Source organism: Cyprinus carpio, chromosome B24 (assembly GCF_018340385.1).
Source record: "Cyprinus carpio isolate SPL01 chromosome B24, ASM1834038v1, whole genome shotgun sequence".
Classification (NCBI taxonomy): domain Eukaryota; kingdom Metazoa; phylum Chordata; class Actinopteri; order Cypriniformes; family Cyprinidae; genus Cyprinus; species Cyprinus carpio.
Window position 1 is genome coordinate 7323648 of NC_056620.1, and position 72089 is coordinate 7395736.

Sequence of the window (72089 nt, forward strand, 5' to 3'; positions counted from 1 at the left end):
ATTTGCAAATATCACAACTGATTAGGGGACGCGCAATTATCTATCTATTACCTTTAATTTATTTAGCACCTGTAAAAAGAGAAATGGCGCCCCCTACTGAACAATCATCATAAACTGAATGAGCAATAAATATGTATTTCATACCGATGAAGATTCTCAGCGACTCATATACCTATCAAGCGGGTTTTGCCTCTCTGAATACAGTCAGCAAACATTTCAGTTTCTCTCAGAGTGATGACTTTAACATCAGACACGTTTTTAGTCAGAATTACTTGTGCTACTCTATTTTTAATGTATTTAGACCAATTAACAAATCAGTGCTTATGTAAAGTGTAGAAACTCAATTTTAATTCTACACAATTTGATTAAACCTTCAAAGCTTTAAGTGGGAATTTAGTTTACAGTTCAGTTTGTTTTGCAGATATCAATTAACTATCATTCTTTTTTGTTGATGATTCGTTTCTGATAATTATTTAAACAATTATTTATTTTGATTATTATTATATAGCTCTTGAAATAATATTTAACTAATTAAAAAAATACTATAAAGACTGGGGGTAATTTGACAAAAAAAGCAGTATAATTCAATATAATATGCAATATAATAGAGGTTACAAATAGCATTTTATTATTGATGTTTGAACTCAATAATAAAATGTTCTTTGTGTTGTTTAAGATGTCACACTGCTCGTTCAAAGAGCGCACAAGTTGACAACAGGTCCCACCTCTGGACCATCCAGTAGTCAATATGAATCTCGTGGCTACCAATACTGTAGGTGACCAGCTGTGTTGGTCTTTTCTTGAAATACATATTAGTCACGGCTAGGTTGTGGGCTTTACCACACTCCAGGATATGGCATCTGTTGTCGTAAAGCATGCTAAGCACTGTGCATAATCTTGCTTTTCTGAAACAATGTGTCCGTTCATTTAATCCTAAATGTGAGTTTTTCCTTGCCACTGATGCCTTTGGCTTGCTCACTGGGGGTACTAAGGCACTTTAATACTGCCTTGAGGTTCTTGTCACTGTCAGCATCCATAAGGCTGTCTTGATCACCGCTTCTGAAATATTTGTAAGGCCAATGCCCCTGAGGTCGATGCCACGGTCTTGGTGTCTCAGATCCTTTCCGTGACCTGCATCCAAATATGCCTACCACACTACAACGGGCGTTTCCTCTGAGGCAAGGGAGGCAGTGTCTCCTCAGAATATTGGATAAACCACTATAAACCACTGGTATAGAGGAATATGTTTTTTTCTTTGTTTTGTACCTGACAAGAACAGGAACGTTGTAGTTGCTCTCTTTTCCACTAGATGTCCCTAGGCTACATCACAAAAGTAGTAAAAGGTTTGGAGCAGAATGGATGAAGTGTTATTTTGTGCTGGATTAAGTGTACAATTTCCAGATTAATTAAAAAAGGCACATACATTAAAAAGGCACACTCATATGCACATTATTTTGCATATGAACTACTGTATCCTTGTATTACAATAAATGTGTCACAAATAATAGCTAACGATCGTTAACACAACCCCTAATGGAAAATGACAGTTCTGTCTCTTTCAAGTAAAAAACTTTGAAGAATATGAGGGCGTTTTACATGTTTGCAGTTTGAATAATAATAATAATAATTTTTCAAATTATTATTATTCAAAAAAATATCCCTTGCTCTTTTCACTGCACTGTCCTTTTTCTGTAGAATAATAATACCAATAGTACTTTTCTTACCATTTCTGCAGAATATAGCAGAATGCAAATGTGTATGCTAATACCCAGGTGGCCATATTTTTTTCCAACTCAGTAGCTGATGATTGGCAAAAGTTTTTACACAATGTCTATTTAATCCACCCAGATCTTTATAGCTCCTCCCTCTTAAGCTCTAGCTCCTCCTCCAAAATATATCAAGTGCTTGCATGAATAAATACAAACAAACAAAAACAACGTATATATAAATTCAACATATATAAAACAACATATATAAATTCAAAATAAATATTTAATGGCAAAAGTTCAAGATTAATCCAACGGGCTGATGATTCATTAAATAATAAAGCTGTTCCCACCAAATCAGTTTATTTAACATGAAAAAACTGTCTTGTTTCCTTCTCAAGGGTAAAGGGTTTAGCACAGAGCTCCTTAAACGACAGCAAGCCAATTCATTTACAGTACCATCATTTATCAAGACTGTAAGGGCAGGTGAACCTGTGAATATGTGTATGTAATATTTATACACTGTGCAGTATTTACTTTGCAGGAGAGTTTTCCATTCTGAGCGTACCCTGTGTGTGTGTGTGTGTGTGTGTGTGGCGTGGGTGGAATCGTGGAGTTGTAGCGTTGGTGCTGACAGCCAGGCACAGAGCAATTTCTCATGGAAATGATCCTCAGTGTAGAGAGGGCATTTAATTGGGTGAATATGTCATAAGGGCTCACAGTTAATCATAGCAAATAGAGAAATAGAGGGCGGCTGAGAGGAAGTTTGGGTCGTTTGGGAAACGGTGAAGAATGTGGGGTGTTGTAGTTGGGTTTTAGCAATGTGTGCCATATGTAATTGGTGAATGAATTTTGTAGATAACTAAATGTTTCTCACTTGTGACGGAAGCAGGAACTTTTTGAAACCATTATTCTTCAGTGCCTCTTAGATGATAAAGAGTGCCATTTTATATACATTAGCAACATAGACATGGTACTGTAAGCCTGTACAGTAAATAGTGACTCACTTAGCTGGTGTTTTCATTAAGAAGAATGATGAGCATTATGAAGGCATAATTGCTGTGCAATTGCATCATACATCTAATGCTAAACATACAAGCCCTTGAAGCTTCTGGCTAAGAAAAACAAAAAAGTTTCTCTCTGGGTGACCAGACATCGAGTGCAAAGTGTGTTGTGTTGTTGAGTGAACAGTAATCAGGAGAGAGTGAGTGCTGTGTTTGGGAATGCATGTCTGTGACATCAAAATGTAAAAGAATTTGTTTCTTCATCAGAACAGATTCGGAGAAATGTAGCACTGCATCACTTGCTCAACAATGGATCCTTTGCAGTGAATGGGTGCCGTCAGAATGAAAGTCCAAACACCTGATAAAAACATCACAATACTCCACAAGTAATCCACATGACTCCAATCCATCAGTTAAAGCAGGGGCTGGGAACCTTTTGGTCATGAAGTGCCATTTTTAATTTGTATGGTTAATCACTGTGCCATAGGTTGCCAACCCCTGAATTAACATCTTGTGATGAAGCAAAAGTCTATGTGTTTGTACAAAATAAATCCATCATTAAAGATATTTTGACTTTAAACCGTCGCTTCTGGACAAAATACAAACAGCACGACCTAATTCATATTCATGACCTTAGCCTTGTAGGATTTGTCACATCGCCTCCGGAACACCTTGATGAGTCATGAATTGTCCCATTACAAAGTGTGGCCTGCTGTATGCTGCCTAGGGGAATGAAACGCAGGGTGTCTTGCGCCTGGATTTATCTTCTGAGCACAGCCAGAGCTACTTGGGGATTACAGCTTAGGCCTCTGAGCTCTCAGGGCATTAGCTCACCCACTGTGACGGTCAGAAAAGAAATACTAAAGCTCTTCCTGATATTTTGCTGCAGAATGCAGATCAAAATAAACATTTAAAAATAGTTTGGAATGTGTAGCCAATGCCTTGATTTTTATGTAATGATTGTGACCAATTTTTTTTAAAACCACTGGTCACAATGGCATATAGATAAATAAGTAAATAGACAGAGAAAGCTTAGCTAGAAATATGTGTGAGAGATTCTTTTCTTTCTTTTTCTAATAACTAGAAAGTATTTCTGAAAATGAAAAACATGAATGGTTTTGCGATGATCGATAGATAGATAGATAGAAGATAATAGATGATAATATAATAGAACTATATGCAGCTATATGTTAGTAATATGCAGTGCTAATAAAGCAACTAGTTAACAGTCGAGAATTGGTCCCATAAAGCAACAGTATGTTATTTTTCTGTGTTCAAAATAAGCAAAATGTATATAATGAGCTGAGTACATCATAAATTCATCTACCAAAATACGCCTTTTGTCTTACCCAAAATCTAACTATGGTACATTTATAATAAGTATATTTTTTGGGACTTATTGTAGCCGCTGCGGAGTAACCATAACTGGTAAACGCCATCGGATAAAAGTGGAGAAGTAGCCTGCGAGTTAGAATGTTCTTCCGCGGGATGGCTTTGCAGTTCTGTTATTAACCGCTCGAGCGCCAAAAATTCACATATTGCTTTAACTGAAGTGTTACTGAAAAATTTTGTACAAAACTTCATTTAGATTTAATTTGCATCTTCTCAAGAGGTGTTTTGGAACATCTCAACCCATGTGGTGAACATGTCATGAAGTTTCATGAAGTTTGTTGAAGTGAAGTTTGAGTGCTGCTGTCATTAAAGCACAAAAGGGAAACATTCCAATACTTAAATAATTCATCTTCAACAGTGGTTTGGACATAAGGCATGCTGAGGAGCGTTAGTTAAAGACAGGTCGAAATCAAACCTGTTATCTGCTACTCAAGCTTTCCCAGAGCATTGCGCTAATTCCTAGGTCACAGTTATAATTTCCCTATATGTTTCACTTTAATATTACAAAAAATAAGAGGCTACTCATAATGTATGAAATGTATGAAAATCATATGAACGGACCGCTGCAGTCACAGATGTGATATCTGATAGCGAATCTGAAACAACATGTCTTATCCATTTGTGCAGTGTAGAGAGCGGCCAGTCTCACTGAGTGAGTGGCTGTTCGTTCCGAGTAAGACGAGTGCTCTTGAAAAGTGAAATCAATGCAAAAGTGATTTGTGTAACTCTTTGAGTAGGCTGTGACCTACATACAGCTCATCAGGACTCGCAATCCCAAAGAGTTCACAGCACCCATAGGTCATTAAACCTTTAGTAATGAAGATGGTGAAGCTAGGTTTGGTAGATTTGCAGGAAGGTGAGAATGAAATGGGCTACAGTAACCAAATAGGCTTATTTTTGTCACCCAACTTCCCTATTAATATATAATTATTCACTGATAAATTATCGTAGTATCAACTGATGGTGTTGTTACTGAGGAAAATGCCAAAATGGAACATTCCTACACTGTCTTATACAGCGGTTTGCCAGTCTGTGTAACAAAACCACCCTAATTAACCCTTGCAAAGGTTTGAATGACATGGAATCTGACAAAATCATAACGCTGAAATCCCAATTTTTGTCCCACAAACAAATCAGACAGGAGAATATAAACTTCGGAGTGAAAAAAAAAAAAAAAAAAAAAAATATATATAGATGTATATAATATATATATATAATATAATATCTAATACTAATAACACATACATTCTGATATTCATTGCTGTTTATTTCGTGCGTTACGTAAATATGTCAAAGAACGATCAATTCATATGTGCTGCACGAACTGAGCACGAAATGTATCTGTCACCAACACATAAAGAAACCTGGTATAAATAAATGTTTTTGTCGTTGAATTTCTTACAAAATAACAAAATTTGAAAAGCTGAGGACTGAGACTGTTTCATACCACAAATAACCCTGCTCTGTCTTGTCTGTCTGGCAATGTTGTCAGTTTTTGTCATGACATAAATCGAGTTTTAAACCAATCACCTGACCCTGCCTTTAAAGGATTAGTTCACGCCCAAAATGACAAATTCTGTCAGTATTTAGGTAAACTCATGCTCGTTCAAAAACCCATGATGAAAATTGTTTGATCTACAGAACACATTTTTTTTAATTAAATTCAAGCGAGTTCTGTCCCTCCATGGTAAAAAAAACACAATTTGGGGGGATGGCAGCATATTTTCATTTTTGGGCACAAATGAAGCCACCACTAATGTTATTTCCCGCATCCAGAACACCTTAAGCAACCACCTGGCAACCATCCACCAACAATTCTAGGTTTGTGGAACGAGTTTTACTGCAGCAAGCATCACTCACATATTCTTCTGAAATCTAGTTGGATGTGTAATTTCAAGTGAAAGAAACTGGAATTCACATTTGTACAGCAGTTGACTGGGACTGATCTTCAGCAAAACTTGGCTAGTGACAGAAATATGACGGAAGAACTGATATCGTCGTATCCACTTTTCCCCATACGGAGCACCATGATCTCTGTCAGAAAGACTACAGCATCTCCATAAAAGCTTGTTCAGGAGCTGAGGCCAAACATTTCATATGAATACCCTAAAGTGGTACAATGAAGGCTTTTAAAGCTTCCTTTAAGTTTAAAGTAAACAAACCTTGGAGAGAACTAAGACCGGCAGGATACAAAATTTACTTTGAGAATAGGCCATGGCCACTTAGGCTAGAGATCAGTCATTTATTAATGAAGGCAAAAAATGCTGACAATGTAAAAACCAGCCCCAAGAGATTTTTGCGAATGCCAACATATTTGAACCGGTGTAAAAAAAAAAAAGAATCAATTATCAGGGCTCTTTGTGGAACTGTTTAGGTTTCATCAGTGTCCTAGTCCTAAAAAAGTGAGAGAACTGGTTTTAATAGAACTAAAAACGTCAAGGTCAATTCTGATTGGCTGGCTTTCAAGCACCACTGTTAAGAAGCAAAGGTTATCTATACTAGAAAAAACAAACTTCATGTTTCAAAGTTGCCATAAAGAAACACCAATCACCATAGAGAGGCATGTTGTTTTCCCCAGAAGGTCAAGTTAAAATTTTGATTAACCTTAATGAGAAACATGAATGAATCGAAACTTATATGGTTGAATCGTTGACAATAAGATCAATAACTGCAAAACAGATAGATGCAGCCTTTTAAATGTTCAAGTAAATTCCCCCTAAATTACATTCAGGTGTGTACAGAAAACAGGAATTGCAATGGTTGACATAATGATAAACCATTGCAATATTTTGACATTCTAGGGCTATTTATTGAGATAAAGTAATAGTAGCAACCAGTGCAGAGACAGCGATAGCAACGGTTGGAAAGACAGTTTTTAAAATTTATGTTTAAGATTATGTGATTTTCTAGCACCATATTTAGATTAAGTATACACATGGCCATAGAAGCCAGTAAGCAAGAAAGGTAACACAAAATTTTAGTTCAGGGACCACTTCTCACTATTGTTGCTTAGTTAGCAGGTATATTATATCATAATTAGCTTTTTATTAGTACTTATACCATATAGTATACATGCCTACCCAATACGTTAACTTAAATAATACATTACTAACTAGTAATAAGCAGTAACTATAAAATACATATGGAATTAGCCACCAAAAAAAAAACTAAAAAAACCAAAGGATGGGTTATTGTGTTGGACATCTGTAAAATAATGGGTACTTCACTTTCAGACAGATGATATAATTTTGACCACACTTAATTTTCGTTGCTATTTTCTGTACAAACATTTTTGAATGTGGTGTATCATCGACATCAGATTTCAGACCGCCTATGGGTGGCAAACATGGACATTTCCTGGCCAGAATAACACAGTGTGTACTAGAGTATTGTGAAAAAGCAATAAAATCTACAATAGAAGTAAAGTTTTTTTTTTCATTGAAGGTGGTCATTTTTTTTTTTTCCCTTCATTTTGATTTCATTCAGTCAACACAGAATTGCGTTTTGTAGAAAAATATTATGCAGAGGAGGTATTTTTCATGTACATGCTATCACAATATTACACAATATAAATTCTACCAAATATCTCCATATGTGTAATGCTATAAGCTGGTCATAGAGCGTTTTATATAACAAAGCACATAATACAGGGTAGGGTACAGTTTCACTCACTATACAACTTGTAAACAGTCAAATAACAGATCAAAGATTCTTTTTTACAGTTCTATCAGGGGCAGTGAAACATCAGTCTTTACTAAATTTCTCATTATCATGCAGAAGCAACGAGCGTTAGAGCTAAGACAAATACCGCGTTAAGTAGTAGGAGTGTCCCCCCCAACACATTGACAGTGGTGGGACATGCGTAGGGCCCAGGAGTAAACGAGCTAAATAACCAAAATCAAGTCCAAAAATAGATCAAATACTCCACTCTGTAAACTCCCAAAAAATTGAACTAAACATTGCACTAAGACAATGTAATAGGCAAGGTTACATTACATTAACAGGTCATGGGTTGAGTGCTTTACATCATACTACCATAGAGATCAATGAGGACCTGCAGGATGGGTAAAAACTCGTAAAACTAGAGGGATGCATTACGATACAAAACCATTCCCCGAAACATTCTAATATGTAACAAAGTGGTTCAATTTTACACATCCAGTCTAAGCATCTAGAGTATGAGATGACTAGACCAGTTAAGGAGTAGATGAACTACAGGTTGCTGAAAGTTCCCTTTAGTGTGCCTAGAACTCCATGAGCACATATTCTGATGAGAATAGTATAATTTGGGCTCATAAATTATAGGCAGATTACATAAATCTGGGAAAGTGGGTGATTCTCTCTTGGTTACAGATTTGTAGTCATACTACCTGGTCATCCTACTTGGCAATACATTTGTATAAACATTTACAGGGTGTAAGTTGTATTTCTTTTTAATGCAGTATATACAATTAAATTAACACTGGAGTGGAAATTAAATTATGTTGATTGTCCCCAGAAAATATGTGCTTCTACTTAGAGAAAAAAAAAAAAAAGATAAGCTAAAATTAGTAACATCTAAATTACCTGGTTTGATTAATTAACTGGGAATGCATTTATTGGTTAAATTCCATGTCACTTTTGTAATGTCATCATGCCGGTGAGTATTAGCAATAAACTTCTGAATGATCTGTGATGTTTGTGGCATTAATGGGTTTATCACACATTAAAATACTTCAAAATGATTTCTCTTCTGTTCAGTTTTTTTCCACTGAGCAAGTAAACAAGATATATTAATTAAATTTATAGTCATAACTGATCATGTATCCAAGCTTTACCAGAGCATATTTCTGAAGTCTGTGAAAAGAAAGTATCTATATATATATAGATATATAAAAAAAAAAGAACTGCCAAACAGGAATGGCCTACCCATGTAAATATTAGCATGGAAAAGATACTTTTAGTTTTATAAGTTAAATTGTACACCAGAGAGTTCTTTGATAAATTTACCCCACATGTGGAGTAACATCATTTGATTCACACAATGCCAAGAATGATATATTTAGGGGGACATTTTTTTTACCTCTTTGGTAGCTATAACATATATACATGGCATAAACATTTATTCTGTACTCTTGCTAATTCTTATTGGGCACATACAAACACAAGAATCTGTCAATCACATTTAAAAAACCATTTAGGCTACTGTAAGATTGGGTCAAAATAGCAATCGCAATATGTCAACATTTATACAAACCTTTTCATAACTAGGCATCAACCTGTACAACAGTTCATGCCTCATGTGTTGTGACACCATTACCTTGACATCATTACAGATTACCAATGACCATGTGCTGAGAAGGCATACAAGATATGTTACATTTCCAACAGTAATTAGATACATTGTTGAATTCACATCAGCGATCACTAGGGTTGTTTCAGAATGTTCTCTATGGAAATCTATACATTTCCAAAAAAAAAAAAATAAAAAAAAAATAAAAAAAAAGAAGCAATAATCTTATTTGATAAACTGATGTAATCATAATAAAAATGGTAAAGGATACCAGATACATATTAAAGAAATTGAAGCTTGGGTTAGAATTTGATATGAGATTAGACTGGAATTTGATGTTAACATAATGTAAGAGGTTCTAATTGTAAAAGCCAACAAGGAAAGACTTAGAGGTGGAAACCTTAATGATTGTGCCCTACACTGAGAGAAACGACATCTATGGTCCCATGAACTTAGTTGGACTGTGGACTTTTTTTATTTTTTTTGTAGCATACCCCATTCAAAAAGCATTTACAATTTTGCAACATTTCTAATATATAAACTAAACTTCATTTCTTTTCAAAAATAAGATGCTGATTTCACTAGGTATTTGTAATATGGGCTATGGACAAAGGTTTCACATCTCCAATAGAAAGTAAGACTGGTACAGGACTATTTAAATAGGCACATTCAGGATAATATATCAGCAAATTTGGAAGCATTGGAAATGTTTAATTTTTTTTCTAGCTTTCTAGATAACTAAAAATGTTGCAGATGTGCACATATGATTGCAGAACGGCATAAAACAGCAAGGCCAAACAACAAACAAGGGCAAATATGAATGGTGTTCGTCCAGTTTACATCTGGTCTCTCTAAGCATGTTCTTTACTAAAGTGCTACAGGCTAATTTTCTAGCAGCCGCATGAATTCGACTCACTGTACAAATGTTGTATTTTATATTCTGTTGAGGTTTGAGTTTCTTAGATTTATTGGATTTTACCTCTATCTTTGGCAAATATTCATTTTTACTCAAACCAGATGATAATGTGTGGAACAAACTAAAACAAGGAAATGGATCAGGCTTACTCCATGACACTTTATGCATGGTCTACACCTTCCTATGTAACAAGAACTTGTATGATCTTTTGTGGAAGCCACAGTCAAAGAGAGGCTACAGATGCAGCTGTTAGGAGAGTTCAAATGTTAATGAGGATACATTGTGGTGAGCATAGGCATCTTGTTTACATTGCACATAAAGAGTTGCATAATTGTAAACTACCATTTCTATTTAAAGGTTCAACCAATACTTTAAAAAAAAATCTGGAATGCCTGGTGAGTTGTTGCATTTTTGTGTTTGTTTGTGTGTGTGTGTGTGTGTGTGTGTGTGTGTTTTTTTTTTTTTTTTTTCTTTATTCCAAAAAAACACAAAGGGAAAACAAAAGGTTGAAGAGAAGGCAGCTTGTGCGACATGTTGATTTTCTTCTCCAAATCACCATAAATTCTATTAAAGTTTTCATTCCATGGTGTATTCATGAAAGAAAAAGCACATATAATGAGGACTAACTAATGGTTCACTCAGGTAAAGTGTCATGCATTTTTTGTTGAACCTTGGTCATCAAAGTCCCATGGGCAGACATCTGACATTTTTTAACACCACTAGTAACTCTGCCTTTGGAATTCAAACTTTTCTGTTTGCCAGTGGATGGACTGGTGCTCCGGTTGACTTCTTTACTAGTTGCCGCATCTTCAAAATCCCAAGGGCATACCTCTGCTTGCTTGCTTTTTCCTAATGCAAGATGTGGGCTTTTTTGTTTTCCTTTGAGACAATTTCTTGACTACTATCAGCATCCCATGGACAAACCTCAGCCAGTTTAGGCTGGCTGATAGGTCTTTCTTTTTGTTTTTCCAGAGGTTAACTTGTCTTTTGCATTGATTTCATTTTGTCTTCACCAGGACCCTTTGCGTTCTCTCTTTCCATCTCTGATATTCTGAGAGGAGAAGTTCCCTTTTTTATAGCACGGGTCTCCTTTGTTTTAGAAACCTGAGAGGAACAAGGGTTTTTTTCAGAGATTGGACCTGACACAGTCTCAAAGTCCCATGGACACACTTCTGCTTTAAAGGGTGGCTGTAATGTGCTGCCTGTGGATTTAGTAGGCTCGGAAAAAACACTCTTTGCTTTACCCTCTGTGGGTGTTGTACCCTTGCCCTTGACTTCAGTAGGCGAGGAGCTTATTTTCCCTTTGATCTCAGTTGGTGTGGTGTCCTTTCTTGGTCTGCTCTGATCAGGGAGCAATCCCCTGGAGAGTCCTTTGGCTTGCTTGACACTTCCTCAACGTCCCATGGACAGACCTCAGCTTTTTAGAACCTTGGCAACCTCTCCGGATGCCTGGGGTTTGGACATGGCAGGCTTACCACTGGAGTGAGGTTTGGCCCCCACTGCCTGACCATCGTCCTCATTTCCTTCCTCCCACTGGACATATGTCTGCTCTATCAGAAGCTTTCTGGTTGGAGGGCCTGGCCACAGAGGGTGACTGCTCTGTGCCTTTCTGCTTTTGCTGTTGTGATTTTGTCGCCTTGTTGTGTACTGGGTTCCATGGACTGTGGTGGTCTGCTCGGGGGCAATAGGACACATGTTTCTGGACCTTGTTTTCAGAGGGAGTTGGCAAGTCCTCACACTTCCCAAGGGCACACCTCTTGATAGGTCTACAGGTCTTTCCCCCTTGGTTGTTTCTGGAGCAAATTGAGGGCTGGCTTCCGCTCATCTGTTGCTTCATTATACCAGTTTTGGCAGCTGTCTGCTTGTACTCCACTGACTGACTGACAATCATCTTTGGATAACCCTCCTTTTCCTCAGCTTCAGCTAGAGTATTGGCATCCTTGTTTCTTTTGATTAGCTTTCTTTGTTGGATCCTCTGCTATTTTGGGCCTTTCCTGTTAGACCAAGTGTTTTCTCTTTGGCACTGGCAATGAGCTTAGAGATTTCTGCAGCATGGATGTTCTAGGGTGAATAGGTTTCTTATCAGCTGTCAGGTTGTGAGCGCTGGCTGACTTACACACCAGAGGAACGGACTCTGTTGACTCACTGGCTGCATCAATTTTCTCAGAGGACTTCTTCACCAGCTTTCTTGCCCATTAGGGTTTCGAGAGGGAGCCTTCTGTGGTTTGCGACTTCCATCTTGTCAGTTACTGAACTGCTGGAATCCTCACTGTGGTCACGAACATGGTCATAACTGCTGTGGGACTTTTTAAGGGAGAAAACTTTGCTCTTCAGGGATTCATCTTTGGCAGGCTTAACAGAGTGTGAGGGGGTCGAAAGGGTTTTTCTCAAGACACAGATGCTGTTGCGGTTACTCCCATGCTCACCCAGGTCTTGTCCTCACGGCTACACTGGCGGCCCATTGTCTCCGGAATCTCAGTGATGCGGCGCATGAGGGAGCGACCTAGGCCCTTTTTGGAGCTGCGCTTCTTCTGTAGGTGAGGATTGTTGGCCAGCATCTTTTTCCTCTTATAAATCTCCAGCTGGGAGTAGAGTTTTTTTCAGCTCTTTCCTGTGGATTTTTAAGACAAAATGGGCCATTAACTCACAACATATGCCTAGATGTAGAAGCAAAAAAAAAAAAAAATGAAATGATTCTAGTTACAGTGAAGCAGACGCTCTATTGCACAGAAAGCATGCCAGAACTCCTAGTTCATTATATGCAAACTACAGACAGTGCCTCAAAGACATTAGACCAAACCAACATGCTGTTTTCCACTAATTAGAGACAGGACAGTCTGGGACGGTGTCAAATACGAAAATTTCATGTTTTATTGTTAGGTCTGAAAGAGCCTCGGAAGAACATCAAAGCATTTCGTACAGGTGAAGTCATCAACGACAATTATACCAAGAGCAGAACTTTATCCCATTAGCAAAATGCCCTTTCTATGAACAAAATTTGAGTCTTTGGTGAGAGACTTCTTCAGCTCTAACAAACAAACAAAAACCTCTGCTCACGTTGGTACGTTTTTCCCAAAGACTGTCGCAAGACCTTACGCCACAGCCATTAATAGAACTTAGCTGGCCCATTTCCTCTGGTGTCTGCAATAAAAAACTGCCATGGCTCAGTATGTTTGTCAGTTAGAGGACAAGGGGTCAAGAGATATTTGCAGATTATGAAATTTCAGTTAATTACTAAGGCAGGAGAGAGTCAAGGGGAAAAGAAAGCCTGAAAGAAATCAGGGCACCTACCCGAATATCCTCTGGGTCCAGACTGTGCTCACTCCAGGCGGACGTTGATGCTGCTATTCAGGTATGACCCAGACCGGGCCCATATCCAATTCATCTTCATAGGCCTCTGTAGCAATGTCATCCCTTAGATGTGTACCCGCAAACAAGAACTGTGGGAAAGATATGAGTGTTTAACAGATTCGGTAAAATTAGATTTTAGCCAACAAATGATTCAGAGGATGAAATAGGATGTGTGGGTTTACCTTTGGCACAAGCAGTAACCCCAAAGTGACAGTCACTGTCAAGTGTGTATGAGTAAAGAATAGCATCAACATCCAGTCCGGGTGCAGTTCAGGGGCTAGAGTGAACCTATGGATGGATTTACAGAAAAATGATTAATCATCTACAATCATCTAACAATACAGTACAATACAATATAACTATCTGGTATGTGTGCATTACAGATCTGGTTGTATTCCAAAATGCTTATTTATACAACCCATTTCAACAATAATTTAAATTACTTAATATAAATGCATATAAAATTATATAAACATATTGATATCATTTTCAATATATGGTATCAAATATATGGTATCAAATTGGGTAATATTGTAATGTTACAACTTTTTAGCTTCGAAGCAGCATCCAATGCAACATGTTTTGCTAACTTTTCTCCCCCATAAACCTTGGTAGTATCTACAGTATGCTTTTGTACACTCTACACTATTACTCTGATTTAAATAATTCTATGCAGATTCATTAATCATTGCAATCATTCTAAGAACCTATTCATTCATAGCTTGAACCTGTGGTGGATTTACAGAATCCAAATGAACAATCATCTACTCTTTTTACTTTTTTAAAAATCCATGTCTTCATGTTTATATGGTCACCTACTGCAACTACAAAAACAGGAAACCTACTAAGTGAATGATTTAGGAGGCTAAACTGAACTTTGAGCCAGGTGCCTGGACTTGTGTACACAATATACTGATTCCTGAACTCCAGAGCTAGGAAGTGAAGGTAGAATGGCATTTGCAAATGACACAAGCTATTATCGAACCTGCAGTCACACAATGATGTTAGAGCATGTGTACAGCTCCAATACAGCAGGTTTATTTTTAGATTTATGCTGTATTTATCTGTGCTTGGTCATATACAGTATATTTTTTTTTCTTCAGGTTTATCTGTGCTGACCTGCTGGGAGACTGTGTTCATCTTCACCATGTTTGCAGTGAGGTTTGCAGCGCTTTTGCTTCCAGCTCTTTTAAACTGGTTGGAAATTGACGGTCCCTCTGAGATGACATATGCACTGCTACATGGAATAGTTTGGACATGTCCATTTGAATGCAGAAATAAGGTTTCCTCATATTGTTGTTAAATCACCTTCTGAAATTCCTGAGGTAAGCTAGAAAGGACCGGTGTATGCTGAAAACACTGGCTGCCACAATGCACTAATTACTGTTTATGATGAAAGGACATGGGTGCCGTTACAGCTAAATACAGATAGTTAAGTAACACTATCCCATGGCTCTGTACTGTGATTAATTACTGTAGAAACAGTGGGAGAGAGCAGCAAGCGATGCAGAACTTCTAAAAATCACATGCCCTGCCTTTGAAGTCAACTGCCTTTATCTTGTGTAAGAGTTCAAGCTAAGTCCCTGCCTGAATGAGTGCCTCATTACTGCTGAAGTCATTCGTACGCTCCACAACCCTAAACTGACTCTTTAAAAGGCAGTGTCAGTCCATCAGGCAGGGGAAGCTGAGCTTCCTCAAAAAATACATTTAAAATTAACATAAGAACTAAAAAGCGATAAAATTGTTTAAATAGCACAGGGGGGTTTAACCACTGCCCAAATGCAAGAGCAGATTGTTTAATCAAAAATGTCAATAGTAAACTGACCAATCAAAATGAATATTCAAATGATGTCAAATCATTAGTTTCTGTCAAAAGTGTGCCTGAAATGGCAAAAGGGATAAGAATAAATGCTAACACTCTAGCATAGGGACAGATTCTTACCATTCTTACTAAACTAGTTGTTTATTAGCAAGTCTGTTGTTAACATATTGACTGTTTATTAAAGCACAAATTCTACATCGCCATATTCTACATCCCTAATCCTACCCAACACCTAAACTTAACAACTACCTTACTAACTATTAATAAGCAGCAAATGAGGAGTTTATTGAGGCAAAAATGGTTTGTCAATGGTGAGAACTGGAAATAGTGTGACTGAATAAATGAAAAAAAAAAAGTTTTTCTAACAAGTAAGCTAGTGTATCATTTTAATGAAATATTGCAACAGGTGAAGAAAGACTGTGTATTTTGCCAAGTATCCAAATTAGTTCTGATTATTAAAGGATCTCAAAGCAAATGAATGAATAAAATTTCATCAAAGCTTGAAGAAATCCTAATGGAGGATTTTTCATTTAACGAAACAGATTGATGGTTCTTAAGACCCAATGATCCTGTCATAGTGGTTAACATTCAATTACAGAGGAGCAACCTATATTTAGATCTGTTCTTCACATAAACCACATGAGTTGGAATAAAGAGCACAAGTCATTGTATCCTTTTGATTCTTTCATTGTAATTGCACGGAAAAGAGCGACCAGTGAGTTATTATTAGGGGTGTGCAGCAAAGACAACAATAACTGTATCTGTTGCAAGTTATTTGTATCTTTTAATGTGGGTGTGGCTTAAAATGAAGATGTTTGAGAAGAAGGAGGAAGTTCTTGGTGGCAGCCACTCACCTTAAAATGTGGAATATGGCAGAGAGGATGAGCTCATTGTGCACTGCGATGGCCATGTAGCGTGGCTCATGAAACGCTGAGGGGACGGTCCTCACCGCATAACACAGATACACACCCCACAGGAGGAACAGGAACTCAGCTGTTTGAGAGAAGAAGTATAGAGTTAACACCAAACTGACTAGTACCTGGGACCTGCCAGTTCCCAGATCAACCCGAGAATGATGTGGCTGTCAAAACTCTTCCTGTTACAAACCAATATAGCACTAGATTGAAAATACTAGAATGATAGAGAAAAAAGGTATTCAATAAATGCAATAAACGCCATCTAGATTGCTTGCGTTCTCTGGACACCTCTTGACAGACAATTGCAAATGAAGCTGTGGAGGGCAATCCAAAGTTTTATAGTTCCCCATCCCCTATTGGCACATCCTATACAATGTCAGCCAGTCAGCTGGCCTGACATCAATAAACATGTGTTCCCCAGTGAAAATCTGTCATCATCAATGTGACGCTTACTGGTCCAGGTGTTAGACTGGGCACTTTCCAATCTGCCATGCTTGAGGATAAGACATCAGGATAAACATTTGTGCTGAATTCGATTCGTCACAGCCCGATTGATGCTTCCTGTGAGATTCGCTATGTGTCTGCAATTAGTGCCAAGGCAGCCTTGATTCATCACTTTCTTGGCTTGTATTATGAACATGATGACCTGTACTGGTCTACTGCGGTTGTTATGTTTAACAATAATATAATAATAATAATGATAACAATAATAAAAAAAGGTAGTAAGGTACTAGTATAATCTAGCTTGATTCATTATTTGTTTAGGCATTTTAACACAATGCAAAATAACTACTTTTGCGTGTAGAATACAGAATACTGATATTTGAAATATTTATCATAGCAAAATGTATACTGTTTCACTTTCTTTTTAAAAAAACATGGATGCACTTCAACTGTCAGGACTCAATATTTTAGCTGTAGATGTTTGGAACAAGAACAGATTAAAGTTCTGTCCTCACTTACTGACAAATTAAGCACTATTTTATTTTAAAATACATATTAATAATACTCTAGGTCCAATTTTATTAAATGCAGTTAGCTGAACTTGAGTGTTTTTTGACATGTATTTTCAAAATTACTTCTATTGTCTTTAAATTAGGGTTAAAGTTTACTGCTAAATGCACTGACAAGCATTTATGGTAGACAAAAATATACTTTAATATAATTTCTATTCAAACTGTATGTCATGTATTTAAATATATTTGTAATTACACATTGTAATGTTGCATTTTAGTGTATTTAAATTAAATTAACTAAATGTAATACTGATTAACACTGATAACAATATTACATTGTACATTTTTAAATGTACTTCTTTTTCATTTAATCACACTTCTTTTTCGCAAGAGATGTGTAATTTTTGAATAAGAAGTTAGCCATTCATAGAAAGATACAAAAAAAAAAAAGTGAATGTATGGACTACATTGGCGATGCTCTTATTGCAATATATATTCACTTTAATTATATGGAAAAGAGCAGCGGGAACATTCTGCTAAATACTGTTTTTTTGTGTTCCAAGGATGAAAATATTGGTTTGACATGAAGGTGAGTGAATGAGCCATTCGTTTAATTGTTGTGTACTTTAAGCAGTCCCCTGAAGAGATTATGTATATTTTCTTTCATTAAAAAAGTATCCATATTTGGGAGCATTTTATCCAGACTGTTTGATCCACTAGCAATTTATTCCAGCCTGTGCTCATTAAAATGCCAAATACTCATATAGGAAACTCTTAGGTAACAGATTCACTCACCCACAGCTATCATGTAGTCCCAGCGGTCCAGCAGACACATGCTGAACTGAAGCCCATCAGTGGTGAAGCCCACACTGATGAGAGCGAGATGTCTGCTTGGATTCTGACAAACAGCGGCGGTCCAGGCTATTGCGAACCATAACACAATCAGCAGGATGACACACAGTAGACGTAACACTCTCCAGCTGGTCATGTAGGGGATCCGTTGGGCTGTACGTGACAGGAACACCTTGAGGACCCTGGAAAACAATGACAACAATCACTGTATCCTTACCACTTCCATACTGGAAATTACATGGGATTGGAAAATGTTGTTTTATTTTTAATATAACTGAAGAATTACACATGACTGTGCATTAAAAAAGGTCAATTTTGATTTCATTCGACATCATAATATATACATTCTTCTCTTTGGATGTGGACCAATTTTTGATTTCAATGTCAAACAAACTTATAAATGGCCATAGCATACAGTCTTCTCATTATCACCATTTGTCTTTATGTCACATTGATAAAGTGGCATCTATACCCCTTTAATATGCGTCTAGTAAAAAAAGTGTTATTTTTCACCCTAGTGAAGCATCATCCCATTTCTGTCCGAACAGAAGTCATTCATTTCTGTTGCCTAATTACAAAAGCCATTAAGTCGTTTGGCATTTCCAGCATATATCATACCCTCTAGCCCACATTTCACGTTCGGTGCAAGATCCTCCTTCATCCTAGCCTGGGTGCCAGCCCGAACCCCGCCCACAACATTTTTTGGACGGGATGAGTATGACGAAGTCAGGCTACCTTCATCCTATCCTACTGCAGGCCAGATCCCCAGAACCCACCAAACAGGCTGTCCACTGTTCATTTTCTATTTTTGTTGTCTAAACCATTCAGTAAATTATAATACATTGTGGCCATTTAGGTCTAGGTACCTCCTGTTATTTGTTTTCTCACAACGATTTTAAGCAGACATTTTGGCATGTAGCTTAACGATGTAGTGAATCTTTTTAAATCATACTTTACCCCTGATGAACTAGTCGTAGAACATACAGCACTGACACTTTATAGGATGCTTACCTTAATTGGAAATTAGGGATAATATAAAGTTTAACTGTGCTTAAAAGGTTTCACAGCAGCTAAATCAGGATAGGCTAATGCTGCAAGGTCTCACAGGAAATAAAGTCTGTATAAGAGTAAGAAAAGTGCATCAGAGAGCCACTATATGCTGACCTTCCTTTTAGCATCTAAAGTCTTTATTTAATAATAGTCTATTTGAATCTGAACATTATATTAAATATAATAGGGATAACAAAGTTAAAGTATAATGTTTGATGTGATGACCAAAATCAAAATAACAATTCATCTAGGTGCCTCAAGTAACCTTGTAACAATTAAGTGTGATTACATAGTGCAAATCAAATGTAATGTTTTTGTATACTGCATGTTAATTGCAATAACATTTGCATACATTATAGTTTTAATTTATAAGCAGTTACAGTAGAGTATTTTTGACTCACTTAAGACCTTACTGTCACATGTATGTTCCTGTTTTCCTTATTTGGTCCTTCCTGTTCCTGTCCTCGTCATGTGAATTTGTCTCCAGCTGTGTTTGAGTTATTAGTTCATTTGATCCCAGGTGTGTCTCGTCATCCCATTATCCTGTCATGTGTTTAAATAGTGTTCCCTGTGTTGAGTTCCTTCGTCTGCTGTTAAACATTGTGGTACAAATGTCATACCTGAGTGTTAACCTTTGTTGATTGTAAAAAATTAAATTCCAAGAATAAGTATTCTCCAGTGTCTCCTTGTGCACTATGATGCTTATGTATATTTATTAGTGCTGGGCAATGATTAATCACATCCAAAATAAAAGTTTTTGTGTACATATGTGTATATTTATTACGTGCGTATTTGCATGCATAACACTTATATTATTTACACAAAAACTTTTATTTTGGATGTGATTAATTGCCCAGCACTAATAAAATATTTATATATAATTATTTCTATTGTTTTTGAAGTGATTAAAGTTTCTGTTTAATGTACTAACAAGAATTTATGTTGAAACTAAAATATACTTTAATGCAATTTCTATTGAAACTTAGCTATATGTCATGTATTTAAATATACATTTGCAATTACACATAGAGCTGTGCTATTATCGTAAAAAAATATATATATATTTTAGGTATGAAACCGTTTCACAAAAAGCCTTTTAAACAACACAGGATAATTTGTCTTACAACATTCATATTATGACTGAAATACTAGGATTTAAATATTTATAAGTGAGTCACTGAATCATTTATTCAAACATTTTTTTGTATAATTTATTCAAATTAATTAAACGTTTTTAAATAGACTGCAGAAATTAATATTTTGTCACAGCCTCTAGCAAATTATGTTATTTTGCATGATTCAGAATCATAGGAGAATTGTGATTTCAAACATAAAAATTAATGATTCTCAATTTATCCAGAACCGTGCAGCTCAACACACATGTAATGATGAAGTGGAAATGTAGTACATTTATAATATGTTAACTTTAAATATAATTTTGGAATGACAAAATTACAATTAAGTACAGGCACATTCAATACAACTGAGGATATCTCATTTTCACAAATTTCTCATTTATACAAAGTCATGCAGTTCAGAATTTTGAAATTGCATAATAGTGTTTATAAAATAATATATTTAGTTAAAAAAGACATTTTAGGAATATATATATTATATATATACTTTAGCAGACAACTATAAATACACACACACACACACACACACACACACACATATATATATATATATATATATATATATATATATATATATATATATATATATATTAGGGCTGTCAAATAATTTGTAAATATTTATTAATATCGATTATTAGAGTTTTGTTTACATAATATTTTTTTTGTTATTATTTTTTTTTTTTTTTTTTTTTTTTTATTACACACACATCATTTTTTTTTTTTTAGAAGAATATGTTTTGTTTATATATTAAATATATTTATATATAATATAAAATATAAGAATATAAATATATAATGTATATACATGTAAATATTTTCTAAATACATAATTTATGTGTGTGTATTTATATATACATAATAAATATACCCTGTACACATACATATATTATGTAAACAAAACTTTTATTTTGGATGTGATTAATCGTGATTAATCATTTGACAGCCCTAATATATTATATATATATATATATATATACACAGGAGTCAACATTTGAAGTGTTCATAAAGTTGTCCTAAGACAAGAGTGCATTTTGTTTTTAAGTTTTAGGACAACTTTGATGAAAGGTTTTGATCCACTTCAAATGTTGACTACTGTATATATATATATATATATATATATATATATATATATATATATATATATATATATATATATATATATATATATATATATATAGTTTTAATATTAAGAAGTGTTTATAATTTAAAATGAACAGTTTTGTAATGCAATACTGTATGCAAAATTTTAAGTTGCTGTCAATATTTTTCTATTTTGGTTTAGTAATGGTTAAAGCCCTTGAGGAACAGATGTAATCTAGCTGACTGTTCAGTCTCTGTAGCCCAGCCTTTGGCTCTCTCGCCCACTATCCAATCTGCTACCTGACACCCATCCAGCCTTATTGTTTTTTTCAGGGTTGATTCTGAAATGGCAAAGATCTCAGCAGGTTCCACCTCATCGGCCATATTAGGAAAGTGCAAGTTGTGACATTTAATAACATTGTGGTCTGTGAGTCATCCAGCATGTGTGGGTGTGTTATTGTGTGTACAGGTGCATGAGTATTTTTGTGTGTGTGTGTGTGTGTGTGTGTGTGTGTGTGTGTGTGTGTGTGTGTGTGTGTGTGTGTGTGTGTGTGTGTTTGTCTGAAACAGATTATCTATTTCACAGAGGCATCAATCTCAAAACTATCACGGACTGCAGTGTGTCATTCTCCACTCACATAAGTCATTCTCAATATCTCATTCTAGCCATTCCTAGGATTAAGATCTGTATCAATCAAAACAATTCATTATAACTAAGACTGTGACCAAAATAACAACAACACTGCAAGTTCTTCAGGTATCTGGAAGAGTGACTCATCTTTTAGAATGTAATAAATGTCGTACCTGTAGAGTTTGAGGGTGACCGTTCCATAGACCGTGGCAAATCCGAGCAGACGAACCCATCGCAGTAGTATACAACGGAAAACACTCGGCTGGAAGTACAGAATCACCACCTAGAAGATAATTAATAGGCACTTAAATGGAATATGCATTTATTTTAATATCTGGATATCTATTTATTCAGATAAGAGGATGTTTGATATGAGACAGCTACTGTTTTGTCCTTGACTGATGGATGAAAAAATAGTTTTATTTTTCTTTAGTTACACTAGAAAAAGTGTAAGTAAGGGATAATATAGTCTAGATGTTATCGTAAAAGAACACCATAACTAAATAATCACAGTTTAATAAGCTGCGATAGAAGAAACTAGAAAATCTAATTAATTACATATACTCATTAATTAATAATATTTGCTGAAAAAAGCCCTGTATATATGTACATAATAAAAGGCCTGTATATAATAATGTCTGCAACCTTTTTGTAGCAAAATAAAATTTTCTCACTGTTTTTTAGCATCTTGCACCATGAGCAGCACATTATGTACCATTCTGTTATGCTTCGTCCAGCTGTCAAATTTCATTGCATTTTTTTTTTTAATAATTTTGGATTATACTAAAATAACATTATATTTGCACACACTAATTTACAAATAAATAAACAAACAAACAAAAAATGACACATTTAAACATCCCTTTATTGTTGAATTTGTATAAGGAACTAATGGACAACTAACATCCTATCAGCAGCTTTTCTTTTCTTTTTCTTTTTTTTTTCTGAGGACACCTGAAGGTACATAAACCAGAAATTCACTTTTCATTTCTTTGCTCATCACTCCATCCAGACTTGCATCAAGCCTTAAACCTATTACAAAATGCAGACAATCTCTATGATGTGTCAGTGATGTGCGCTTTCATTGATCTTTCCATCCATCATCCTTATCTGTCATAGTTCTCCAAACAAACCCGTCAGATGCCAAGGAATCTAACTGAGAATTCCAGCACATCACAGCAGTTCCGTTGCATCCAGCGAGAGAGAGAGAGAGAGAGAGAGAGAGAGAGAGACACTAAAGGTGAACTGTAATTGAAGCAGAACCTCACAGCTGTGCCGCCCCCTCTGTCCCCCCCGTCCTGGCCTCCGCTCAATCTCTCGATGTGCAAACAGTGATGCGACGCTCTGTGTGTAATCTAATAACAACAGTCTGCTCACTTCTCAGGAAGCTCTATTATTGGATTTATTATGGAAAAATGATTCCGAGCAGATTAATTGCTCCAGCACAGACTCTTCTGTCTTAATTAAGTTGAGGAAAACTAATGACAGACACAGAGGCACATCCGTAGGGGGGCTCCTGCAGACCCCCACAGCTCTCTAACACACTTCTACAGCTACCACACAAATCTACTAGGCTGACATGATCGAATAGTGAAGATGCACATCATCAAATATTTATTCTGCTATTTAAAGTCAACACGAGAAGCTGTTCAGCATTGGTAACTCATTTAAGGGTGAGACTATATTTTATCCAATTGAAATTAGATAAAGATAAAGACAACTACTATTTAAAAGTCTTACCACCAAAACATATAACAAGGCAAAACAGAAATAATTCTATTTTTATTTTTTGTTATATATAAAGACATGTAGATGGTCTACAAATGATACATTTTTGAAAAATTGAAATCTTTTTTTTTTTTTTTTTTTGTAAAAGAAACCAGAATAATACTTTGAATCCTTCAGTTATAGACATTCGGTTGCCCTTTCATAACTGTTATCACAACATAAAAAAAAAAAAACATGTATTAACTCTTAAATAAAATACTTAATTTTCAAAGCATTGTGTCATTGTAGCTACTTTGATCCCAAGTCTTTCCATTGCATTTACTCGTGTCTCCAGCAGATGTCCTCTGTGTTTCGAGCGCAGTGTTATTTTGTGAAGTATGGTTCACTGTTTCAGAAAGCTTTAGCCCTCCCATCAGATTAGCAGCTCCTTATCCATCAATACTATTTTATGAAGCAGTCAAAGAGGTATAACATACCTGGGCTGCTTCCCAAGACCATTATAAACTAATATATTAGCACCAATGGTTTTTACAATGTACTTGGGCATATGATGTTTTGGGAAATACAGCCCTGGTCTGGAGCATCCGAATGGTGAAGTTATGGCATCTACCAGCAGGTGCTAACTCCTAATGCTAACCAGTCAAACCTGACCTTGTCAAAATGGTGAATTTAAGCACAGTGTCTGGGGAAACGCATTACAAGTGACACGAGTTATGTAATCAGATTACTTTTTAAGTAACTATTAAAATAATGCATTACTTTTAAACGCACAAGGAAATATCTAAGTTACTTTTTCAAATACGTAATGCCAGTTACTTTTTTGTCCCATATGCTGACTGACAGCTCTCCTGTCCGCATGTTGAGAGAAATCGGAAGTGCAGAGGCGATGTGTAAATATGATGGTTATTGTTACTGTACTTTTAGACTAAACATGAACATGCATTTCTCATCTCACTTGCACAAAAACAGATTCAGTATTCATGGCTTATTCACTTCACTTTAGGTGTAAAAGGGCTTTTACATTTGCTCAGAAAATTAACTTTTTTATATTAAAAACAAACAAGTAAGCTCATCCCAGATGTGAAAAAGTAACACAAAATGAATGTAACACATGACTTTCAATAAAAAGTATCTAAGTAACACAATACTGTAATGCATAACTTTTCCCTAACACTCTTTATGTGTATATTACTGTGATAGATGGTCATTACTCTGTGTGTCACCAAAGTGTGCACTTGGGGAAGGACTGCAAGTGTTTAGGGCACCAACATAAAAAAGGGATGTTTCTTAAAGGCACAGTGACAAAAATGACTGCACAATTGTAAGGGTCAGAGAGAGGGTGGAGAATGGATGTGGAAAGCTAAACTCAGATAAACGTAATGACCCATTTAAATGCAATTTTAACATCCAGTGGGGCAGAATTGTGTTTAAGATGTAGTGTGTGTGTGTGTGTAATAGCTGCCTAAGATCCTTTGGCAGAAGTGTGTGTGTGTTGTGGTTGTCAGGGGAGCATCCAGTCAGCCAGCTCTTAATTAGAACTGGGAGTACCACACGCCTCCAGCAGAACAGTTTTAACCAGTCACTGACAAACCATGCAAAACTAACACTTTACACCTCCTCATAAATATCTGATGCAGAGTAAACAGCACTCCTCTCAAAAATGACTTCATTGTCAGCATAATATTCATCTCAACTAAAGTTACATCACTGTTGGAACCTGTACCCTGTCAGCAATATCTATAGGAGTGACTAGAACCGCAGTGTTTCAAAGGCCTGCAATGTGTCAAAACGCAATTCATAGCGCAACGCAAGTATGCACAGCATCTCAGCTTTGTTGCAAAGGGAAGCTAGGGTGAGCATTAGCATAAACTGTCATCTTCTACATTCAGTTTCCCTTTTCAGGTCAACTAATGTGAAGCAGCAGTTTGAAGAGAATCTTGCTGAGCAAGTGAAAGTTAGTTAAACTGTCAACGGGTATAACAACTTGAATAACGCATTCGATGTAGTGACACAGAAGCATGAATATAACTCTATCGCCCCCTTCAGTAGTGAAGTTTGTATCTGGCAGACAGATAAAAGAAAGTACATTAAATTTGTACAACGGGATAACACACTAGCAACACATTGGGCTAGTTTGCATCTGCGTACTGAAAGTATATTTTGAGTATGCAGTGTGTTTTTAGGAAGCTTTATTACAATTAAAGACTCAGAATTGAATTCTTGCATAGTACATATTGTATTATATATACTACATACTGAATACTTTCGAACTGTATATGAAACAATACACAGTCTACAACAATACAGTTTAAACAGTAGTATGCTACAAGGTTGTCACATAATATAGTTCAGCAGTATAAAATTTGCATTCTGTCAAAGCGTGTGCATGAGTGTAGTATGACCGCAAACAGTATATACTACAGTATATTTTCCATGTTGTCATTGTCATGTGACCTACAGTATTATGTCACGTTAGTTGGTCATTTCTACAAATATCAATTTGTGAATATGGCAAGTTCTCTCGTTACCTTTTGCGCAACCCAGGCTCATTGGAAAAATGTGCCTGTGGTGACACTTCTGCAAAATGATATTACACTGCTTCTTGCACAGTTTGTGACACTTTCAAAATGCTATATAATGGCACATAAATCATTATAAGTTTCATTCCAAACAGAATACAGTTTTCTTATGCTGATTATTCTAAGTGTGGAAATTAAATGTCCGATGTGTGGTGCTAAAAGGATAACATTTTACCACATTTGAAAATGACACATCACCTAGATTAAACCCTCTCCTAAACCGATAGTGTTAAATGATTAGTTCACCCAAAAATTTAAATTCGGTTATTATTTACCCACCCTCATGTAATTTCAAACCTGTTAGACCTTCATCTTCGGAACACAAATTAAGATATTGTTTTTGATGAAATCCGAGAGCTCTCTGAACCTCCATCACAAGACCCTTGATAATGGCAGAGGACTATCCCAGGAGAGAATAAATCGTTGAATAAAAAAGTTATTTTTGCTTTCTTTGTGCATAAAAAAGTATTCTCATAGCTTTGTAAAATTATGTTTGAACCACTGATGTCACATGAACCATTTTAACAATGTACTTACTACTGTATGTTTCTGTGCCTTGAATGTGGTAGGACCCTTGCTGTCTATGAAGGGTCTGAAAGCTCTCGGATTTCATCAAAAATATCTTAATTTGTGTTTCGAATATGAATGAACTATCCCTTTAACAAAAACAAACATGAAAAATGCCTTTGCTGAAGCAACCATTTTAGTCAGTTTCTACAAGTCCTTAAGCTCTTTTATTGTGACTTGTGTTTCATGGGACTCATACCTGATTGCTTTGCACAAGTGTAATGCTGTACCAGGTGAGCTACCGAGCAAGTTTACTACAACTGAAAAGCCATACACATGTGACTGGTTATATAATGCAACTTGAAAATGCATTAATTTAGAAATAAAGCAAGATGGTATTAGTGTTTTGAGGTCCTAGCATGTCCTAACAAGTCTTTATAGTTAATTTACATTATTTGACACCTGCAATGAAGCTGGAAAGCTGGAAACCACAGTGAACTTATAATGTATATGTATTTTTTTTTTTTTTTAGACAAAAATGTAGGTAGAGGCACATTTTTCGAATGAGCCTACTGTATGTTGCTCATAGAATAATGCATTGGATATGCATTTAAGAATATTGCAAGAAATAATACATCATCCAAATGTTTTTGCCTACTTTTTCATGACACTAATTTGATACTGCTTACGTCATGCAGTAGTGTAAGTAGGACGTGTGGAATATTGAGATGTAGAGAAGTAATCAACAATTGTTTTGTCTTTCAAATCCAGTTATGTGTAAAAAATGTCTTAGAATTTAAAAATGTCAAGTGATGAAATTATACTGCTTCAGCTACCAGGGAACATTCTCAGATGTTTTGCTAACATTCTGCCAAGGTTGTTCAAAGTTATGAACAAACATTCATCCAGCATTCTAAAAATGCTGGGTTAAATACAACCTAGTGCTGGGTGAAATTTGGACAAACCCAGGATTTGGGATGTTTTGACCCAGCGGTTAGGTAAAATGGGTTAAATGTTTTAACCCAACCTTCTGTGTAGTAACCCAACCGCTGGGTCACAAACATCCCAAAAATCTGGGGTTTGTTCCATATTTTCACCCAGCACTAGGTTGTATTTAACCCAGCATTTTTTTTAGTGTAACATTAAAGGAATGTTCATTCAGCATTATCTGTTCTTTAATAAATGTCTCAAAAATGCCCAATTACCTTTTAGTTGTGATCTTTGTTGCTGTTTTGTTGTGGGTGTGGTGTGCTTTTTGTGTGTGTGTGTGTGTGTGTGTGTGTGTGTTTTTGTTTAGAATGTTTAGATAACATTTTAAAGTAATGTTCCCATAATGTTCGCAAAATAATAAAATCTAATGTTTTTAAAACTTTTTTTTTTTTTTTAAAGGACGTTTTGAATGTTCAGAGAACTTTGATAAATAATGTTTTTGTAACTTAATGGGAACGTTAGCACAATGTTCTTAGTGCAAATATTTGTTAGCAGGGACGTCTGATTTGACACGCTGAAAATTGAAGGTCAAGTAAAGCAAATTGCATTCTGGGATGCATTACAGAAGTGCACTCTGGTAGTATACAGCACATATTTGCAATAGTACTAGCTTTGCAAGTGCTCCATACGTATAGAAAATTCACACATTGTGCACAGTATACATAGAGAGAAAAAAAAAAAGAAAAGTATTTACCTATCATCTCCTCCATGCCACTCACAGCAATGCATCATGGACTTGCATTGATGGCCAGTTGAAAGTTTTGATCCACACATACATCAGTCAAAAGATCAATGAGAATTAATGTAACCTGACCTCTGTGTGTGTGTTGTGGATGTGTGTCCAGCACCAGAGCCCCATCCAAAACATGAAAGACAAGAAGAACAAACATCTGAGCTGCGTAATTATCCCCATCAGTGTGTTGCAGATGTGCCACGACCCCCCTTTCGGGAAACCGTGTCGTGCTAATATCCGATTAGCAGAACATTATGGTCGTGTCCCCAGCAGTGGAAAAAGATGCAGGCACATGGTTATTTGGCTCCTAGCTCTGAGTCAGACGAGGATGTGCCGCAAACTCTGGGGGGAAAAAAGCCGAGAGGAGGGCGACGGAAGTCCACGTTTGCCTGGATCGGTGAGGCGAGAACTGTATATTTGCATGCCTGCGGGAAGTCTCACTGCGCTCGGAGCGTTACAAAACACCCAGACAGCGCTTTCAAGTGGCTGATTCCTCAGAGGGGCTTTGAGAACCACACAAACGCAGTTGCCGTGGCGAGAGACGACAGAGAGCCAGACGGTAACCAGGTTGAGAAAAAACACTGAGTTATCCAATACTACACGATAGTGTAACGATATCACTAAACCTTCATATTTTTTAACCTTTGATCTTGTTATAAATATAGTATGTTTTTATTCTGTAATGGCTTAAAATGGTGATTTACTATTTACTATGCACTATATTTACATCCAAAATAGCCATTGTTGCCAGTTTGACTCAGAATAAGTACAATAATGTGAGTATTATATTACAGGCACACAAAAAGGTAAATATATATTTTATATTATTAGCAAAAGACTACATTGAATACACAGAATACATATAATTATGAAATCATTTGGAAATATGATGTCTAGCACCTACTGTAACACTAACACCTTAAAAATACAAAAACAAAATTTACAACAAAAAAAAAAAAAAAAACTACAAAACCTCACTCTTGCGGTGAAGGGGTTTAGCTGAATGTCAGGGCAGTACGAAACGGAAAAAGGAAAGAGACAGCTCTGACATTTCCACGGTTTGCCCGGAGCACTTACATCCACTCTAAATTTAGTGATGATGAAAGAACTTAATGACGAGACCTTCCCTCTTCCCAGAAAAAACTGAATCTTATTGAGAAGAGAGAGATGAAAGAGAGAGAGAGCGAGGTGTGCACAGATGGAGGCAGCTGCATACTTGACGCATTTGTCTCATCTTTGGGGATTGCTGACTTTTCTAGAGCTCTCATCCATCAGAGAAACATGCTGTTGGGTCACACCCTGCTACACAGCACACACACTTGCATGGGTTCAGGCCACTTACTAATTTTACCTGTTACTGCATCATTCATGAATCCGTACATCTAAACACCTGCATAAACGGCTCTACATTTGAATTTAAAGATTTTTTTTTTCTTGCATCACAATGGTTATAATTTTCAGTTTTTCTCATGACCTTTTTTTCACCCTTTCCCTAACCGCAGAATAAACAGTGGGTCTTCTTTTAATAGATGCCACCTTCTATACATACTTCTATGTGTAAATTATCTCTGGTTATGACTGGCTAACCAGCGGGCGTAGATCTGGAACAAATCATACTCAAACAGTGGTGTAACACTAGCTTTCAAAAAGTTTTGGATCAGTATACTGGTTGTTTCTGAGTCTCTTACGATCACCAGACTAGTTTATTTTTTTATCAAAAATATAGTAAAAACAGTAATATTATCAAACCTTATTACAATTTAAAATAACTGTTTTAGATTAAAAGGTCACTTTATTATTTGTGATGGTAAAGCTGAATTTTCAGCAGTCTTCCAATATTTCCAGTGGTGTCAATATATCAGATTTTTTTTTTTTTGTGGAATATGAAAAAAAATAATAATTTTGAAAACAATTTTTTTTTTTGCTGAATAAAGGTATTAATATAGAAGATAACCATAAATCCAAATATAAATAGTTTTTATAGTTGTTGGCATAATTATCAAAAAAAAAAAAAAAAACACATCCCTTTAAGTTACAATTACAATGGAAGATGGATATGAACTTCACAGAAACGTAAGGCTTGTAATTTGTATAAAAGCAGTTACATTAATTCTTCTTGCCGAGCTGTAAAATTGTTCTCCATCATTTAAGGGTCCATTTTCAGGGTTTTTCATGGCCACACAAATTGGAATTTCATAGAAAGGCTATTAAGGTGGCGCATATTGTTTGCTCCATCGTTTTGGAAAAGGATTCATCAACATTTGAATAATTAATGAGTTGTTAATAAATTTGAAATGCCTCACGCTGCAACCACAGACCTGTTTCTTGTTTCTTTCCTTCTTTTCTTTCATTTTTTTTTTTTTTAATAAAAGGAGTGACAAGTTGAAACATTGGGTGAATACTGCAATATGTGAATATGTAAATGTGGATGGTATGTTTTTAAGTGCAAATGTGGGACACTATTACCACAGCATTAAAATGTCCTCTTAAATAAAATAAAAAACAAACAAACACATAAATCCATACAAACGATAAGGTCTACAAGGCCCAGGTGATGAGAGAGCACCTGACTGCCTGTTCCCTACCTCAGCAAAACTAGAGGTAAATGCCAGTGCATACTGGCATACAAAACCCGCTCTCTCTTTCCTTCCCCTTGTTTGTAACTCTCCATTAATAATCAATGCTGAGTGTGGGAATCACAAGTGATATATCCTTGCTTGTTTCAGAAGATTGTGGTGGGTAATATGATGTGAAAGGTTGCGATCGGATGTTTAAAGTACCACAATGATTGTTATGAAGGGCTATTAGCAGCATCATCCAAAATTACGCAAATAAGCCATTCCTATGAATATAGTTACAGCCTCTTAAAGGTGTTTTCACAAACTAGCAGGGTCTCAAGTGCCTTTATTGTTTTTTACAATATATGCTTACAATGCATATAAAACGAAAAAAGGACTATGTGTTTTTAGAACAATGGATTGTTATTTTTATAAATTAAATGCAGTAGTTGATGATCATGTATTTATTCTAAATGTGGTGATGCAGTTATGATCAGTTTGCATAAACTGAAAGACCTTAGATGTAGAATTTACCCCTACAACACGCAAGCAAATCTGTAAAAACATGAATCACGGTTTTAACTAATCGGAGGTAACAAATTCTTAATTTCACTTGTGCAAAAGTACACACATTCCCCATACTTTAAAAAGATTAATTGAAAAAAAAGGAGAAAAAAAGGTCACCCCACATTTCCAGCTAAAAACACAATCAAGACTATCTTAGTTGTATTTGATAGAAAAGAAAGTCATATTAAGGACGAATAGAGGAAGCTGAATAAAATGATGAGAATAATTTCCTGGGTGAACTATTCCTTTAAAAGCAGCAAAATAAAGACCATTTCCCCGGTGAAACTGTTTGTGAGAGGTACTGTCGTGCCGTCGGCTCATCTGTGTCCTGTGGGCACTAGCCTCTGGAGTGTAACCTGAGAACAGTGTTTCCTCATCACTCACGACACCATCCACACAAAAACACACCTCCTCTTCAAAGCTCGCAGGGCAGTCACTCCACACACTTCTTACAACACACCCCTTCAGGGGCTCCATCCACTCAACAAGCCGAGGCCAAAAAAGCATTTATTATTTACCTTTACATAAAGTCCCTGGAAGATTTATCTTAATGCCTCCCGCTTTCATTTTTTTTTTTTTTTCTTTTCTTTTTTTGTGAGTGTCTATAACCCCCCTGCAGCTCACTTTTTTCTTCGTCATTCTCAAAGAAAGCACCCCATTTATGTAACATGTCGTTTTCTCCTCTGCACATCTTTGAAAGTCTTTGTGTTAAGATCGAAGAGAAAAAGAAAGCAGAGTAGGATTGGACCTTTCAAAGAGTGTTTGAACACATTGTCTCCCCAAAACACACCAACCGCACACAACACACTCTCTCAGAGATTGATAAACACTGCAGTTCAATCACGACCGGCAGAGGGAATTCACACATGCCTATGGCCATCCGACACCATGTGTGGTGGAATTACCAGAGAAACCCTATTAGTGGCTGTCAGTCAAAAACTCACATCAAACTGCTGTGATTGGACAGAGGAATACAGGAACCAGATAGTGCCCAGGTCAGGGAAGTGTACAAACACAAAGCAGCAGAAAAGAGGGGCCCGTGAACGAAGTAGTACTAATATACTAATAATAGTACTTGTACAAGTATCTGCATTATTCATAGTATACTGTTTAAATTATTTCTGAGGCATGGAATACCTGATGACAACCACAGCATCTGTGCTGAGTTACTGGGAACCGTGCATTAATCTTAAATCTTTAATTTCATTAGATGAATGAATCAAAAGTACCGTACCAAACAATATTTATATTTTTGTTATTTAAGTTTCTTTAGGTTGAGAAAACCATGTTAATGTCATATTACGTTTGTACTTTTTTTTTACTTTTCATGTACTCCCAGGTTCATCCTAAAACATGGTATACATGTTTACCGTTTATTAAAATTAAGTGTGCTTAATTCTTTACTTACTGTTCACATTTAGTGTATTAAAATATCAAAAAAGTAATTATTAAAAAAACTGTACTTGCAGATAATATAATATTAATGAAATAAAAGGCCATGTTAGTGTACTTTCAAATTATACATTTTACTGTAAAGTACAATTCATATAATTGTTTTTTTACAAGCTTTTGTAATACTTTAAACAGTAGTTATTTTGATTTTTTGACTAAAGCACATACTTGATTATAATTTTAACTAGTTTTTAATGTAGTTTTACACTTAAAATGAATATATATTTTATTTTATATTTTTATTTTGCTAAATTGCAAACTCATTACAAATGTGTAATTCTTTTTCAATTATATTTATTATAATTATATTTAAATATACAACGCTTCAATAGAAATGACGTTAAGGTTTATTTTAGCTTCCCATCAATGTTTGTTAGTACATTTGACACAACTTTTTAACCATAAATCAAAGACAATACACATGTTTATAAACTTACATTTAAAGATATACTACTTAAGTGGGTATCTAACTGCATTGAATAAAATACATTTTTGTTTAATTGAAATTAACATGCAGTTAAGCATCTAAAATAAATTAAGAATATTATTTCTGTAATAAGTACTATTTTTAAAAGTATGTAACACTGTACTTCTTTTTCACAGGGGACTCTTTAGTATAGTATTTGTTAATTGACATCACTTCCACCATTCCATACATGTCTTCTGAAAATAAATCTACGGATGTTCTGTACTGAGGACATCTCTAACGGGTTCAGGAATGAATGCCGGGCAATGATGCTGAGATAGCATGACTCAGTCCTTCAAGCCGCCTCGCTTCATCAAGGGGTAAGCACTTTCACAATGCGCCTTTAATAAAGAACTTCCGCTCGCGGAGCCGCATGTGGTGGTTTCAACAGCTGGCCGCTGTGAAAGCTCGGAGCAGATGAGATGACGGTCCGAAGCCCTCTATGCAACTGAATGCTGTTATTTATTACAGTCATGCATGATCATTAGCTGGCGCGGTTCTTCATCTCCACCCCACACCCAATCTCCAGGCACTTGGTAACAAAGGCCACGGATCATGCCGTTGATTTGCTCAAACTGACGTTTAATGCTTCCATGCAAATGTTGATGCATGATTCAGAAGTTCCACCGTCTTTGGGTTTGCAATTTAGCATTTCCATGAATTGGACACAAAATATGGCTTGAAGAACTTTTCTTCAGTAAATGCCAGTGAAAGGATAACCTCGGCTAGTCATGCTTTTATAATTATTGGAATTCTTGTTTTTATTTTTACTTAATAGCGAGAGTAGAGACAGGAAAGTAGGTGATTTTTTATTTTCTATTCAGTTTTGTTTATTTATTTATTTCTATTGTCAATACAGTCTTGTTTGGGTCATTTTTCTTTTCATGAAGGAAAATAAATAAATAAAAAATAATAAGAAAAAAAAAATTGGTAAAAAATTAGCCTAAGTTGGGCTTTGTTATTTGTAGTTATTGATAGAAATTCCTGGCTTCCCTATAAATTAAAGAAAATATTTGATTGATGTTTCCTTCTTACAATAACCTGGCCAAAATTACTGAATACTTGAGTCTGACACTATAGTGAACTTTATAATGTGTAAATGAGAAAATGCAAATGAATTTATCCATCATGCTGTGTACAAAAGAATTCAATTAACGTCAAGTTTAACTTTAGATGTCACATTTATTTATTGTTTGTTTGAGTAATTGATTGACTAAAGGATCGATTGGGAGAATCTTCATAATCGTTGTATAATTAACTGTTAGATACAGAAGGTCAAGACATTTAATGAAGTGTTTGAAGTGTTTAAACCTTTAGCTACTTTTCAAGTGGAGTTTAATTTTAATGTTACATAATGTAGCAAATAAATATGTCTCAGCAAATTTAGCTTCTTACTAGCGTTAAAAAAAAAAAAAAAAAATTAATGGGACATGACGGTGGCTCATATTCATGATCTGATACCATCTGATAAGCACCTAAAACCACAAAGTGTACAATAGTGCTCTTTAGAATAACTAATAAATGTATTTTATTATTGGTAGACAAGATGTTGTGGTTTTGTTATTGAAAGCGTGAATGATAAAGCTGACTAAGGCAGAGATCAATGAGACAGACATCTCAAGGTCAGAACATAGACCATCTGCTTATTGATCCTGGATTGGTTTTAGCTGGAAACCCACATATATTCTAAGAAATTGCCTTATGTTCTTTAAGAGGTGGTGAAGTGTGTGTGGAAGGTGCGTGATTATAGCACAATTAATAATGCAAAGAGGTTCCTGTCCTTCAGAGGAAGCAGAAAGCTTATAAATTAAACATTTGCTTTATATGCGTGAACATAATGCTAGCCGCCAATCCATTCAATCAATCATTTGGGAGATTCTCGTGTAGCTGCATTCAAAGGTCCTATATTGAGTGATCTAATGCTCCGTTTCCTAGCAGTGATGACCTTATGCCATCCATCAACTTGACCCCTCTGGGAAGCTTCTATGTTCTTATATACCAGATGGACAAATGCAGGATTAGACATAGCTACACCTTTTCCCAATACCAATAATAATTGAGCACCGGCAGAGGTCATTCCTGGAAACGAGTCTAATTGCTAAGGATGGAGATGGAGCGTGAGAGACTGGTGGTTTCTGGTCCATAGGCGGAAAGCGGTACAACCCTCACCAGGTGTGTTTGTAAGGTATGGAGTCCAGAAATGCTTGTGCAATAGCATGGCTGTAAGTTCGACAGTGCACAGCGAGAAAAGAAGCTACATTTGGATATATTGTAATATATTTGGTAGTTTGATTTTTTTAATTGATATGGTTGTATTTCTAATGATATTTTTTTTATGTTTAAAATAAGATGAGAAATCTTTGAATTAAAAGGCGTTCACCCAAAGAGTGAAAATTCACCCTCATGTTGTTTCAAATACAAGGAGAACCCAAATTAAGATATTTTAATGAAATCATTGGCTTTATGACCTATAGACATCAAGGGAACGGCCGTTCAAGGCCCAAGAAGGTATTAAGGACGTCGTTAAAATAGTCCATGTGACATCAGTGGTTCAACCGTAAATTTATGAAGTCACAAGAATACGTTTTTGTCCACAATAAATATACTAAATAATGAATTTATTCAACAATCTCTTCTCTTCGTGTCAGTCGACTTGTGATCACAAAGTACCAAGCATCGTCCAGGAGCGGTGTTCTGACATAGAACCGGATCACCCTCTGTTACAAGCAGAAAGAGATGCAGCAATAGCAAGAAATAAAACCGCGTCTTGAAAACATCTAAGATTTTGACAAAGGGATGACTTGCATTTTTCCAGTCTAACTTATAGACTGTCAGCCCAAATCTTTTTTTTTTGTTAATCTGGTTGAAGTATAGATACTAGGGTTTAAAAAGACTTTTGTAGAAGTTGAAATTATCAACAAGCTTTTTACTCAGAGTGAAAGTGTAAAAGTACTGGTTTCAAAACTACTTAAAGTATAAACGGAAAAGGAATGGTAGGGGAAAAAATGCCATAAAGAACAAAGCTTGGAGTCAGCCTACCCCACCTCCTCAAAAAAAAAATTTCTAAAAATTTGGGATGAACTAGGCTACCTGTTTCAGCCGCATATATGCCCATTGAAAATATGAATGCACTTTAGTTTAATGCAAATAAAGAACTAGAGATATGATGACTAGTTGCCTATAAGTATTGTAATGGTGCAAAAAGTCAAACTTCAGAGGCATGTATCAATAACCTTTAATGGAATGTAAATGTACATCAAGCTTAGCTGCAGGAATCTGAGGCCAATGGACAAAGAAAACTGGTGTACCAAGACGGAGCTTAGTAACAATTACCCTTGTATGGTTGTCTAGCAATAAACATTAGTGCTGTCAAAATGAATGGTGTCAGTGATTAATCAAAAATAAAAATGAAAAATAACTCATAATCTAGTACCTTCTTGACTGATACCTTCCTGTATTAAGCTACATAAAGTCTGCTATAGGGCTGTCAAAATGTTTGAAAAACTAAATTCCGGGTTTTTTTACTTATGTATTATCAAAAATTCAGATTATATTCAGAGGGTAAATGCATAATTTCAGTTAGAGATTTGAAGAAGCTTTTGGCTTTTCTCCTGAAGATTACAAGAGAGCATCGAGCAAAATATTACTAATGTACGTTTATTCAAGCATTAGAATACACGACTGTTAAGTGAATAATATTTAAAATATTATTAAATGTTTATAAACCAATTATAATTAAGTTGCTTAAACAACTATAAACAAAACAGCATCATGTAGCTATGCATGCATAGTTTAGCTTCATGTGAAATACCAATCACACAATACATTATTTATTTAAAACATGAGAGCAGTGGGATGGGAAAAACCCACCATAAATTCTCGAGATATGTTTTTAAAAGTTGAAACGAGGGGGATAACGAGTTACAAAGTTGGTATCACAACATTGTCAATTCGTTGTCAATGCATAAGCGCTAATTTATTCAATGTCACCATGCAGGAACACCTACAGTAGCTTGAGTATGGGAGGAAGAAGAAAGCACCCATTTGATAAATCAGCCAGTAGAAATAATATCTTTTAAAATATATATTTTTGATAAACGAACCTTACTAGCTGTCCTTGCTGGAGTGTGATGTGATTTGTGTCATGTGCAGGTCGCGATGGATGCATTACAAACCAATAGATTGTCGAATGTTTCTCATCCAACCACAATCAAATTCTGCTTCATCCAGGATGGCTGATTTATCTGGATAGGTTTATTTTTATTTTTGAATAGAAAACAAAAGCGAAATGAAATAGATATGAGGCTATTTTTAAAATGTAAAGAATTAGAAAGTACAGATAATTCGCGTGAAAATGTAAGGAGTAAAAAGTAAAGATGGGCTGAAAAATGAGTAATCAGTAAAAGTATAGATGCCAAAATTTCTACTTAAGTAAGATAGCAGTATTTGTGCCGTTACTTGACCTCTCTGAACTTATTTGAAACAGAATATACAGACAATGAACTAAGACGGATGGACATCTACGTCCGGTAGCTGGCTCCTGGATTAGCAGGCACAACCATTCTGCATTATGGTACTCTCCTGAACATGTAGACCAAAAACTGGCGAGAGGAAAGTTATTTTCAGATTGAAAAGTATTTAAAGTCATGATGTTTTGTTTTCTTTGCACACAAAACGTATTCTTGTAGCTTCATAAAATTAGAGATCGTATCACTGATGTCATGTGGACTATTTTAACTGATTGTCCTTTACTACCTTTCTGGGCCTGGAGCATTAGTGGTTGCGGTTGCAGGTCAAAGAAAGCTCTCGGGATTTCATCCAGAAAAATCTTTAATTTGTGCCCCCAAAGATAAATGAAGGTCTTATGGGTTTGGAACAACAAACATACGGGTGCGAAATTAATGACAAGAATTTTCATTTATTTTGGTGAACTGTCCCCCTTTAATAAAGTAAATAGGGTCCATTTTTGAATTCTTCATGGAAAGTTACAAAGAGGCTAAACTACTATAACAAGATACTTAGATTGTCATGGGTCAAGCAGGAATGTAATTTTACAGCAATAACAACAAGCGATACAGGGGGTGCTGAATGCTTTTCAAGGAAGCAGCTAACATTAATCTGAATGGTGATAATGTGAACAGGCAGCTTTGGGATAATCAAACATCATCCATTTTCATTCTTTACAAAACTCATCCTGGCTGCTTTTCTCTCTCTTTCTCATCCCATTTGGTTTGTAATCTGTGAGAATGTCGTAATGGACATGTCTGGTTTAGGTGTGGGGAGTAGTTGGCTCCTCTTTCCCACATTCGGGGTCTGGGGAGGTAATGGCTGTTGTGTCCTCTGAGTCTGAAGTGATGCAAATTACATCTAGTTGGCCCCCCCGCGGAATCAAGAGTTTTTCTCTTCCTTCAGAGCCATGTGCTGTTCCCTTGCCCCGTCATCACCAAATCCCACCTGAGATATTTCTGAGAGGCCACCTTTAGGTTAATAGGATGTGACCTGTGCTTTGTTGTGATAAGAGAAAAAAGATGGGAATACCGCAAGAGACAATGTTTGTGTTGTTAGTGTAATTGGTTTGTTATTTAACACAACAAAAAATGTAACTTTTGCCGCTTTTTTTTCTTGCTGCTTATACTGGCGAAGACCACATGCTTAGACGTTTGTTCAGACAATCTTAAAAAAATACCTGGTTGCACCAAAATTTTAATAATAAGTATGATGCTCATGGAAGCAACACAATGATTAAAGATGGGGTGTGTAAACTTGTTGAATTGGATGAATAGGTAACTACAATCAACCAATTTATGTTTACATTAAGTGCCTGTTTACATTACTGTGTAAATGAAAATATGCCTTAAAATTGTAAGGCGGTTCAATCACAGGTGTATCCAGAATACTAGCCCCCCAGATATAGCTTTTTGATTACCCCCATTTAAAATGTAACTTTAATGAATACTCAGAGTTGTATTTTTAAAGCCCACTGGCTATATGTTAGCGACGATACTAGGGTACTCTCCCCACCTGCCCTGAGCCCCAAGATGTGCATTGACGGATGATTTAGCATTACATCACTTGCACTTCAATGGATCCACTAATAAGAGTCAAATTTGTGCCACGTCCACAATGGGTTTAAAGATAAAAATTGCTTTAATAATAGAATCGACTTTTCATAACCAACAGCGTTTTCTTTTCTAAATCTAGTATCTGTGATGGACTGGCGTCACTTGGATTAGCAAGTGGATTTATCTAACTGATTAATTTTCACGAGACGGTGTTGAACTCTCCATTCTGTTGTTTATTCAATCGCACTGCTCAAGATCTATATTTAGCAAATCTGTTTGGCATGGATTAGACTAAAAATGTCATCTTGGCATGGCCTAGAGGCATTAAATGCATTTTAATAATTAGAAGGTATAAAGTGTCCCAAAGCTCTTACATTCAGTTCACACTTTAAGTAATTCAGTTAAATAAGCAATCACCCCATAGTGGCGTCCTTTTAACTGTGAAAGTATGTAAATAAAAGTGTACATTCTTGTATTTTCGCGGTTGTCAGTAAAACATAATATTTAGCACCCAGGACAGGAACCCGACGTGTCCCCCCTGTGATCCACTTGAATCCTTTTTTAAGTTCAGTGGCATGGACTGCCCCCTTTTTTTTAGGCCAACACCCATCCTGTGGCCGGTCAAACGCTTTTTGCTCAGCAGTGTGTTTGTCATTAGCCTCCTCATGGGCTGGGCTCCAGTGGTCATTTTCGCAGCGAGCCTTTTTCCTCACCATTGAGGGGAAGAAGTGGACAACTGGAGAGGGAGGAGGAATAAAAGGTCCACCGAGCCTGCTCCGCTTGATAATTGAAAGAGGGCCCTACGATGGAAGACGGTAAGCAAGCCTATGAGGTACATAATATTCATTAGCTTCTCATCCACAGATTGTGGAACTTGGAAAGGCTCAGCACATTTTATCACAGGGACCCCTTTTTGCGTAAAACATATGAGGACTTGAGGCTTATACACCATTGATGGTCAGAACCCCCAGCTCACCTAGTGCCCCTTAAAGGAACCAGAGATGCTTTTGACATGAGGGGGAGATCTGCAGTTGCTCCCGCCAAGATTAGAAATAGCAAGTATAAAAACAAGGAGTAGATTAACCAAAAAGTAACATTATTTTCATTAGTAACCTCATCCCCATGCCCATTACAACAAACCATAATTTGTTGTTTCAATGGACAACAAAATGAAACTATTCACAGCTCTTTTTTTTCCAATAAACTGTCCTGCAGCTAGACCCAAGTTTCCAGTAGTGTCGTCTCAATTTCTGGCTAATTAATGCGCTATGCCTAGATTTATGGAATCCCATAATTTTGGCACAACAGTAATCCAGAAAAATGTTACAAAATAATCCAATGGGAACACCATGTTAGCTCTGGCGAAAAAATTGTAAACAAATACACTACTAAAGAAAATATGACACTTTTTTTCAACGGTAAATTGCATGGTTGCAGTGGTTGGGGTTTCTGCTAGGTAACGGTCTGTATTTTTAATCTCTTTCCCTTCCCTGGTAGTGATACATTTTTCAACATGAATGACACAGCTTGTTTCGCTTTTCCCCTGCCAATTGAGATTTGAGTTATCTCCATCAGTTCTGAACCAAATCTTCTGAAATACACGTGAAGAATAAAGATCTGTGGAAAACTCAGAAGGATCCTGATCAGGATCCACCAAAAATTCAACAGTCAACTGAATCTGATACCATAATGATACTGAGAAAATGGCCCTTCCGATTAATCAAGCCCTGACATTTGTTTAAATGTCTACTGATCAAAAAACAAAATTAGTGCTTTAACCTATTACGTTTACGTTTTCTCTGTTTTGGTACTAGGATTTACACAAGCTCCAGTCTAGATCCAGAAACACCTAGAAGAGAGTGATGCCAGGCCCCTCAGAGACCCTCAGAATATGCGAACCCCTAGACAACATATTTTGATTGCATCATTGCTTTGATGTAAATATTGTTAATCGTCTGTTTGTTTTACGTCTTTTATTGATCTTTCGGAACATTGCTGCTGTCTGTTCTGCCGTAATGCAAATAACTTGACACGTCATTACTGATAACTAACTACAAATATTGGTAGAAACATTATTTTTCTGTAAAGTTGCTTTGGCCGTGATTTGTATCGTAAAAGCGCCTTAATCAATATACGTTTAATTGGAATTGTCAATGAATATAATAGAAAAATATAAAAAATAAAACTAAAAAGGGCAACTGTACCATACTTTGTAAATGAATAAAAAATATAAATTATTATATGGACTCCCTTGTCTCATGGCAAAAACGTACCTGGGGGAACTTTTTTCGCACAACCGGCGAATACTGTACCAATAGGTACACATCACTGCAGTTTCCAAATGAAATGAACACTAGGCAGTAACAACTCTGAAACCTTTTATTCCTTTTCACACCCTTTCAAAATTACAGAGTTTCCGATTAATAAAGTGTCATTTTTTGCACAATTATTTTGAATATTTATGTTAGAAATTCAAAACTATTAAAATTAAAAATAATCCTGGCAGATTTGAAAACTGATGCTTGAATTTTGAATGTTAGCATTGCCCATTTCCGGACTTCATATCTATGAGTTTTCGCTTAGACAGTAGGTTTTGTTCGGTATCTCACAGAGTACGGAGACGTACTTGAGAGGTGAAGAGCCTCCGGTTTGAATCCCGTGTAACTACGTTTGACAAAACCGTTGAAATCTGACAGTGCATGTCGACAGAGCATTAACTTTTAGCGCCACAGTCCCCGTTATTTGAATTCTGAACCGCCGCAATAAATGTCCCTGACCGGCCACGTACTATTAACACGAATTTGTATCCTATATACAATGTAAACAAAAAAAAAAAAAAAAAAAAACGTGCCAGGGGGTTCCAACCTGTCCCTCCAACTAATACGCTCGTATAGGTCGTTTGTCCCAAATCCCTGAAATACGACCCATCAGAGCGTATACTACAATTGTGCCCCCTATCGGCAAAAGGTCGTTTTCATATTAACTTGTTTTGTACCTCTTCTTCTTTATTTGTGCACTGTGATTTGTGTCTTCGGTAGTAGCTCAGTTTGGTAGATTATTGTGTTTACATACCTTACCTCTTGATATGCAATCATGCTATCATGGGTTCGATCCCGAGAACGGACGTGCACGTTAAATGTATATGCTCCAATAAACATATTTTAGCATGATATTCTATGAGGGTTAGGTTTCAGGGGTGGTGGGTTAGGGTGTGCTCATCCGAACGAATAAGCCACCTAGTTAAATATGTTCGATTCATGTGAGATGCGGTGTAAAAAGTCCACACACTTGCATTTAAATAATGTGCGTTTTGAATTGTAATTACGTTATAACGGCAATTTTTCATGACGACAGACGCTATGCGATACTGTCCCTTTTTTTACGCCCGCTTAGAGGGCCGCTTAACTTTAAAAACGTAAATAACGGTCGTAATAAGATGCTTGCATAAACGATACCTATATGGTTCCGTTTTTGTTTTTGGAGGACAGGCTCCAGGGTTCAATCCTTTAACTGTCTGCGCATGTGTAGAACCTTGTGTTTTATCCGAGCATAACCACATTCGAAGAGTGGACTTTTCGTCTTTGAAACTGCGGTATAAAATGTGCAGTAAGGTACGTAAAAATGGTTTTTGTCAGAAGTTTGTTTTATGAGAAACCAGGTTGTATAATTGACCATTTAAAGTTAGTTAATATATTTATTAACTATGTTAACAGAAGAACGTTAAAAAATGGCAAAAATTGTACTAGAACAGTAAAATGTTTAAATTAACATTGTGGCTGTAAGCTGGCAACAAACTCTGGCAGGAAAAGAGTTAATGTGTCCTTGTTACATGTCTTACACAAGTGTAAAAACCCGAGAAGCTAACCAGAAGATGAAGCGTTAAGGCATTGGCAGCTTAATGTGACTTAATGACAAGCATCAGATATGAAGTAATGTGGATGTTCTAAAATTCACCAACACAGGTTCCCCGTTACATTGTGCGCATGGACAGTGAGTGAACAAGCAGCCAGAAAAGTGTTTGTGTGTGTGTGTGTGTGTGTGTGTCGCACATGTAATTCCGGTTTCCCCTCTCTCTCGCTCCACATCCTCCGCCTTATTCCAGACGCTGTAGAGCGCTAGTTATTGCATGTGACCATGCTTAGCAGTAGAGAGTGTGCGAGTGCGAGCTGCAAAAAAATTGCATGATTACTTTACCCACAAAGCAGAATGCCACCAGGGGAACAAGATGAGATACATCTCTGCTTCTTGATAACACTAGAATTTTTTAAAGTATAAGGGGGGAGAAGGATTGAAGATAAATATTTTTCAGTCTATATTTAGATTGGGAGCAGATTGCAGCAGAACAGACAGGCGGAGCGTTCTATCGCTGTCAGATGACACCCGCCTACACGGTGGGGGGCCGTGAGCGGGCAGATCTAGCTAGGTCTCTGAGCTTCAGATTAAACCACAAACTGAATCGAAGGGAAATGGCAGCTCTAAAAGAACAGGCGCATTCTCATTGGCTACATGTAAACTGCTAAACGTAATGTACCAGATCTAATTATTTTGACATCTAGCGGATATTTTCTCCTGTCTGATAATATTCACTTTAACGAGAGACTCAGTCAGATAACATATTTATTAGATTGGTTAATGTATACTACCAGTTGCTTTTCAAGGGCAGAGAAGTTAGTAACGTATTGTAGTTAATCCAGTTTATGTTGTATTTGGCAGAATGTGTGCATAACTGTATGACACTTGAATCAAGACAAATAGAATGATAAGAAAATATTTTACATATTTTAAAACATCAACTTATTTAATAAATAAAAAGAAAATACCATCTATGATTTCTCTGGACAAAAAAAAAAAAGTTGTGTTTATATTTTAAATATCCTTTATATATAAAATTATTATAATGATACGATAAATATTTACATGTATTTACATGTATATCTTTTTTTATATTCATCTATTCATAGTCAATATTATTTTATATTTTAAATATATTTATATATAAAATTAATTAGTATGGATTATAAAATATACATGTAAAATACATGTAAATATTTTTCAAAATCTATACTGTTGTGCTGTGTGCTTATATACACCGTAATAAATATACACAGCACACAGCCCATATTATCGTTCACAAACATTCAGTTATTTATTTTGATAATAATATATATATATAGATTATACGATATGATATATATATATATATACTATATATATTGATGAATTTTATTCCAGCTAGTTTAACTTTTTGTATACTTATGTTTAATTTGTATTTAAATTCATTTTTTATGGAATTCTATAATGAATATTAAAATTAACCAATAACTTGTACAAAAATGGAAACAAAAATGCACAAATATTACTACAACTTTAACTCACAAATTAAAATGAAATTGAAATATACAAAAATAAAACCTCATTTAAAATATTAAAATATTACAGTATCCCAATGATATTAATAGCTGTTCTTTTTTTATTTTTTATATATATCATATTTATATATAATATGTATATATATATATATATATATATATATATATATATACACCAAGAAATTCATTTAAAGTTAAACAGGACAATTTTTTTTTTTTTTTTTTACTCTACCCAAGTGAAAAAAAAAGCACTGAATGTTAATTCAGAATTTTAAAATGTTACATCATATCATTCTTAACTGTCTTACTGTCCTTACTGTCTTACTAAACCTAATCACCCCAAGAAGTTCATATATGAGATTATCAGATTCAGGAACACATTTGGAAGTGCCAAAAGCATATGCTAAAATCCTAAACTGGTACATTTCTAAAGGTAAAAAAAACATATAAAGGCCATCTGTTTTCTATGCACTTGGAATTACGGTCACACGAAGAGCGATTAATGGCTAAAATGCTCCTCCACCATCATTCCACATCATCTCAGATTATTACTTTCCCAGGACCTTGTATGTGCTAGTTGCTTTAATTACAAGCCTCTTAAAATTCAGTTCACTTTATTACGTTTTTACCCTTTCATGTCAAGACAAGTCCACAGTTTCCTGTGAATGCCACTAAACTGGCAATTAACTGTGAGCCAACGGCTTTGCTGAATTAAAGCACATGACGAACATCTGTCTAAATCAATATCTTTGACACATGGACAGCAGAGATTGTCCAACAGTGAAATATCTCACCCTTATTTTATCCCCCGCATTGCTTCAGTGCACGTATTTAGCTCCATGTGCATGCCAACAAATGTATCGTCCTAATAATGTCACTACCTTTGTAATGTGACTTTTTGCTGTATTTTATGTTGAGCTCTCACAAAATCCGTAACATCAGTGAATTCCAGCGTTGATGTAAATACTGTAGACTGACCTTTTCTCCGATGTAAACAAGTCCCTTCTTTTTTTTACACCTAAGCATGCAAAAATTACCAGATTTAACAGCAGTACATGATCATGACAAGAGTCCATAGAGCTAAACTCAAAATGATCCCGGGGGGGGGGTACACATTTCTTTAATGCTTTAAATTAGTGCCATTAAAAAGACATTCTCCAGCTAATGGCAACATTTACATTGCAGTACAACTGTCTAAGGATATTAGTCGCTAAAGTGCCATTAAGTTGAACACACCCCTAAAGTAATAAAGGTACATAATAAAAATGACTGCGGTCATTAAAGCTTACCGTGGCAAGTAGAGGAGGAGCGCTCCAAACAGATGGCCTCTAACAGGATGAGCTCCTGATGCTCTGAGTACTCTGAAACACATCAAAAACAACACATTGGAAAACCTCTTTCTTCAACGGTTTTCTCTTTCTATCAAATGGGTCAGTAAAAAGCCATTTCGGTTTGTGTACTAATGCATAACGTATGCCTTTGGCGCATTCTCCTTGGACTATTCTAATGTGTTCATCTTTGTTCCTCTTCAGACTGATTGCCTTGCCCTAGAACAAACCTTGCTCTGTTTTTAAACATTCACCTTCACATTAAGTTGATTGAATTTTATCCACTTTGAGTTTCGCCCCGATATCTCCCCCCATAAGAAAAAAAAGTGGTAACACTTTATTTTGATAGTCCACTTTACACATTCATACTAAACTATGTTTAACTTATTACAGTAAGACTACATGTAAACGATTTATCATCCCTCGGTCATAATAGTGACTGTAGAGAAGGTTTTCATTTATAAAGCTGTCCTCTGTTAATGGTTTACTGATGGGTGTTTTTTAGTGGCATTTAATGGAAATATGGAAACTGGCCATGTGATGTATTTTTTTTTAGTTTTTTTTACTACACTGAGACATGGTGTGGTATTGTATGTCGAGAGAGGCATGGCGTGATATGGTCGAACATAGCAATGTAACTACTAAGAGGGGGGTTTTTTTGTGAAGTGTTATACTGACGCCACATCACTGTATCCATGGCTTAAATTAACTCAGTATCAGTTTCAAGCGGCACATGTGAACCAATCACTCATTTCAAGCGTGAAATGACATGAATGAACATCAAACTTATATTTATTTCAACCATGGAAGGGCGCACATACACAATATTCTTTTCAAGTTTAGGTCCACCGATGTTTATCTAACTCCTCCTGTCTGATTTGTTTGTTGAGCCAGATGCGGATTCGGCGTTATGACTGGTCAATCACCTGCCAATCAAGGTCTTTGTGAACGGTCAACTGCAGTTGTTAGTGAAGGTTGCACTTAAGTGTCGCAATGACAAAAATTACAGTGAATACTACACTAAATTAAAAGTTCAAATGTTACAAATAAGTTACAGTATTGATGTTTCAACCCTGGTGTAAATAAAATGGGACACCCTTTTAATAGATAAATGCGATCTCAGGGGAGGAAAACTCAAATACTAATCAATGAAAATGTGAAAAGTGGTCCACATTACCCACAGGTGTCCATTTTTATTTGTATTATTATTATGATTTTTTTTTCCTCTATGTGTGGCACTGTGGCATGTATATGTCAGTTGGGCAGCTGGCTCAGGTATGTCTCCTTTAAAGCAAGAAAATGAGAATTCCCATTAAGAGGCAACAGGTGTGCTGTCAATGCTTTCTGAATCAACGGCCCATAGAAGCACTTGACGCGTGAGCTGCAAACAGAACAAAATTTCTAATCCTAACTCTGTCGCTTTTTATTTAGACTTCTCCAGCATTTATGGATCGCTTTCAGGCAGCGCCCAGGCGAAAGCATGCTTCCAGAGTAAATTAAAATGCTGGCCTATCAAAAAACTGAGTGCCCATGCCTAAACGAGCGCCTTCACTGCAGGGAATTATGAACTCTGCCTCGCAGTCAGTGTGAAATCCAGTCTACTATTATCTCAGGCAGGCACAGACTGCTGTCTGCTCAAGCTGAACAGTAGCATGTGCGGCATACGCTTCTGAAATACTCTCTATATACATTTAATAATGTCCTAACGATATAAGTAAGTAGCTGTCCCGGATTTTTAATCTGTACAGACTTCTCCTGAGAAAAAAAAATAAAAAAATCTTAATGAACCTATAATTAACAATAAAGAGTTTTGGACATGATATTAACTGACATCCATCAAAGAGAAAGTCATGTTAAACTACAAGTTGAACATGATATCAGGCTGGCAATTTGCCGATAAGTGACAGAAATCACACTAAACCTGCTAAATTATTCATAATGTATGGGTGTGGAAACCTGTCAAGAACATTTTCAAACTTAATTTTAATTCAGCTTTGACTCAAATGTAACATTTTACAAATGTAATTAATAGTCGACCGATAATATCGGCCTTGCAATTTGGCATTTTTTCAAAATCGGTATCGGACGATAAGTTTTTCTGCCTGTGTGATGTGATCGAGGCGGGACTTTTTAATTTGTTGAGCACACAGTGCTCACATTCTCACCCTCTTGTTCGCTGATTGTTGTTAAGAGTTTCTGTCTAATATGAATAGAAGTCTGGCTAATAATCAGTCAAATAAAAAAAATATATATTTATTTATTTGTGGAAAAAATACTTTGTGTTACAACCTGGCGTTTCTTGTAGTTGTGTTGTGTGCGTGTGTGTTCTTTCTCCTCCCTCTCTTGTTCTGTCAGATCTCTGATAGGATGTCCGCTGATGGGTGTATGATTACCATTGGTGGGTTGAGACGAGGCGTGGTCTTTATAAGGATGCTGCCGGCATATCAACGGGGACCTCATTGTTGGTTCGGATGCGGGTTGGGTTGAGAGCTCCTGGATCCCTTCTCACGGCCGATGATCAAATTTGTTACTTTCTCAGCGTAGTATGAAATCTATTGGTCACGTTCATTCATTTTCAACCTTTGTGTACTAAGAATGTGGAGCAAAGGGGTGTCCTGCCGATTTGTTTTGCCGTTTTCGATCTTATTTGGGTTCTGTTTTGTGTTAGCAGTTAGGGAAGTAAAATGTATTTTACTTTTGTTACTCGATTAGGTTTAATTATTATCCTCTTTTTCTTTCTAGATTCCATTTTATTTGTTATTTTGGCCTTTGGGGACACCAAGGAGAGATGCTCTTTATTTCACTTGTTGGTTTTTAAATAAATCTAATTACTTATTCTGATTGACACCATGTATTTATTTGATTATCGACCGGAGTGATTCGTACTTGGGATTCCATTTTTTTATGCCCTGTTGAGAGTTCTTTAAACTACCCCTAGACGTAGGGTGTAATACTTTGTCAGCTAAGTATATTTATTTTAACACATTATTTTTTAATCCATTGCCAAATTATTTCAATTTCCTTAAATATTAATGAAAAAAAATATATATATATATCGCTATCACCCCCCCTGGCTTTCCCAAGATATCGGCATCGGCTATCAAAAAACAGTATGTGGTTGACCACTAAATGTAATGCGAAAAATAAAACAAAAAAATTAGGAATAACATGTCTATATCATCAATGAGGTTCTTTCTTGTGTGTCATGCAAGTCCTTTTGAGCTAAACTAAAGCTTGAGAGTGATTGACATATCCCTTACATATGATACAATGGAAAACACCATGACATTGTAGATGAATAGATCTATCTGTGAAGAACAGCTAGACTGATATCTCCCTTTCCTTTCCTAAAGTAATAGTTTTTAAAGCAAATAAAACTTCTTCTTTCCTTCCCCTCTGCAAATTTTGTCTCTTTTCCCTCTAATGGTGCAATCCATTCATATTTAGTCTCCCGGAAACTCCATTCTCTCTGTCCCTTTATCAACCTTGTCTGAGTCTCAACCTGTTTCTGCTCTAAATATCTGTTTAATTAAACTCATATAAGCTTAAAATATACCACTTGCGTTCTATCTCCTTGCATGCTGCCCTAACATTTTGAAGTAAAATCAAAGTGCAACAAGTGACAACCTGCAGTGATTAGTATTTGTACTTTTGCAATTATGTTGAATTCAATTACACATTCAACAGAGCAGAGTTTGACAGATGGAAGAACAAAGAGGGGTATTGAACAGAGTGATGAAAACCAAGGCTCACAGGAAAAATTGTTGCCCGTAACTGCATTTTTGTGAAAACTCCGAAACGTCGTACCTACTATGTACAGTAGGTGGACAAACCCAAAATGCAACAAAGTGCGAGTCAGTCACGTGTTTAAAGTTATTCGCGAAACTACCCCTAGTTGGCGCAAAGGCACAGGTTGCAAAAACTGATTGTAATTGGTAAATCTACAAACAATAACATCATAATATAACATTGTACCTACTTAAAAACCATTAGAACATTACATAGTGAGTTAATTTCAAAATGGTGGATAGGTCGAATTATGCCTTTACAAAAATTGAATATTTTATGTTTCTGTTGCAGTGTTTGATCATGCTTGTGCCTCACGTGCACTTATTCACTGGAACAGCGCAAGCCGTTCAACCATTGCCATTCTCGTGATCACGTTCCACTTTGTGGCATATTTTTTTTGGCTCATATGTCCTATTTTACCTAATGAATAACAGTTTTAGCTGTCAAAATGGAAACCTTTGGATTTGTCCGCCGAATTTGAGCGGTACGCCCAACCTTAACCTTATGTTTCACTTTAATTTATTATTATTATTTTTTTTTTTTTTTTTTGTTTTTTTTATTTGTTTGTTTATATTTTTGTATGTTTTATTTTTTTTTGTAATTTTGTTTTATTTTTATTTATATTATTATTATTTGATAGTTATATTAAAGGATTTGTTTGTAAGTGAGGGGAACTGAAAAAATATCCGGTTGGTACATTATAACATTATTAGGCCTGCCGTTATTAGCTAATATATTCTGGCGCTCAAGCACATGCATTAAGTTTGCCACAAAGCACAAGCAGAAGTAGCCTAATAATTGATGAAAAAAACAAAAAGGACATTTTAAATTAGTTATTATTAATAAACTAATGTATTCTTGTCAGCTGCAAGATGAAATTCGCAGTACTGACTCTCATCTCGACAGGATGCGCATAATCAGTATTTGCTTTCGTTTTGAATTGGTTCATTAAAAAGTAGAGATTTCAAGCTTTCTGTAGATATAGTTCTCATGTAGCCTATGTAAGGCACCCCAGTTTTAAGTTATTTCATTATCAGGAAAAAAGGGGGGGAAATGATCATGAGGGCGATTCCCTGTCATGCATGAGCATCAATAATTTTCCACACAAACACTTGAATATGAATAGTAAAAGAGCACATTTCTTTTAGGTTACAGTATGAGATCCACATTAAAGATATATCTTCACAAGTCTACAACTGAGACAGATGCAGTTATAACCTGTAAATTAAAGGCTATTTGATGTTTTAAAATGATCTAACAGCTGATGCCGCTCCAATTCGTTGATTTTGATTGTTTTAATAAATCTCTCTTACATTAATTAAAGATACAAAGCAGGTTAAGTTAGATATTTTTGTACAAATAATTATAAAATGCTATAGACTGCGAATTAGATTGCAGTTTCACATTATGCATATGCATTACAAGGTTAAACATTTTTTACATGCAATGAAACAAAATAAAACAAAAAAAGATTTGTAATGAAGAACAAAAAATATGTAGACAAATAAGAATAAATGTTGTGCATCGCACTCATCTTCATGCACGTCGCAAAATCTTGCACTCTGATATTTTAAGGAACAGAGTACACTCCTGCACTTAAATGCGGCTGCAATTTTCTTTTTTTAGTTTTAATTAAAATTGTATGAAAGCAAGTAAGAAGGCCCCCTTTAAAATCACTGAAGTTGTCAATTAATGAAGCTCTTTTTTACATCGTGTACACTTTGCTGATTATAATGAGAGAACTTGAGTTTAAATGTGAGGACATTTTATTAATCTGTCCATTATTTTCAATTTCAATGATTTAGCTAAATCATGGCCAGGTTTAATTTATTTGTTTCTTGGTTTTAGCGAAATTATTCAGTCCTCACGTTTTACTAAAATAATGAAAATAATTTATAAAAACAGGCAACAATTTTTTTTTAATCAGTGTACCAGACAGATATCTTTTCCCCAAGTAGTTATCTGTCAAAATAAATGATAGGTAAACGAATAACAAAGTATGTGTGTGTTTTATTCTGTGTTTTATTCGCTCTAAGAAACGAACATAACGTTATTAAGTAGTCTACTAAAGTTTCATCTGTGGAATATTAAATATTTTAACTACAGTGTTTTTCTTTCAATTTTCCTCTGACTGCAGCCGTCAAATGTAACACATCAGCGAGGCAAAGCTGACAGCTATTTGTGCTCTGATGCGTTTGTTTGATAACCTGTGGTTAAAGAGCCACTCATGGGTCAAAAGCTGCAAATGCACTTTGCAGACGCGGCGGCGCTCGCGGTGGTAGAAAGCACACTCTGATTGGCCACCTACTGTAAGTACAATTCACTGCGGTTTACATCTGAAATGAACACAAGAGGAAGTAAAATGCCAACAATTTGTATTCAATGTGTTTTGATTATAAAGGCAGATTATCAATTTAATTAACTTAATTGTTTTCATGAGGTTCTTTTGTGCAAAAGTATATCCTAACGAACAAAAATAAATGCTTTTGCTAGGTTATTCGAATTGATTTGAAACTAAACTTTGTTTTTGTTTAATTACTATCGATTAGGTATATTAGATGGAACATTAACTTCAAAACGCAGTGAAGTTTTTAGCACCATTCACCGAATATTTCATTTCTGCTTTCGGTGCCAGTCAATGGACCTTTCACTTTGAATGTGTTGCAAAGCGTGCAAGAAGCAACGAAAAATCATTTCGCTGAAATGTAGTCTCAAGCATATATTTCCAATAAACTGGGTTTGCACAATATAGATTACACTTGCAAATATAAAGTATCTCAAAACATCTGCTTTCTAATTTAACAGGGAATAAAATGTCACCTAATGGTATAATACAGTACAACCCGGCGTACGAGTGACTAATTGTAAGGTACTCAGCATGGAAACACCCCAGTGTCAATAAGAACAGGATGTGCTTCACGGAAACAATTGCCATCTTAATTAGCTCCCTCCGGCAGTAAACGCTCACCCTTGTTCCTGCGGAAATGGTAGAGCAGCACCATAATGATAAAATCCACCAGCATGCACAAGCCCTGGAAGGAGAGCACCGCCTACGCAGGGCGCCATCACCCCGGGCCACGCAGGGCGTTTCGTCCTTGCAGAAAGCACAGCCTTCTTGGCAGGGCAGACAGTAGCTAGAACTTTCTGGAACATCCTGTGATGTGGCAAACTCTCCTTGCCCTTCCCAGTCGCTTTCCCTGGAAACAAATCAAATAATATTACATGATTTTCATGTAATGCATCAATCACTCTGCATTACATTTCAGTTGCTGTATCTTCACACTTGCATCTATTTGCATACATTATAATCACACCATCAAAAAAGTGCAAACAATCGTGAAATTAACAGCACAGACGTGACATTTAAAGCGGTTCCAGCTCCCACCCTCGCTTCCAGTCATTGGTGGTCTCATCAGTAGGCAACTCACCACTGTTTCATGTGCTAGCCAGGGTGGATGGTGTGGACACACCATCTGGGCCGTCACTTTGATGCAACCAGTTGTTTCAGCCTCAGTTACAAATCTCACATCTTTTTATGAAGACAATTTCATGGTATTCAATAGTTTTATGTTTTTCTCTTGGAAAATCCAGCTGTGATGTGAGGTATCACTAAAAAATAATTTCAAAATATTATTCTTTTTTATTTGCTGTTTAAATGGCAGTCAGTGATTAACCACACTGCAAGATAGTATAGAATAAGTAGATTTTAATGGTGAAGTGTATAATGTTTCCTATGCAACGATAAGTTGCAAGGTCATGAGTTTGAATCCCTATGCATAAACAGAAAAGTGTATACCTTGAATACAATGTAAGTTGCTTTAGATAAAGATGTCTGCCAGATTTAAATGTACAAAAATATATTTTCTACTATCTCAAATCATTTTGCACCCACTCTCAATCATTAAAATCTAACAGGTCATTTTTAAGAAAACCGTGAATAATGACAGTCCCTTACAGGCTGCAGGTTTGCTGTCAGCCCAACATACAGCAATTTTTATCTGCTTCATTCTTTAATAGCAGACTTTTTGTAAAGTCACTTTAAATTGTGAAATTTTGTGTTTAATTCTATTTTTTTAAACTCACTGTTTAAACTTGTTTTGATTGTTTATAACACCAGGATTTTTTAAGAAGGATTTGCAGAGCAGCAGGTGCTACACACAAAGATTGACAGACTTTTTATTATATCCTTACTTTTATTCTTATATTGTGAGTTTCTCAAACCTGGTGTGACCTCTCTTCATGATGTAAGTTTTGAATGTGTACAATGATGACTAGGCTGTGTTGGAGAAAAATGTGTAGAAGACTTTGACTATAGTGCTTAAGTTTGTATGGACTACATTTATGATATGTGGACCCTTGACCACAAAACCAGTCATAAGGGTACATTTTTTTTTAAATTGTGATTTGAAGATCATCTGAAAGCTTAATAAATAAGCTTACCATTGATGTATGGTTTGTTAGGATAGGGCAATATTTGACCGAAATACAACTATTTGAAAATCTGGAAATCTGCAAAAAAAAAAAAAAATTCAAAATATTAAGAAAATCGCAAATAATGCTGTCCAAATGAAGTTCTTAGCAATGTATATTACTAATTAAAAAAATTAAGTCTGATATATTTACAGTAGGAAATTTACAAAATATCTTCATGGAACATGATGTAACACTTCATGAATGAACCTAATGAGTTTTTTTGCATACTGTAAAAGTAAAATCAATAATTTTGACCAATACAATGTATTTTTGGCTATTGCTACAAATATACCCCACCGACTTAAGACTGGTTTGTGGTCCAGGGTCACATATTTCTGTTTTGCTTTTTATATACTTATCTTTAGGGCTTTTCACACTGCACTTTCTCTTGGGTTACTGTCATTCTAAATCCATCTTTTAACCTGCATGGTTATAACATTTCACACTTGCAGTCTAGTAGTGGGGATTTTTTCACCTGAACCTATGAAACCCTCTTAATCCTCTATATCTTGTGCCTCATATTCATGTTTTTAGATGGTCACAGAATCACTGCAAATGTGTAAACAGTTGTTTTCAGCATTTTGAGGGGAAAATGACAAAATGGGGAAGAAAAACAAGTCAACTGGAGAAGAGACTTTTTTATTCTTACCTTTGTAGTCCAAAAAGTCCATAATGGAAAAAAAGGAATATATAATATAAGGATGTGCAGTGCTAGAGCATGTTATGTAAACAGGTTGCATGCTGCATTTGTTCATTCACAAAGCACTGACAGTCCAAATATGCAAAAAAAAAAAAAAAATGTTAATCTGAAGTTACAGGGATAAACTGTATTTACTTTATACCAAGGACACAACATAACCCAGAATTCTGTTTACCTGTGATCACCCAGGGTTAACTATTTCAAGTGCAAAGGCCTTTTGTGTGTGTGTGTGTGTGTGTGTGTGTGTGTGTGTGTGTGTGTGTGTGTGTGTGTGTGTGTGTGTGTGTGGTGTGTGTGGTGTGTGTGTGTGTGTTTTTCACGAAAGAAAGTCATACAGGTTTAGAACAACATGATGGCCTGCCTTTTCATTTTATGTGACGTGTTCCTTTAACGTTACCTTACTCTGATATATGGATAAAAATCTAACTGATGACATGAGATACATATACACAAAATATTGCATTCTAAACATAAACCATGATAATGAAGACCTGTAAGACGTCAACATTATTTATTCCAGAAAACTGAAGGGATGATGGCTCAGTAGAGCAGATAAAAGAGAAAACACAAGGAAGACGGCCAACTTCTCCCAGGAACACACTTATCAGAGATCACTGGAGGAGATCCAGAGATGAGCTATCACAGATGGGGGACCTGTGGTGATGTCCACATATCTGTCTGCCTCTCTACCTCTCTCTGCACAGTATGGAAGGAATATAGCTTTACAATCTGTTCTTAAAGCAGATAAAAGTTTCTGACTTTCACCACAACTACAAACTCATTGCAAAACTATTCAGCGCTCCAGAATCTGGACTGTTTTTATGGTGCCTTTCTGTTAAAATTTAGAATAGCTGCCTATGTGGAATATATAGTAAAATATAATTGATTGCTGTGACCAAAGCTGAATTTTTATTACTCAAGCCCAGCCTTCAGTGTCACATGAATCCTTCAGAAATCATTCTAATCTGGCGATATGCATTCAAGTCTTGCACAGCTCAGCATCTGTGAACACTAAATCCCGCCTTCTACACTTTGATTGGCTATTTCAAACATTTTGACATTGACGAGCGCTTTTGAGCTGCTGCACTGAGCAGGAGCACACTTTGAATCAAGTGGGCCATATGGGCCATTCCTCTGGGCCGATGGAAGGATATACGTACATTTACTACAATTCATTTTTATATATACAGTATATTTACATTGCGGTGCTCCAGATGGTTTATATCTTGTTTCTGTTTATATTCTGAGCATAGCACTTACTACAGTATAATATAAAAACATCTGCTAAGAAATGTAATGAAGATTGCCTGAAATTACATGTTTTTCTTCACAAAACAATACACATACACTAATCCCATAAAACAGTTTTTTTAACATACAACTTACTTTTAAAAAGCCATTGACTGCAACTCTGCTTGGATGATAATTAAAAGCCGCTTTTGCAGTGACATTTATACTTGTCCAGCACAAATCCATGACCTGGGATGGGCAAACACTGTGGAAAAAAAGAGAGAGGTTGGAAATATCAAAACCATACCTATAGGAGGCAAGACAATATACCTGGGAAAAGAGTTTCAAGAAGAAAAAAACACATTTATGCAGGATGTTTTGTGTATGATTCAATATACCATTAGAGGTTAACGGTTCGATTTCAGTAAAGAATAACTTAATGTTACTCACGGTTTCTTTGTAATCCTTTTGTGAAATTGGACTAGCAATTTCTAAGTGAAAATAGAAGATTTCAAAAATGTAAATCCTACATCATTCATTCATTCATTTTCAGTGTATATATTTATTTGGAGATTAAAAAAAAATTGCATTAAATAAGTTTTTGTACATTTTATAAAAGGGATCAATATATTCTTCTAAAATAAATAAAGTAATAAACAATAGGAAACGTCATTTTTAAAAGTTGCAAATGAGGTTTCAAAACAAATATAGTACATACTATAGTTAATATTACTAAAACATGCGTTTTTATTGCAAAGTTCCAAACCAAATCTAGTGCGTACTAGCAATATGCAATATGCCGTCACTAATATATATAATACTTGCTATATTCACACTAGAAAATATTTTTCTTAATGGTAAAATAAGTTTCAAACCCAATATAGTAACCTACTAGCAATATGCAATTGCTATTGGCAATAAAAAAGTACCTACAAGCGATATTCATACTACAGCATACTTTTTCAACAAAGTAAGTTTCAAACCAGATATAGTAACTACTGGTGGCATGCAATTTCAGACGTAGCTACAGAGTTATTTTTCAATTATTATGCTTTTGTAGCTGCCTCTTCAAGCAGTACACAGCAAGGCAGCTCATTGGTTTTGGAACAGAGTGAAAATTCATAGCTTTATAGCTTGTACTTTATTGCTTTATTATAGGATCTACACAGCTTCTTCTCTGTCAATAAAGACAAAGACTAACTTTCTACTAATAGCAAAGAGCCACTGGGGAGGCCGGGCTGCCGACTCTAGAGCTGCAATCTGTTCAGCAGGTTTAATATAACAGCGGTTGAGTTTGACTGAACTTGATTTAAACAGTCCTCTAATATATAATATTCAAACAAGGACATTTTTGGCACAGATCTCCATGCGTGTGCCAAGACATAATTAATATCTGAATTAAAGACAGACTCATTTGCTGAATTCAAAAAGAAAATTAATTCAGTATCTAGAGGTTTCCTTCATGAAACAATAGGTCAAAAGCGGGAGTGTGTAATCATAATCCTCAGTATTTCAGGCCTGAGTGTTTTGGACTGCAGTCCAGGGCCCAAAGCAGACATGTTGACCCCAGCTCAATACCGATCCACTCCAGCACACACTTAACAAGCTATGAAGGGCCAAAGCCTTCATATTTGAGCAGAACAGCAGCGATATCAGCCGTAATGAAGCACAGAATGGTAGAACACTTACACAAATCCATCTTTAGAGAGAAGAGGGCTCTATTTCTGTTTTTCATGCTTCTATAGGATCAGTGTTTGAAGACAGATAGCCACAGGAGAATGGCCAGAGAGCATTATGGGCTCACAGCTAAATTATAAATATATAAATTACAAGTTTTTTTTCAGCAGCATGTTTTGAAATAGCTATACTGGCAGTAACAGTAAAAGTTGTTGGCACACTGTAGTATGAAAGAGTGTTTTTTAATGACCTAAGTACACTCAGTATGGCAGTAACAGAAGGAGGTTATCTGGAGTGAGAAGGTTTTTTTTTTTGATGATGCACAGTGGGCGAGTTATTTGGCTTAAAATATAAATTTTATTTCTGGCTCTGTTTGCACCCTCTAATTTTTCAATTCCTGTTTATAAAAAAAAATAAAATAAAAATGACTAAGTTAAGTTACTTAAGTTACTTAATTCTTATAACACCAAAATACACAACTGTTCAAAAGTTTAGGGTTGCGTAAGGTGTGTGTGTTTTGGTGTGTGTGTGTGGGTGTGTGTGTGGTTATATATAAGAGATATATATATATATATATATATATATATTACCACACACACACAAACACACGCATACAGGTGTATCTCAAAAATTAGAATATTGTGAAAAAAGTTACTTTTTTTTTTTTTGTAACATTTCCAAAAAGTACAACTCGCATATATTCTAGATTCATTACATCAGTAAAATTAAAAACAGTTTTTTTTTTTTTTTTTTGCTTTAAATTTTGATGATTACAGCTCACAGTGAAAGTCGGAAAATCCAGTATCTCAAAATATTAGAATATTTCCTAAAATCAATAATAATTTAAAAAAAAAGGTATTTACAAAACAGAAAAGTTAAAGTTTCTTTAAAGTATGTTAATTTATGCACTCAATACTTGGCCGGGCTCCTTACAAGCACACACAATCCAGCATCAGTGACGGTGTGGCATGGAAGCGATCAGCCTGTGGCACGCTGAACGCACTATGAGCCTTCAGCTCGTCTGTATTGTTGGATTGACTGTTTCTCATCTTTCTCTTGAAAAATACCCCATAGATTCCATATGCTTCTGACGTTGTTCTGTTTCAGAAGTGGCTCGGTAGCTCTTTTCCTGAAGATGTCCTGAGCTTGGTGACTCTTGATGCAAGTGTTTGAATCCATTTTGCTTGACAGTATTCCTCAAGCTTGCGGTCATCCCCTGTTGCTTAGTGCACCTTTTTTCGTACCCAATTTCTTCCGTCCAGTTAACTTTGCATTTAATATACTTTGATAACAGCACTCTGTGAACAGCCCCCCATTTCAGTAAATGACCTTCTAAAAATGACTTACCCTCTTATGGACCTTTGCCAATACTTCTTTGATAAATAGCAAGTTCAAAAGGAAAAGCATTCATTGAAAACAAATATCTTTTGTAACATTATAATAGTCTTTACTGTCCACTTTTGATACATTCAATTTTAAATTACTTAAAAAAATAAATAAAAAAAACTTCTTACTGAACCTAAAAAAAAAAAAATGTAATAAAACCATTTATGATATTTTCTATAAACCTAATATAATGCATTATAAAAGGTATTCATAATGCTTAAATATATATTTTTTAGTTGTTTAGCACTTTTTTTCATAAATACAAAGTTTACATAAATATTAAGAACATAGTTATATAACATTTAAGTAAAATACATTATAATCCATCATAGCATGAAGAGGTAAGTGTCATAATACAATATAAATGTGGTTACAATAACCTATGAGAACAGTGAATATTAAATTTTGGTTTTATAAGGCATTTTGAATAATAATTTTTAATCAACTCAATGCAACCAAATATTCAAGATTAGAGATTCAAAACAAAAGCTGAACAACTGATCTCTGGTTTGCCATTAATCTGGTTATTGTGGTTACGACTGTCCTAAATATTTTGAATTTACTTGTTTTCTCCACTTAGCCATCACATTTTGAGCTATGGCTTTTATCCTTAGCCGAGCTGAGATCAAGCATATCTTGACTTCCAGTAAAGAGACAGCAGCAACACTCCCCAATATTTTTTCATTGTGTACTCCAGGAACTGACCCCTTTGGCTTCAGTCAATTCCTGCAATACAAGCTTCAGGAATCACACAACTGAAAACAGCTTCTGCCCAAAATGAGAGAAACAGACTCTGGCCCTTGCTGAGAGGAAGGGACAGGGTTGCCGATAGAGCATGAACTGACGGCGGGTATTGAGCAGGTGAGATCTTGAGCTGAGAACATTCTATCCTAATTAAAGCCAGACAAACAAATCGCAGACACAGACACTTGGCAATCTAAGCCGCTGGGAGGACACAGATGAATTCAGTAGCTCTACACACCTCCACCACCTTGTTCACTTTTAATCAGAGTGAGAAAGTTAGAAACATTTGAGAGAACATTTGATTGACTAAGACTAGGGATATAGGGATTGGGTTTAAATAAAAGGAGCTCCGTCTCCAATAGGGCTGCCCTGACAAAAGATTTTCCTAGTCAACTATTAATCATTCATTTAGTCAACTAGTCACGCGTTTATGATATTTAATATGTTATAACATTTTCTGCTCTGTGCATTCAGAGGGCTTTGGGACACGAGCAATGTCTTCTCCTTAGTGTTCCAAAGCAAAGCAACTGACACTTGTTGCAAAAGCCCCCGAAGTGCTAATTTTAAGACATCATCAACTCTCTCCACAACACCATTGATGGAATTTTCAGGAGATAAATTGTAATTGCTATTATAAATCTTCTGAAAGAGTGCTGAATGTCTGGATCAAAACATGGTAAAGAGAAAGCAGAAACAAGCGATTGCATGTGTACACAGATGCATGTGTAAAATAATGTGATCATCAAACATTAAACAACATTTTTAAATTAAAAACTGCCAAATGTTATTGAATAAATGTCGACAAGTGGTATAGGGACTGTGGAAGCTTTGGGAGAACTGATGGAAGTGTTCTGATCATTGTTCTGAATCTGATCTAAAAATAGTCTTTGCCAAAAATGCAATTTTCTCAGACTTTGTTCAATTAAAATGGCAGAAGCTCTGTTCTGTTGTTTGACATATTACATGTTCAGATATTCATATAACAAAATATTCTTGGGGCCATGAAAGTTTTGTAAAAATGATGAAAAATGCTGGCGGTGACGGGCAACTTTTTTTCAAGAAGAAGAAGAAGAAGAAGAAGAAACGGAAAGATTTTATGGCAATATTAATATTCCACTGCCAGATGAGAAAGTGAAATTAAATTACTAGTGTATTGGTTGTGTGTGTGTGTTGTGTGTGTGTTGTTTTGTGTGTGTGTTTGTGTGTGTGTGGTGTGTGTGTGTGTGTGTGTGCGTGTGTTCGTGCACGGTGCGAAATGTGTGCTATACAAATGAACTTGACGTGCACTACAAAAGTATAACAAGTCAGAAACTTGGGAAAATAGGAAAATAGGTTTGACCAGATTGCAAAATACAATACGAGCCGAAATATAGCTTAAACTTATGGACTCATGTACCTCTCTAATTCAGCACAAATGTTTCTATGGTTGTGATATAACATTTAATTGCTTACCTTATATTTCTTTTGTAAACCAAGCTTTGTACTAAAATTGTGCTGCAATAGTTCACCTAAAACAATAATTTGTCTTATAAAAACAGTGGCTATTTGCACTATTTGCAAGTGTAAAAAGCAAATAAATGCAATAATTGCAAATATGATAGAATCTATTAACACTATGTTAATTAGCAGATTTTTCTGCAGTTTATACTGCCTATTTGTAAAGGTGGCAATTATCTGCACCTCAGCTATTGTAGTTACATTATAAAACAGTATGCAGTAAAAAATAAGGTATTGAGTATCATTTAAGAATTTTAATTAAAATTATTAAATTGGATACGCCCTAGTCTTCACTGATGTCACAAATGTATCCATCTTTTTCCTGACAAACCAATGGTAGCCACCATGAGGATTCTCTACTTATGATGTACTTAATTTTTAAAAACTGTACTTGCAAAACAGGTGTAATTAAATAGGTAGTATACTTTTATGACTGTGTCTTATACACTTAAGTACAGTTTTAAAAAGTGCACCTTGTAAGTTAACAACTGCTAGTGTATTATAATGATTTTATGTTTATTAGGGTTTTAATTAGGTTTAAATACTTTTCTTAGTTCCTTGTATCCCACTTTTTTTACTGTATTTATTTCCACCAAAAGTACTCTTTTTGTAAAAGTAGCCTATGGGCTAAAAATTTTTTTTTTTTTTAGGCAAAGAGTTTTAATATACTCTCTCGTTTACCTTTTGATCTGATTTTCCAAATTTTTTTTTTGTATCAATTGACATGTGATTTATCTCACAGCAAGCTGGTTTTGAACTCAAGCTTAGTAGCATTTACTAAAATAATTTTTTTGAAAATGCCTATGGATCAAATATAGAGGCTGCCAACCAGTGCCGGTTGCCCTCTCACTCGGACTATCCCACCCCCTCACTCAAGATGATTGTGAAAATACCGATTTTAATCTATGAAATATAATGGTTTATTTAAAAAATATAGCTGCCAAATGTATAGGCTTTCTCGTATTAATATGATGCTACTATAGCAACAATTTAAGACAGTCCTATGGACACAGTCCGCATTTTAATTTTTACATCTGACACACAACTTCCCGTGCAAGCGGTTCAACTAAGAATGCAGCAATACTGGATTAAGCAGCCCGATCTCACAGCAATTCGTACATTACGAGGTGGCTAATTTGTACGAATTCGTACGACCACACTCGTACAAATTCATACGATTTTTGCCAAATCGTACATATTTTTAACGAGTTGCACATTCGTATGAATTTGTACGAATGACCTACACCAAAGCCAGCCCCTAAACCTAACCGCAGTGGGGTCTAGCCAAATCGTACGAAATCGTACGAGTGAGGTCGTACAAATTCGTACGAATTAGCCACCTCATAAAATACGTACGAATTGGTCGTGAGATGCATTGGATTAAGCTAAAGGTATGATGAAATAATTTTTAATGTTTGATAGAGAGTTAGATGATCGTAGTTAGTTGTTTATTTTCACCTGTATTGTTATTGTTTGTTGCTGTTCATGTTGTTCAGTGAATGTATGATGTCAGGGAATTGGTCACAATAAGCTTGTTTCATTGTAAAGCAGACACAATTAAGCATTTCTGGTGGTATCACTTGTCCGTATTTGTCATAAAACCGCTGACTAAGTCATTTATTTCCTGGATGTCAGATTTTCGAATTTGGTGGCTATGCGATTTTGTTTTATTCAATACTCTGACATCTGTATTTGCTTTAGTAGGATCATTTACTCAGAAGCATTTTTTAAATTCCACTGCTGTACTTTTTCATTGTATTTCAATGTAAATGCGCTACTCGACATCTTCGAATGCTGCGCTCTCGTCTCAGGTCTTCAGATTCTCGCACATAATACATCATTCTAAAAACACGGCGCTCAAGTTCGAATAGGCTAAATTCAGTCTCTACAAACATGTCTCTTGCACTTAAAAAAAAAAAAAAAAAAACTTCCACTGACCTGCCTCGCGTCTTAAACACTACTGTGTGAACCCAGTATTCCAATAGTTGTAGTAGTAGCAGGGTTTGTTTAACGGTCCGACAAATACGTGAATAGGCCACATATGGTTTGTTTTTGTTTTTTTTACTTTGTGCTACGTCATAGCCCCCTTTCGTCACCCCTCAGCTGCCTCTTCATCAGTGCTGCACTGGCGCCGGCTCTGGTGGCCACTGATGTTCTTTGTGTCATCTGAAATGGCCATGCTATGCCAAAACTGCATAGAGTAACCAAAATATCTTTACAACAGTGACCCGCAGTTTGCAGAGGTGAAATCGATCTAACTTTCCAGCCATAAATCACAGTGATCCTCAGACATCCACCGGGTTTCTTGCATGCGCTTCCTGTTTCTCTCATTCTCTTTTAGTCTTTTTGTGAATGTCAAAGGCACAGTTGTGGCAGCTGTCAGTCAGTGTGTGTGTGTCTGTGTGACAGGCTAATTGGCCCAGTGACACTGCTCACACTCAGAGCTAGAGGTTTTTAATGGCGGCGTCACACTGTCATGCCAGGAGGTCCATCCGCGTACACATGCCTGTGTCCCAGCAAACACCTCGACCAATAATAGGACTCCAACTGCACTGATGTCTGACACTTTTATCTTCTATACCTGTATATGATCCTTACTCCAGAGGCATATTAAAAGTTTATTGAACAATGTGGGTCAACCAAGTTATACCAATGCAAATTCCACTATTGGTCTGGACTTGTTGATTTATAGTGCTGGTCTAGGTGGTCAACCCAGCTTTAGACCAGTTAAAACATAGCCAGAACCAGTGCGATCCTGTCCAAATTAACTAAATAAAAGAATGGATTTACATATTGACTAAAATTACACTTACACATATGCTTTTGTCCAAAGTGACTTAAGGGATACTCCATCCCAAAATTAAATTTTGTCATTATTCACTTACTCCCATGTCATTCCAAACCCATAAAAGCTTTGTTTGTCTTCAGAACACAATTTAAAATATTTTGGATGAAAACAGGTAGGCTTGAGACTGTCCCCATAGACTGCCAAATAAATACAGTGTCAAGGTCCATGAAAGTATGAAAGACATCTCCAGAATAGTCCATCTGCCATCAGTGATTGAACCGTAATGTTATGAAGCGACGAGAATACTTTTTGTACACGAAGAAAACAAAAATAACGACTTTATTCAACAATTCCTCTTCTCTGTCTCTCTCCAAATCAGCATAGCTCCATTTTGACAAATCTGACTAGTACGCAAGCATGCTCATGGCACATACGTACAAATGATGGTATTTTCACGAATACCTTGTAAAATTAGTGAAGAATTTAAAATAACGGTTCTTTTGTATGGTCACATCAGGACATGACATCATGTTTTTGGCTCATTTAGATGCATTCATCTATCACTCGAAATGCACCAATTTTGTTTGGAAGTGGACCTAGATTCCCTTAAAAGGCTGTTTGTTCGGTGTGCACCAAGGTTTGGATGGCAGCATTCACACTTATTGAATTAGCCACACTGACAAAGCAATTGCACCAGAGTTCTCTTGTGAAATCACATCCTGTTTGGGTTCATTTAGATGTCTTGGGTCTATGTTGCATTAATATATCAGTCGAATCTGCACCAAAGTTTATTTGGAAGTGGAAAAAGATTCCCTTAAATGTTGGTTGTTTGGTGTGCACCAAGGTTCAGATGGTAGCATTAACACTTATTTAAATGAACCATACTAACAGAGCAATCACACCAGAGTTTAAGCGAAACAAACCTTCCAAGTGTAAACACCCGACCCTAGGTTTCTTTAACGATCCCTTCATTTATTATCCCCATAGCAGGTTGCTTTAATTAGCTTTGCATTGTTTGTTTGATAACTTTTATACTCTCTCACAGGCAGAAATTGGAGAATATGCCAGCATAAGCAAACAGCTCTACCTCAAATTGGCCTGGGAGTAGAGAAACAATATCGCTGTGGTGTGGATCTATTTTTGTGACGGTCTAAACCAGCAGGAGAGCCTTTGAAAGTGCTTCTAAACATAGAACAGCAGCACACAGCACGCAGCCCATCACTCCTGCTTCTGCAGGCCAACAGATCTAGGAACAGAGTAAGGCAGACAGACACGTGCAGCGGAGACGGAGGGGTTGGCCAGCATGTGGGGTCAAACGCTGGCCGTACTGAGAGACAATGTGTCCTGAGATCTGGCCTCAGATCAGCTCTGGAGCTAATGCGAGTCCTCGGGTGGGCTCTACAGCAGCTGAGGGTGAGAATCAAAACAACCAAATCCATCTGCTCCATATGCTGATGTCTAGCAGTTTTCCAGGATGTATTATAAACAAAAGGTGCATCGCAACAGGAAATAGAGCTCTGGGTGTCTTTCTACAGCTTCCCCAGTCTGTGCAGCATGTTTCCGTCTGCTCATTAAGTCTCTGTGGAGTCGATGTGTCGATTTTCAGTGTTTTCTCCTATTTCAGCTTAATAGGTATACAGTAAGTATAAGTAAGCCGTCTACAGGTTGATTCCCCTGAAAAGTGTAAACACTGTCTTCGTGGTGCTTTCAAAATATCTTGATCAACCCAATATTTCAAACTGGCAACACTTTATTTTAAAGAGCAGGTCAGATGGGTTTTTGGAAAAATCTCTCTTTTTGCAGTTTATAACGTAGCTATCCTTAAATGAAAACAATCTGCAAAGTTGTTAATCAAAAAAGTGCATGATAAATAAAGATATTGTCTCTCAAAAGAGAGAGTCGGTTCTGAATCGCCGTAAACGAGTCGTTTATGATTTCGACTCTTTTGCCTGTTTGCCTGTACGTCACTGGGTACACATTTGCATAATCCCCGCCTGTGCGCGGAGTAATAAGAGAGTGTTGTGTTCTGACCAAACACTTTTGCTATTAGTGGTGTTCAAGGATACCACAGAAATACAATTCGAGCCTTCTGTTGTGTGCTTGTCATTTTATCAAGAACTGCTTCTCTAATCTGGGCTTTTATCTTCGTTGGCTTCTAATCTTCTTAATTTGGACTAACAAACTCTCTGAACCACACGACCCGTAAGTAGTACGATTGATACGTTAGGTGTACATTTTCAATTGAGGGCTCAAAATATAATTTTTTTGTGCCAATATGTGATGTATACCTAGTGCAGCTTTAGGTTTCTAGGTAAAGCACGATATTACTGTCTTACTGAAGTAGTTTCTAAAAATTCGCAGTGAAGCTAAGAATATGTCGATTATGTAGACTGACGTTGTTCTAAATTACTTTGTTTAATAATAAAGAATGTAGTGTAGCACACAGACTTTATAATAATTGTGAAACTGCTGTTTATTGTGCTGCACTGCCAGTTACAGGGTTAATGCGGGAGAGATGAGTGATTTCGGTTGGTGCTCCTGTGATACAACTGTTCTGCGTTCTGATTAAAAGTTAAGACCAAGCGTCTTTTTCTCTGTCGTTCTTCAAACATTACAGTAGACATATTTTGGTTTACAAACTGTATTGTTTAATCAGTTAGTCACGTTAGCACTCGGCTAACGTATCCACCTAGTTTTCACAGTTTAGCAGCTAAACTTTAGCTGTGGGCACGATTCGCTTGCATAAGTGTTTTTATATTTTTATGTCATTATAAGAACGGATTGACTATATTTATTGTTTTATGTAAAAGGTGGCTTTGTCAATTGTAGCGCTGGCTAACTGGCTCAAGGACTCATCTCTGTGCCAATCACAACAGGTTTGGCCAGCTGACCCAATCAGAGCAGAGTAGGCCTTGAAGGAAGGGAGGGGCTTGCTCCAAACTTGCTTGAACAAATCATTTCCTAATCATTGGCAAATGACTCTAATATTAAATGTATATTCTGAGAAAATTACAATGTTTTCTGACCTTAGATGCATTTAAACCTGATGTAGGGGACTCCAATACAATATTGGGACACTTTAAAATACCATCTGACCTGCTCTTTAAGAACCAGTTCTTACTATTAACTAGTTGCTTATTAGCATGCATACTGGCTACATATGTGACCCTGGATCACAAAACCAGTCTTAAGTCACTGGGGTATATTTGTAGCAATAGCCAAAAATACATTTTATGGGTAAATTTTTTATTTTTTTTATTTTTTTAAATCATTAGGATATTAAGTAAAGATCATGTTCCATAAAGATATTTTGTACATTTCCTACTGTAAATATATCAAAACTTATTTTTTGATTATTAATATGCATTGCTAAGAACTTAATTTGGACAACTTTAAAGGCAATTTTCTCAATATTTAGATTTTTTTGCACCCTCTGATTCCAGATTTTGAATTAGTTGCATTTCGGCCAAATATTGTCCGATCCTAATAAACCATACAGCAATAGAAAGCTTATTTATTCAGCTTTCAGATTATGTATAAAGCTAAATTTAAAAAAATGTACCCTTATGAGTGGTTTTGTGGTCCAAGGTCACATATTAGTATTTATAAAGCACATATTAATGCCTTATTCTGCATATTTTAGATCCCTTAATCCTACCTAAACTTAACAACTACCAACTATTAGGAGTTTATTGAGGCAAAAGTCGTAGTTAATATAGCGGGACTTGGTCCCCAAACTAAAGTGTGACCATCAAACTGAATCGACCAATAGTATGAGTTTGGGGTGGGGCTATATACAGTATTTGACAGAAAGTGTTCTGGAAACCTATTTGAAACAGCCATTATTTATTATTGTAACACAGATATTACACACTTCACCTTAAGTTTTAGTGTGGAAAAGTAAGTACACTATACCTTTAGTACTTATTATGGAAACTATATAGTTTAAAAGAATATAAGTGCAAACTGTGTGCAATCATTTCAAAGCGCTTAACTTCAAGTCAATTGCAAATGAATGAAAAAGTGTTATACAGTAGTTTAAATTTGCAACTGCAGAGTGCTTTTTTGCTTTCTTAGAGGAACAGTGCAGTGCGGCAGTTGGTCGTGTTTGTTTTGGTTCATTTGTGATTTAAAGTATGTTTATTTCAATTCCAGTTCCTGCCTCCTTCCTCCCTTATAAAGGTTTTACAGTCGTATCTACTGAAACTTGTAATGCATTTACATTTATAAGTAATTACACATTTGTAATGATGAATCATTGATGTCTCTCTTTGTCATCTCACTGGCTCACCACTGGATGGACTACGGATATGAGAAAGGTAAAGTAGACATTGATGTGTTGTTGCAGTGGAGGTCACATGCAAATATCTACCACAGCATGACAACCAAACTGTGGAAAACAAGTCATTTCAGACAACTGGTTTAACAAATGCTCTTTTTTATTTATACTACAATGACCTCTTATATGCAAAATGATAACTTTAATTAATGTTATGATCCCTTTAAAAAATGTTCAGTCAAAATAATTGTCTGTGATGATCATGAATATTAACATTATCTGTTTAACCGCACTGACACTATCAGATGAGAACAAAAGAATATTCCTTAAAGACCAACTCTTGTGTTTTGGATTAATTAATTCTGCCTCAGTGTCACCTGATGATGTGCTTAAAAAAGGAAGTGTATTTCTAGCCACACGTATTTAAATCTACAAGTCATTTCCCAGTTAAATCATAGTCAGATTCATTCTCTATGCACCCAATTAAAGCAAGCACTGCTACACCGAGGGCCATACAGACATGACTGGAGGCTACACTTTTTTAAAGAAGAATCATCCGCCAGTCTGACAAACATCATTAGGCAGGAATAGCTCGTCTTCTTTAATTGCAGCATCAGGCCACAGCTGGGATGACCCTGTATTTGGGTTGAGAGTATTTCAATGACAAACGCTATTAATTGTTTGGGATTATTATCAGGTCAGAGCATAAATGTCACAGAGATGTCATCAATACTAAAATGAGGCATACTATACTGAGTGTGTTGTCCAGACATTGCCTGAAATGTAGAGTTACAAGCTATAATCAAGTACTTTTTTATTTTATTTTATTTAAATGAGTTATTGTATTTAAGCAAGCAATCTAATAAATAAATAAACCATTAAAAGATATATAGTCATTAATAAAGTTTAATAAACTTGACTCACGTGTGATCGATACATTGTCTATATTGAAATGTTACAACTTTAACCACATACACTGATTTTAGGTTTTAGGATAAATGTTTTATTGTGACATCAGGATTGCCCTGAAGAAATATACAACATAATTTTAGACTGCAAACAGAATTGTAACATGGTGTGACCAGAAATAAAAATTTGCTAAAAATGTACTCAACCTCAGAATATCCGAGATGTAGATTAATGTGTCTCTTCATTGAACAGATTTTGGAGAAATTAAACATTGCATCACTTGCTCACTAATGGATCCTCTGCAATGAATGGGTGCCGTCAGAATGAGAGTACAAACAGCTGATAAAAACATCATAATAATCCACAAGTAATCCACACCACTCCAGTCCATCAGTTGACATCTAGTAAATCGAAAAGCTGTATGTTTATAATAAACAAATCCATCAACAAGACATGATTTAGTTTAAACCATCCCATCTGGCTGAAACATAAAGAGAATATGCACAGATCAAGCAGCGTTTACAAGTGAAAACAGTCCAAAACAGTTCTTAACAAATACAGTATGTGGGTGGATTTTATGTTAGAGGACAACAGGGAATTTCACTGGAGGAAGCATTATTATGGATTATGGGCTCATATTTTGGCCAGAAGCAATGGTTTGAACTTAAAATGCATAAATGATAGATTAGATTATTAAATACGTACAGCTTTTCACTTCGCAAGACATTCACTAATGGTCTAAAGTTACTTGTGGATTACTGTGTTGTTTTTTTCAACTGTTTGGACTCTTATTCTGACGGCACCCATTCATTGCAGAGGATCCACTGGTGAGCAAGTGCTAAATTTCTGATGAAACAAACCCATCTTAAGTGGTCTGAGGGTGAGTAAATTTTCAGAAAATCATTATTTTTGGTTAAAATATTCCTTTAGGCATAATTTATCAGGATATACCAGAAATACATAATCATGTATTGAGTGTGTTCACAATGTCCAGCGACCAAGGCTAGGGTTTGCTGGATATGTGTCATGATTACACTGGGCCATATGAAAACCCTGGATGGCGTATGCTGTGATGTTTGCAGCGGTGGAAGCATCCCATGGGGATGGAGGAGATCAGGCTATTTTTACAGCCAGACCTGAAGCTGACACTCACACTAACACATTTCACATGAAAGCTAATATGAGAGATCCTCTTTCACAGGCATACAAAAATGTAACTGATTCTACACACCTGGTACTATAGTTGAAGGGTGATTTATAATGTGTGTGTGTGTGTGTGTGTGTGTGTGTGTGTGGTGTGTGTGTGTGTGTGTGTGTGTGTGTGTATATATGTATATAATATATATACATATACATATATACAGTATATATATATATATATATATATATATATATATACTGTATATATGTATGTGTATATATATATATATATATATATATATATATATATATATAATATATATTTTCATTAAATTAATTAAAAGTAGCAGACTTTTACATTGTTGCTTTTTTCAAGAAAATGTTTCTTGAGTAGATTTCTGAAATCTTGAATGATTTCTGAAAAATCTAGCAACACTGAATTCATCTTTGCCATAAAATGGCTGAAATATTCATGATTTAAATGTTCTTAAAATTAGTGCAAATATATTGCAAATATTGTTCATCTAACACGTTCTGTCATGAACTTCTTAAATAAGAAACAAAAAACAGGTTGATTAAATCTAGATAAACCTGAAACATACAGGATGCAGTGATTTGATGAATTAAGCGTACATTCGTCCTCTGTCTTCTTGTATTTCTGAAGCTCATGTTTTTTTTATTAATAGCTTGCTAACACTGCTACAGCAGAGCTCTTCTTCTGCACGTGATGTGACCTCATGCTGGGAGATGACATAATTTCTCATCCTCGTGTCGCTAGAGGATTCTTTCTACATCTCTCCTCTCCTGACCTCGCTCCCTTGATTCCCGTGTTAACACTCGACTGAACTCACCGGGCAGGCTGTGCAATAAAACTTAGTTACTTTGCAGTCTTGGACCAGATTCCAATACAAGAATCAGTACCAAGAATGAATCTGAAACTGCAATCCTCCCTTGTTAAAAATTAAATGCACTTAATTGTATTGAATGTGCATTGGTAGAGTATTAGAAATCTTAAAAGTATATATTGTTTAAAAAGTGTCCTTGCAGATAATA

At 35.8% G+C, this 72089-nt stretch overlaps 1 pseudogene; it reads right to left on the minus strand.

Moving 5' to 3' along the window:
* Positions 1 to 10940: 10940 nt before the first annotated feature.
* LOC109073662 lies at positions 10941 to 55357 on the minus strand (annotated as a pseudogene).
* Positions 55358 to 72089: the final 16732 nt, after the last annotated feature.